Raw genomic sequence first — 56,181 nt, 5'->3', positions numbered from 1 at the left:
CACAAGTGTACATCACACACACACACACACACACAAACACTTATCAATTTCATATTTTTCTATTATTTTTATTTAGTTGGTTGTCTTTGTTTAGATTATGAAGCACACTGATTATATTAATATGGTGAATATATACAAAGCAGAGGATGCACACAGGCAGTATCGGGGCCAGCTCAAGGGCTGCAGGGGTCCACAGGTAAAGATGAAACCAAACTATTCTCATCCAGGCTGGACAGATTCACAGGAACTCACATGGATATCACAGAGGAATGAACATGCATGTTTTACACTGTGCAGGAAACCTTGGAGAAGAAAAAAAAAACATGAGGTGTTCATGAGTGTCCAGGTAATTCAGCATATTCTGCTGGAACTCAGTAGTATTCACTGGGTATTGTCCGTGTTCCTGTGTCATTGTGTAAGCCTGTGAGCAAACCAAAGGGAATACTTACCCAGCACTGTTGAGCCAATCTGAGCCCCAACTGCAGGCCAATTAAGTAACATAGGGAACAGTCATATCTGCTGACCAACACCCAAATATAACACGCAGAAAGCCAACAGTTATCATCAGCCCAGTCCGATTGGTGCTGGAGGCCAAGGCTCCCTGCAGTCACCTGAGAGTAAACATACTCTACAGAAGACATGGGCAACTGGTGGAACGGGGGCCAATTTTGTAAATGCACAAAATGAACCAAAGAACACACACAATGACAAAAAAATAGCGAAAATACACAAAATTACTCGAAAAACAAATAAGACAATTACAAAAATACAATCTGACAACAACAATACACACACACAAAATTACAAAAAAATATAACATAATATACTAAAAGACAGAAAAAAATCTACCAAATGATTAAAAAAATAATTAAATAAAACAAACTCAAAACAGAATCTTTGCTTGATTGAAAATCAAAATGTGTAAATGATGGTTCTAGCTTCACTAGTCATTCAAAGTTAGTGAATATACTGTAGAGTGTGGTTTTGCAATGTTTTCCTTTATTATTTGAAGTCAGGTCAGAATCACGATTATTTGTTGTTAAATATAAGTGGAAAAAATGTATTTTAAAACCCCCAATAGACTGAAGCAGCAGGTGCTGAAAAATGGATAAGAAATGTAATATTAGCAAGTAAAAACGGTAGACGGGATCCATGTGTAACCCAACATGTGCATAATAAAGCAGGTATAAATAACAAAAATGATCAATCAAGCTTTGGATCTTATTAACTTTCTCACTATATGGTTCACCTTTCATAAAATAATCAGCTCTACGTCACACAGGTGTGACCTCCACTAGTTACCAACTTTATTTGAGTTGTTGAAAACCATGCACATTTTTTCTTGAATAACAAAGAACATCTGAATAAGATACATGATGATGACACTGAAACATTTAGGATTACACAGTGATAAAATCATGAAGGGAACAAAAAGTATTTCAATCAAAGCTGTTGAAATCCTTTTGTATTGTGCTGGGTGAAGAGGTTTATTCATGCTACTGAGCAGATAGAAAACCATGCCTAGCCATCATCATATTTGTTTGTGACGGTTGGAGAGCACGCAGGTACACATTTACAAATAGAAAAACCTGCTGCTGCTGTGGGATCACAGAGAATCAAAGGATTGTTTAGAAGAACAGAATGAAAAAAAAAAAAAAAGACTGACGGATGTTGTAACTGAGAAGGTCGGATGAGACTACACGTCATTGAGTTTCTGCTGGAAAGTGAAGAGCAGATGCTGAATTGGAAGTGAACTGAATCTAATGAAAAGAGGCTTTTTGAAGAGGTGGAGCAAAAAAAAAGGGATGCTGCTATATTAAATCTCAAACTTTTGGTTCCAGCCTCTGATCTTTTACTTCCTTCTGTGTTTCTGCTTTTAACCCAACACTATAGGTTGGAGTCAGCTCTTTCAAATGGCTAACACTGAATCGGGTGTCACTCTTTGTTTTTCACTCACTCAACACTTTTCCCATTAATGAGCTTCCGAAGATAAGAATTATGGATGAGGATAGTGAAAGAGGCGAGGCCTTTCTCCATATTACTCTCAACATCAGTCAATCAAACATTACCACTGATGCACATCTCCACCACTGTCACGCATCTCTGCCTGTAATTTATTTTGTGCCATTAATAACACATGGCCACCCTCACACGTGTGCCATTAAACCTCTGCCACATGCAATATAATACACACTTATACACATTAAAAAGCAACTTCCTGCTGTGCCGACATGTATTCTGCATTCTGTAAAGCTGTTCTGATTCGTTGGATAGCAACGCCTTGGAAAACTTTCCTCACCATGCTTCGGCCTCTTTCAGTGAAATTTGACAAGGCATGTCTATGAGGGTGGGTTTTTCTCCTGATACCTGGTAAGTTAGTCATTGTCACTTTGATAATTACAAAATTGTCCAATTTATTGCCACAGCACTTAAGCAAAACAAACACACAATTCCTGTGAGATTTTATTGACTGATTTATCGACATGTCAGATAAACTTCAGAGCAGTTTTACGGCACACGCAAATCACTTTTTTGATTTGAAACAATTAACTCTACAAATGGTTCTGGTCTACCGCGTAATGATTTTTAACCTCCAGACACATGGGAATTTGGACTATCCATTTTCTACTTGGGTAATGTCATTTTGCGACATGCAGGAATTAGGAATAATTATCCACCATTGTTGAAATTACTCCTAATGTTTTAGCCTCGAAAATCACAATGTCAGCCTGCAGTGTGCCGTTTGACTACATTAAATCATCAGCACAAACAAAATCTCAGCTGCTATTACCGTAACTATATCCAAACCAGAATCATTTGAGATATAGCCCGGAGGACTGCTTGTCCTGTTCATTATTTTATGATCTGCCACAAAGATGCCACCGTGTCTCTGAAACATACTCCCAATGCTAGATCATCTCTTTTCCCTTTGATTGTTTCATGTCTTCACTGAGAGTGTCGCCTCCTGTTTCTGTTTCCTTCCCCTTCCCTCTTGCTTTTGCCTTTCCTTTTCTCTGTAATATTCCTCTTTCAGATCTTCCCGGTTCCTGCGAGTCCATCCTTTGGAGGTGACGTGAAAAACATCAACACAGTTTCCTGAGTATGCATCTCTGTGTGTGGCTCGGTACACAGCCTCTCGGGCTACTGACACGGCCTTGTTCACCGTCAGACCCCAGTGAACTTCTTGGTCCAGGATGGAGTATGCATAAGGAGATCCAGAGCCGACAGAGAAGAGTGTTCCCTTTAAGCGAGTCCCATCACTGCACACATAAACCAAACTGGGACCAGAGCAGCTGGGTTTCTCACTGACAAGGCGTTGCTCACTGGTGGGACTCACAAACTTTTCCTCTTCACATATTTCACTTGTTTTTTCGCAGCTGCTGAAATCCATCTCTTTCTTTTGATGGTCATGGCGTCCATCATTCCTCTCCTCTCCATCCCACCCACACAAGGTGGCAGCCACACACAGCTCGGTTCCCTTAAAAGGGTGAAGCATGTGTGAAAGCAATTTAGCTGCACCGCCAGTGGACAGCCGTCGGCCGTGGCGAAGTTGATAAAGTCGAAGCTCTCGAGCCAAGATCCGTTTCCAAAGTGCACAGTCAGCAGATGTGCCCGAGGTTGTGCCCACCAGGTGGCTGTGGATGGGCAGTACTTTCTGGGAGGCCGGGCAGGCCACGAGGCCAGAGCAACTGGAACGAGTGTCTGCCGCTGCCAGCACGCCACCTTGAAAGATGAAAGCCAAAGTGGTGGTGCCATGAGACATAGGGAAGGGAGGAGGCACAGACTGAGAGGAGGCAAAAGGAAGGCTGTAGGGCAGACACGAAGATGCAGAGCAAGGTTCTTCAGATGAAACAGCAGCACTCTGGATGGCGCTGATTTGGCCAAACTGTATCGGACTTTCATCTAGGTACTCTGACACTGGGATGTAAAAATGAAACAGACTTCTGCTCTTGCCTAAAGCCAAATCACTCGAATAGGTATGAAGCGTCTTCTTTGTTTGGAAAACTGCAGATCTGTCTGTGGTCACCTGGTCCTCCAAGATGTCATGGAAATTGCAAAAGTTCTCTAAAGCCATTTCATATGTCTTCAAAAATACTTTCCACAGACACAGGCCGTGAATCTGACGAGAGCTGTAGCGTCTGCCTCATCCAGCAGCAGTCCTCCTTTCATATAAACAACAAGTCATGCTCATTGACGTAAGAGCCTGTAAAATAACCCATCAGCAACATTACCAGTGCTTCACTCTCCTGACTTTGAAGCCCAAACAGTCAGCAGCCCATGGGTAATTAATTTTGGCTGTGATATCATGTTCTTTTTCAGATCAAATTTCTTCAAAGTTGAGTGTGAGCAAAGGCCAACGAGGACTGAGGGTGATAGTGAATCCTCAGCTTGAGCACATCAAATTAAGTCAGACTCAGCACTTTGATGCTCTAAGTTCCCTAAAACAATCATTAATGACATAAATAAAACAGCTGAGCCCTTTCCGACACTGATCATTTAAAGTTGATTCATGCAAATCACCAAAGCTGTGGCACCAGAATATCAGGTCGACCTACATTCCACAGGGTGTGCGCTGATGTAAATGACAGGTGACTGGAAAGGAGCCCATTCAGTGTCAGACACTGAGAGCCAACAGCATTCCTTGAGTTCACACGCTTCAGTTTTAAGCCAGATCAGATAAAAATGTTTGCGTTTCATTTCGTCATCTTTGGATGTGTGGTCACTGCTTCTGTTCTAAAGGTAAGACGGCCTCTATGTTGACTCATAGCCTGTTCACCGTAAAGCTTTGAGATTTCTGGAAAAATGTGAATAAATGTGATTTTCTGAGCAGTTTTCAAAACCTTTATAACCTTTAAAAAGATATTTGAAGAAAAACAATCAGAGAGCCAAGCGCCACCAAGCGCAAAATACACATTTTGCCAGCAAATAGCAGTTATCTGGATTAGTGATCTGATTATGGTACCATGATCATTCACACTTTAAAGCAGAACTAAGTCACTTTTTCACCTTAAAGGGGACATATCATGCTAAATCCACTTTTTTAGCCCTTAAATGCATTTTGTTGTATATTTAGAGTGCTTAGAAGTACAGAAAAAATCAAATTAGTCTCTTCAGCTGCTCCGTAGATATCTTTATATTCTGTTTTGGTCATATTTTTCAATCTGTTTCGATTTTTCTATTCTCTATTACGTTTTTTGAACTATTACATCACAGTATTTGCAGCGGAACTGCCAAAGTAGGACATCGACTCACTTCGAGCAATCCACCATTTTTATTTCTCGCTTTTATTTTGTAGTCCAAGCTCAAGGATGCCGAAGTTACAAGAGGATAAGTCAAAATGTTGGGTTGTTGGTTGTAGTAACCCACACGCTTCATTACACCGTCTCCCAGCATCAGAACCTTTTCAAAGTGCCTGGTTGAGTTTTATTTTTTATAGAAATGTACCCACATCTGTGGGTAAGGTCATTTTTGTGTGCACGAAGCACTTCAAGGATGACTGCTTCAGCAACCTCTGCCAGTATAAAGAAGGATTTGCCGAAAGACTTTGTCTGATTGAGGGTTCAATTCCTTTTATCTTTGGAGACGACGAACAGAGCACTTCGGTAAGCTGTAAATAACGCTAAAAAGTGTGATGATAAGACGTCCCTGTCATTGTTTTGTTAGCATTAGCAGTTGCACCGTCTTGTGTTGTGTTAGCGCTGTGTGCTCGTTTTAGATCCTTGATGATATGGCCTACGTGATTTGATTTAAGTCTAAAGTTTTCATTAGTCATTTCATTTTGCCGTTTTTGTCTTTGAAAAGACTGTATTAAAATGCATTTCGTGACGTTAGCTTGGCGCTAGCGTTAGCTCGGTGCTTGTGTTAGCTCACTTGTTAGGGTTCTGCAGGTTCATCATCTTCATTTTCATCTCGCTCCGCTGGGTCCGACTCTGGCTCAAACATGTAAGGCTGGATGGACAAGTCTTCTTTTGTTGACATTTTGTAAATAACCTCTGAATAAAAAGTTTATGTGCCGCTACATAGCCGTATCTCTTCTATCAAACTACAAAAACGGCCGAGCAGGGTGGAGCTGAACCGAGTGTCACCTGGAGAGGGGGCGGGGTATGGAGTGTCTCATTTGCATTTAAAGAGACCGCACCAAAACGAGTTGCTCTCTGAAGCACGTCAGAAAAGGGGTAGAAAAGGGGCCTGTGGAGCTATAATAATGAGGAATTCAGACCCAAGCATTGCAGTTCCGCTTTATATAGACCACAACTGTATGATTTATATGTAAAAAGGAAGGATTTAAAACCATGATATGTCCCCTTTAATAAATCCTCCTCGTAGTCTCTCTGAGGGTAATACAAGTGTTTATGGGGTGATTGGGGGGTCTTTCATCCCTCCTACTGTCTCCGATCCGGTGGCAGTCTTGCAGGGCTGTTCTCGGTCTCGCAACAACACATACTGCTTCACAACAGCCCAACAATACACTCTAAAGGTGCGTTCACACCGAACGCGACTGCAGTCATTTCAATCGCCCGTGATGAGTCGCTTGAACACAGTAGTGCTTTTTGGTCACTTCATCGCTTCAGTTCTGTCATGACCAGGGAACGTGTGTGTGTGTCTGCGCAGCTGGCTGATCACTTCTCTTATCATAAACAGCACTGTTTTTACTGTATAAATGATCAACAAACGGAGTTACAGGATGAGTTCACTCAGAATGTAGGCTTATTCAAGATTAACCGCTTCATTTTTGCCCCGGTATGTTTAGGAAACCTCCCGCTGCCCGTCTCACTGAAGCGGGAGGGACGAGCTGCTGCCTCGGGGGTGCAGAGTGTTTACGACAGTGACAAAACCAAAAGGGCCCTTTAGGGAGAGCACTAGGCAAAAGTTACTTTTATAATGTTACAGTATCTCCAAATGTATAGGCACACCTATTTTTTTCCCCAGAAAATCACTATTAAATAAGCAATCCAGATATGATGTTGATGAAACTTGGTGGGGTAATTAAGGAACCAATGTGACGTCAAATTTCATCAGTCAATAACGAACCAAGATATGATTTTTTTTAATTTTGCAATGATATTAATTTTTCAAACTGATTTAGAATCGGTTTCTTGATCTGAATTTTCCATGGCGTAAGATTTTGCCAAAATCCGTTTGGTACCCTTGACCAAATCCTGCTAAAAGTCAAACAGATTTATATAGCATTTTTTTTCAGTGAGACTCAAAGCGTGTTATTCATTCATGCCGGTCAATCACATCAGTCATACCAGTGGTGGTAAGCTACATTTTAGCGACAGCTATGGCTGCCAATTTGCACCTACGTCCCCTTTGTATACCATCAACATTCATGCACAATTCATACTAATTCATATCAATGTGGGCAATGTGCCTTGCCCAAGGACACAACAACAATGACTGGGATAGAGCAGAAGTAGAGTGGGTTATTGGATGACCCACTATACCTCTGATCCACGGCTGCCAGAAAACAAATAAATCAATGCTTGGCAAAGAAAATAATGAACTATTTACATAAAATGTTGACAGTGTATTTTAAATATCACGTGTGCTAATGGTAAAACCATGGATGTAACTCAGAGAGGAGCTTTTACACCAGACATTTTCAAAAGTTGTAAGTGTTGTACAAATTCAGCTTTACCAATGGGGGACTGTACCCCTAAAAGTCTCAAATTAAGGAAACGTCCTTTAGAAAACATAAAAAAACAGTTTGATGCAGTGATATCAAGCATTTCTCCCAAACGAAGCCACAGAGGGGGAATGTGCTGCTGCTCTCCCGTCACAGAGAGTGAGAGATGTCTGGCTAGCGTTCTCTGACACAGACATCACATAGAGTGAATGTCTTTTCCCATGTCTGTTTCATTCTGGTTCCACGTTTTCGTCTTTTTCAGTTGCTTCCTTTTATGCTGTACATGAAGTAAATGGGAACCGACCCATTTTTCTGTGCGATAGCTCACCTTTTGAGGTTGAAGCAAGGCTTCATGATTCATTGGTATCATCTGTTTGTCTAACTGTGAATCCATTGATATGGTTTTTCTTCTGTTTTCGCTTTCTGCTATCTAAATGAGTTTTTTCTCTATGCAGGGACACTGTATGTTACAAACCACATCAACCCACAGTGGTGACAATTTCCTTGGGTTTGACACAGTCCCTGACAGAGTGTTGGATGGCTCAGCGGTCCGTGTGCGATATCAGTGCTCCAGGCCATGTCAGCTCACACTGGAAGTGGTGGTGTCTGTATTAAAGAAGACAGATTTGGTGGTCTTCAGGAGGAAATGGATCAGCAGTGTGCTAAAAGGCCACAGGATCCACCAGGTGCTGCTCAGATTGCCTCCATCCATTTCATATCAACTCGATTTCTTCAACAGGAATATTTTGGACTCGCACAATATGACAGTTCGAGCCTGCATGGATTATTTTAAGAACAGCTCTGAACTCAGCACATTTGATAGCTCCAGGTGGAGGATATTTAAAGAGATCCAGACGTTAGATCTCTCTGAGCGGCCAAGTAAACCTCCTCCTGGGTGCCCGTCGTGGTCGGCTCAGTTGATGTGGAGGATAACCAGCCAACATATTCATCAGTGTCTACACGAGCCAGGTCAGATTCTACACATGACTTGAATCTATTGCCAAATATTTCTTTAAAACAATAAGAATTTCTGGGCAAATTATGCTTTTCTCTGCGTTGTATGTACACAGTTGTGCTCGATATGCTAAACTTCCCCATGGCGAGTTCTGGTGGGCATTTCGGCTTGGTGCACAGGTTCCAACCATTCCTGGACAGAACCCTGGAGAAAGCTCGCCTTCTCGCTGTTACACAGCCAAGGTTTGACCTCACATATTAGCTCATGCTGTCTCATCAGAGTTTCAAATTGTTTTTCTGAAGTTTCCTCTCAGCATGAAAATTCTCGACTTGTGGGTTTCCAAATGCATGAAATATTTATGAGAGATCTCAGATGAAGAAGACACAAGCTTGTCTAGGCTCTAGTAGATAGGGTGTAATAGGGTTTGGGCTGACAATAGCAAAATCAATGGCCTTAGGTCGTGAATGCTTTCCTTTATAAGACCAAACCCAACATTAAACAGACTCCACTTTCAGTTTTAGTTTTTCTGTCTTCAAAAATGATATTTAAACTTCACCAAGCGAAGCATATAAGCTTTTTATTCACGGTCAACAAAAGGCAATCAGGTCAGTCATGTGTAGTGGACAGTTGGGGCTTTTAAATTCATGCTTGAGCAGCTTGAGAGAAGATTCATCAAAACACAGCGTGTTGCGTTTTGTGTTTCAGCGTCACATTATCCTTGTGGATCTACCAGGTCGAATCCTGTCACAAGCAACTCTGTGGGATCATCCATCATGTCAACAGAAAAAATAACTTTGACTCGGTTATGCTACAGCTAACAGGCACAGGTGGGTCGACCAGCTTGTGAACACAGTGCTCCTGTTCAGTGGTCATTTATTGTTTAAATCTTCTTGAGTAACAATAACTTGTCAATGGTCACGGTTACATTATGTTTTTTCTTCATTCAGAATTAGTTATTGCAAATTAAATTATTCAGACTTAAAGTGTTCTGCTTCGCGTTTACATGGAAATAGTACTTCCAAATTGCGGTTTACGTGGAAAACAGGTTCATTCGGCTTCATTCAATTCCACTTTAGGGGGTATGGAAGGGTTCTGATTGGACTGAGAACTGTTTCACTTATTTTGATTGTAGTTTTGAAGGAGCAGTTCAACAATAACACACTTTTTATTCGCGGAGCAAGAGAAGGAAATAGTAACTAATCACCTGTAAATAAAGCTCAGTAAAACTCAGCAACATAATCACAAGGAATAAATATTTGCTCCCTGGTACAGATAGTAGCTCTACCAACTGGTACAATGATAAACTTGTTGATATTACAGCCTGTGAATGCAGTACGGGGACGCATTTACTTTGTCTCCGAGTTTTACTGTCACCCGTTCGGTGAAGCCTGTTTTGTTTGCCAATGTCTGTGTCCGTGTGAATATCTGCATGTTTATGCTTCCATCCATCCACTATTTTCATTATATCCATGTCTTCTAAGGCTCAGTAAATAAATAGTCTCAGCTCTAGTCTGGGCGGCCATCTTGGATTATGTCATCAAAGCGGAATTAATTGTTCACAAGATAGAAGAATTATTTAATTCAGAATTAAAATTGGAACAAACCAGCCACCTAATTCGAATTTAAGTTTAAATCGGAATTACATTTGCATTCGGAATTAACTGTTTATAAGGTCAGGTTAAAGAGGATTTAACTTTTATTCTGAATTAAAGAGGAATTAAAGCTCCTATGTAAACATGCTCTGCTATGACTAATAAAAAACAAAAAAAACAAAAAAAAAAACATGTAAACGAAATATATCAAAATGAGTTGAATTTAGGTGATCATGTGGTCTCACGCATTGATCCCATCAAATCTGTTTGTGTGTATATACAAACATTAATATCATCCTATATCAGATCGATACATGGTATTTTGACTGAAACTAAGACTTTGACTCAATCTAAAACAAATATTGCTGTCAAAATGAATCAAGTTATCATGATATAATTTTAAGTGATGATGTGTTTTGTGAACAGATTGTGTTATACATCACAAGAGTGTTTTGGATGTCTTGTGGTAAGATGTTTGACTGCCAGTTTTCTCTGTGTAGGTGACATCGTATTTCAAGTCCGCTCGACAACAGGAACTGATAAAGCTTTTCGGGCCAATACGAAGTTACCCCTGTGGAAATGGATCAGATTAGACTGTTACATAAAGGGCTCAAAGGTAGAGAGTCCCAATATGTGTGCCTCTGGGTGGTGGAGGGAATGGAATTAAAATGGAATGGAGAGAATGACTCTAAGATGTTGCCCTGAGCTCTGATGTTGTTTGGCTTCATGGCTTTTGTGTTTTTTCGGGTGAACTTCAGGGGATTGCTGTGTGTGTGGAAATATGGGATTACTTACAGCTTGGTGCATTTTGTCCCTTGAACTTTTACAATTTTATGTCCTGGTTTTCAGGTGATGCTGGATACAGTATGGGATGATGAGACCCGCAGATATGTTTATGAGTAAGAAAGCAATCTCTTCTATTTAACGATCATGTGGTTTTGCACCCATTTCCCCCTGTTTGAGAGCTAATAAACATATTGTAGATTTCAGGATGGGATCTATTATGATGACACAGATGGATACTTTGTAATCGGAGGGGGGAAATATTTACCTGGCATCCACGGGTATTTTGGACCTGTCAAATACTACCGCTTTGGAATCGAGAAGGTAATGGTGTTTTTATTTGAACACGTAAATCCTGCTTTAATACTGTTTAGCAGAAAATATTAAAGCTGTAGTTTCTTATTTAGCTTTTTGTCGGTATTATTTGACTGTAGCTTCTAAAACACAACCTTTTTATTAGAGTAGTATATTTACTAAAGTTTGCAGTTTGTATCTTAATTACAATATTACCAACTCAGAGAGGTCAGAGGTGTAAAGAGTACTGATATATCCTACTCAAGTAGAAGTATTGTTACTTGATTGAAAATGTACTCAAGTACAAGTACGTCATATCATATTTTTCGGACTATAAGGCGCATCGGATTATAAGGCGCACTATCAATGAATGGGTCTGACCGGGTCTATTTTCATACATAAGGCGCACCGGACTATAATGTTATTATTATTATTATTATTATTATTATTATTATTAAGACGCATTAAACAAAATAAAATAGTCAGATAAGTCAAACTTTATTCAACTCATTAACAATAATTCTCAACATTGTTCAGGTTTAACACATAAAATACAGAACAATACACTCTCTTTTTCAGTTCAGTATGTTGAAGCACAGTACTGGTACATATCACTCCATGAGGCGCCTGACTACGGTAGCCCTGAAGTGTCAAAAATCCATCAAGCAGTGCAGCTTCATAGTTTACCAAAGTTGTACTAAAACATTTTGATTAATTTCATACATAAGGCGCATCTGATTATAAGGCGCACTGTCGATTTTTGAGAAAATTAAAGGATTTTAAGTGCACCTTATAGTCCGAAAAATACGGTACATAAAACACTCAAGTACAAGTAAAAAGTACCTGAATTAAATAGTACTCAAAGTAAAAGTTACTAGTTACTTTCACCCCCACATTTATTTTTGGTAATACATTTTGCCACGGTTCCCTTGCATACAGTAAACATCTCATGTATAAACTTAAAAAAGGAAGAGATCAAATCTTGCACAATTGGAACTGTATTTATTTTCCACAAAGGCATCTGTATAGAATAGGTTTGTCACAATGTACAATTTGTTTTGAAATAAAATAACCCCAATGAGTTCAATTTAAAAGAAAATTAATGTTCTGGCTCCAAGTATAGCTAATTGTATGAACTTTAAAACTGAGGGAAAAAAAACAGAATTCAATGCTGTTTTGGTGCGGTGCATTACGTTTAATCTGATTGGTCGGCTATAATGTGATGCATTTGTTTGTTGTCTGGTTATTTAATTTTTTGTAGTTTCACAATGTTTGTTGATCATTTTTGAACAAATAATAATAATTTACTCAGTAACGGTTGGGTGTAGAAATGTAATGAATCACTTTACTTCATTTCAAATGTACTTAAGTACAAGTAAAATGACTGATTTAGAAATATACACAAAAAGTACAAGCACCCATTAAAGCAACTCAATTACAGTAACGCGAGTACTTTCAGCTGTGCTGTTTGTGTTATTTGCAGGACAATTGATGTTTTTGCTTTATCTAAAGAAAATTCACTATGTCTCCTACATTATGTGTGAACATTTTACAGGGACTAGCTAACTATGCTAACTATCTGCAGAAAACACAGACCTTTCCTCTCAGCATGATGGAATAAAGCCTCAGGATGAGTGTATTGAGTGCAAAGCTCACAAGCATTCTTTGGGTGGATTATCAGTGTCATTTAACCATGAAACTACTTTTGAAGAAAATAAGTAACACATGAACAATACTCGGTGCATCAGTAACAGCTGTAAGACAATTACAAAGATAATAACGATCCATCCCTCCATCTTCTCTCCCTAGTCAAGATACTGAGGAGGGAAAGATAACTGTTGCCCACTCAGGACTGTATAGATGTATTTTTTAAATATAGTGCCTAGCATGGAAAGTTACAGATTAACATTGGATGTCAAGTTACATCGAGTGTTCTGTCACAACCTGAGGGCTGGTAGGTGATTTTATTACTGTCTATGTTTAGTGTTCAGTGGTGGTAGGTGGATTATATCTATGCTGTAATTATTTACTCATCTTTCAGGCCTTGTTTAGTTCACGTCATGTGTTTTAGTGTTTTTCCAGTTAATCCATTATCCATTCCGTCTCTGTGGGTGTGGGCTACTGAGGGTTTCTGTCACTCGGCCTTGTCAGTGTGAGTGAGTTAATTGGCTCCTGCTCCCTCTTGTTCCTTACACAGGTGTGAACTGTCTTTTCATTAACGTTCCTGCACTATTTAAGTTGTGGCCGCTCAGTGTGTCTCGTCGAGTCATCAGTGATTCCCTGCCAGCTCCTGTTGGCTGCGGTCCCAGCGGTGACAGTTAGTCAGTCCACTGTTTTGTTGTAGTCACTGTGCTATTTTCTCACTATTTAGTTTGTGTTTTAACTTTTGTGGGACTTAAATTAAAAACGAGAGTTTGGTTTGACATCTTGGTCTTCCATCTCACCTCATTTTCTACCAAACTTCTGCAACAACAACTTCACAGACTGAGAGCAAAGGCAGGGCTACCCTCCAGAAAAGTCTTTATTCCAGTAAAAGGGTTATCTGAGCTCTCTGCAACTGAGAGTTCAAATGTGAAATCGCACAACACAGGCTGCTTTTTTTTTTTACTGTTTATGTTGTAATGAAGTTTATAACCTGAACCACACACAACTGGTACATTCCTGTTTGCACAGTTTGCTCTAACGGGTTGATTTGGAAGTAACATGTGTTTTCAATAGTTACTTTCAGCTTGTTCACAACATATAACAGACTCAACTCAAATTACGGAAGGACATTTATCTCAGGGAAAACACAATTTGCAAGTTTAACATTTGCACCAATAAGAATTTAATGTTCTTTTTTAATCTAAGTCGTCTGTGGTGAGACAAGAGACAACATGAATTCTAGATGTTGTTTTTCTTGTACAAGCATCTTTGTGATTCTGCAGGCTGGCAGTTTAAGGTCCAAAGATTGTCCTTAGATTATTTCTGGCTTCATGCAGGGTTGGGATCAATTATTATTGTAATAGCTTAATTAGTAATTAATTACATTTATGACTTAATTAGGGTCCGAAGGCCATACTGACCGTAGGAACCTATTGTTCTTGCTTTTCTTGGGTATTTTCAGTTTTGCTCCTTAGGATGCCAAAAGTCTCACCAAAATTTGCGTACACCTCAGGCCTGCTGAACAATTAGATATTTCGGTGCAATGAAAAAAATCGCTAAAAGAATGCACTCACCGCACATATTATTGACCCTAAAAATACGATGGAAACGCACGACCGCCAGGTTTGCCTGATTCATACAAAATTCACCACATGTATTCTTGACCCCAAGATGAACACAAAGTTAGAATGACCCACGCCCAAAACCAAACAGGAAGTCAATCATCTTGATTCAAAGGTCAAAAATGGCAAAACACATTTGGGCGCACTAGTGTGAGGGGCTTCATCTGATTCGCGTCAAACTCGGCCAGAACACTTAGGACCCACTGAAGATTAAGAATCATCGAAATAATTTGCGTATGTCTAACGGTTTGGTCGTGGCGCCGCCGCAAAGTTGCAATGCTAATTTCTGAAGCACGCCACAATTTTAAAAAACTATAACTGACAAACAAAGTTCAATCTCAAATATCACACAAATGACATTTGCCCAAGCCTATTCATGTCTGCCTTGAAACATTTCCCATCCTGCTTTGCGTTTTTCGACTGGCGCTATTTATGGTCATGTTCACTGTTAGGAACTATGGCACGCCATAATAGAAAAATACATATAACTCTAATATGCAAAGTTCAAACCACTTCATATTTGATACACATGATGGTTGTCCAACCTAAAGAAGACTCAATGTAATAATTACCCATCATGCCTTGCATTCTCAGAGGGCGCCGCTTTTAGTGGCGTCCGACCCTTACAGCTCTAGCGGAAAGACAATAAGTTGTGTTGACTTCAAAACAGTGTTGGATGAATCTTATAAGATAAGAGCAGGTTGCTGATGAAGAAAAAACATTCTGTGATCAGTGGGAGGGGCCTATAATGTCACCGCAAAATCCTTCGTCATCACATTCTAAATGCTGTATCTTGGCTATTTTTCAATGGATTCGCATCAAATTCACTGTGATTTTTAACTGGTTTTCCCTTCCATTCTGGGTTTTTCGACTTTAATAATTGAGGATGTAATTATATTTGACTTTCAGGGGGATGATAATAATTCTAATTAGAAAAAGTGACGGTCACAATAACCATAATTAAGTTGTATTTGAACATAGATAATTAAAGTTGTAATTGGAATTTTAAAATGTAGTTGACCGCAACCCTGGCTTTCGGCTTTACATCAAATTCCTCCTTACAGCTTGCCTTCAGCTTGATGTATACTCTGCCAAACTGACCACGGACAAACAGAAAGTCACCACTGAAATGTCAACTGAACTTGTTTTCAGGTGCTGCAAGGACTTTAAAGCACAACCGTGTATAGCAGTTTCTAATGGTTTTCAGTATTGTTTGTTTGTTTGTTTTTTTTTTTAAAGTTTCTATGACTTTAATATCTATCTGGATGATTGATGTTGCAATGAGCTGCAGTTATAACATTTTTCCTTTTTAATGAAATACCTTCATAGCACACCAGTGTCTTGAAATGAATGCCATAACTTTAACTTCCTGACTTGACTTCACATCTAATTTTGTCAGAGTGGATCATTTGTATGTATTGTAGACTAGAATAAAAAGAGCATATGGTACATTTTAACACCAGTGTTGCTGTTCACAGATTGAAAACCCTCTTGATGCTCAGTCCACATTACATGAATTGGATAGAACTCATTGTGAGTGTCGGGAAATAAACAAGTTTGCCAAATCTTTTCTGGAAGAGGTCTCAAAGGACTTCCTCCCGTCTCCAAACAACAAAGGTGAAATATTACTTTAGTTGAGTCCCATAAAGGCAGTGTTCAGACCCTTTAGAGATGCCAATACCATATTACACCCACTGAGTGTGGAAACATTTCTGTTTCACTGTAGGACTCTGTACTCCTGACTTCATAAGACTGATACACAAAGAGAAAAAGAAAACCTGCACACAAGCATGGAGTGGGAAAACACAGCAAAAATATGTTGATCTTTATCAGTTTCTCCAAAGAAAAGAAGATGAAATCCAACAAGGTGCTAAAAAATACTTTACATTTTAAAGTCCCAAACATAGTGTTTGTGTTGTCCTACCCTCACAGCTCTCTGTCTTTCCAGGATCCGTGGGTATAAAGGAGCTGAGGGCTGTCTTGTTTGAACAGGCAGTTGCTGCAGTTTTTTCTGCAGTTAAAGCACAAATAGAAATCCCATCCAGATCAAGGAATTTTTTGCAAGCATCATTTTGCTTCGGAAATCATCGAGCGTCTCTCTTTTTGGCAATCGTTCATCTTTCTGGCATGGGAAGCCAAGTCAACCAACAGCAAGTAAAATGAACTACATTGTAGTGAATAATCTTTCCTAAACAGATGCGTTTTTCAATTTTTTTGCTTGTGTTTTAGGGTCACGTCTATAGTTTAATAGGTGCTGCCAGCAACGACCGCTTTGCACTGATGCATGCTGGGTACAAGCACATAAATGGAATTGATGGGTTTCCTAAAGACTTTGATATGGCGTACAGCTACTACTCCAACATGGGAGCACAGAGTGTCGTAGACATTTCAAAGATGCATGAAGAAACGGTAGGCCACTTTGAAAAGCTCATCATGAAATCTTACAGAACTGAGAATCTCATTCCTGTACTCTTCATATATTTATATATATATATAGGTATGATTGGTTTTGCATTTTAATCATGATGATTACATGAACTGTATTTTTCCTCCAACAATTGCCAACAACAGAACAGAAGCAGTGATTCTTAGCAATGATAATTCTAATAGTTCAATTCACTAACAAATGAGAACAGGCATTACAAGCCACCTCAGGTACCATCTCCATGCATACATAGCTATGACATTTCCATCTATATCCACCAAAGTGAGTGAGCGGTAAGAGCTTTTAGGACTAACTGAGTGATTCCAGTTACCATCCCTCGCACTAGCACGTTACTTTCATTCAGGTTCTTGTAGTGTTGGGAAAGCTTTTGGCAGAACTTTAATGATTGTTACAATTCAGAACAACTCAGTCTGTAGAAATTCATGACAATGACATGAAATGGACTTTGATTAAGTTTGTGCATGGCAACACCATTTCCACATAATTGAGGTGCTGCAGGGTATGACATTCATTCAGCAGGAATTTTTTTGTGCTGCATGACACATCTTTTGTTTGTGCTACAGTTCACGAAATGTTGTGCCACTGAGAGTTATCACCCTTACCCGGGGTTTCCACTGGATACGTCTCCGCTGCGGCACGGCACCGATCCGGTATTTCACCGCTGTCCGCTAATTCACACCGGTTGCGTTTGGAGTGCGCCGCAGTGCGCTCCGGTTGAACGACTGTGACGTCACGAGACGGATCAGTTCTCACGATATTTACATAATTGCGCGAGAACGCAGTTAAATGTATGTGTTATAAATGCAACAATAAACAGATAAACAGGTCAGTGTTCCTAACGAAGGAGAACAAGAAGGTTGGACTCTGGATTTGTCACAGACACATTTTTTAACAACAGCCAACAGAGAAGAGATAAAACTGCACCAGTAAAACATGAACTAAATCAAAGTTGCTGCAGTTTACAGTGTAGTCACAGTATGAATCAATATAGTGGATGTGAATTTGTTTTTACACATTATGACGTTTTGGTGATGTATTTACTTGAAATATAATCTGAAGTGTTTTATTTTGAAAAGTAAACCGATATTTTATTGCGGAGTACGTGCTTAATTTCCTGTTTAGCTTCATTTGCTCTGTGCTGATTGATGCGTCGTGCTCCGGTGTCCGCCAGAAATAGAAGCCCTGCGTATATCTGGTGCAGGGCACCGGACTACCACATCTGGGAAGGAGCAGACACGCACCGCAGGGAACCCGGTGGAAATTATCACATAGACTAAAATGGAAACCTATCAGCTCCAGTGGAAATTGGGGGTCACCCTAACACAGCGGTCTGCAACTTTTACTCTCAAAGGTGCCTTTTTGCCTCATCTGCCCTAGTTTAAAGTCCTTCCGGAGCCAGAAAAAAATACCTTCTCAATGAAGACAATACAGTGTATTGTCTATACAGTTAAAATTATATAGTATAATGTTTGATTTAATTTGATTTGATTTATTCATTTTTTGATACTGTAAATGGCATCTTAAAAACAGTTTAAAATAAAATAAAATACAATAGCATCAAGAAATAACAACAAAACACTATCTTGCATCTTCAAATGTTTAGGCATCTCAATTTACATGAGCAAAATGTTATATAAAAAAGATTTGTATTTGAAGGGCTATAAACAGTAACTTGAATTTGATCGGTCAACACATCCTAATTGCTAATTTCTTGCCACATATCAAGCATGCATATTTAGCCCGTATATTGGCGGTTAAATTAATCTGTCCCCACACAATTAAAATCTCTATTTTCTTCCAGTATAGTGTTTTTATTGGTTTAGTTATCTTACCAGGGAATTAAAACTTAAGGTTAGCCACAGGTTGATTATCTGTAGATGTTGCAGGATGTGAAGTAGGGAGGTGCTGAGTCATTGCACAGCATGATTTATGTCATTATTTTATTTGGTGTCAATGTCATTAATCATTAATGGCCTCTGTAAGAAAATAACTCTTTATTTCAGTATATTTTTTAAAGCTATAGCAGGTGGTCTACTGAGTGCAGCCTTAGAATGACGCTCCCAAAAACCTCCTCATACATATTTGCATCCAAAAAAAAATCCACAGGACCACGTAATCAAAGTTTAAATGTTTACTTTAAGAAAAAACAGCAACAGCTTAATCCACAAATATGCAAAATGAGAGCGCTAAGATAGAGGTCAAAAGACTGTGTGACTCCACAAGCCCCTCCCACTCCCAGATCCAACCAACTAAAATTATTTCTTGCAACCGTAATTTAACATGATGAGCTCCTACAGCAGGGTTCCTACATCTTCATTCAAATTAAATTCAACAGTTTATAAGACTTTTTATTGCCAATTGAAATTAAATTTAGGACCAACTTAACTTTACTTAAATGACACTAAAATACACAAATAAAACAGACTAAAATACACAAATAAAACAGACTAAAATAATCAAAATCACTCTAAAAATACACAAAATGACAGTAAAATACACAAATAAAACAGACTGTCACTAAAATAATCAAAATCACTCTAAAACACACAAAATGACTACAAAAATAGCCAAAGATCTATAAAACAACAACAAAAATACAAAAAATAAAAACCATTAAGAAAAATCTTCGTTGGACAGGCAATTTTTGTTAAATTTACATTTCCCCATGTTGTTGAAAGTCCCTCTGCAACCATGTCACTGTTTTGTAATTGGTTCCGCTGTTGTGATTGTGCGATGTTACTTTAATTTATATATTTTTAAAAACTAATTACAATCATAAAATTATACTTATGTGTTAAAACTTAAGCCTTTGGAAACATTGATTTAAAACATTTTAATGACAATTAAGGCCCTATTTTTAGATTAATGACTTGAATGCCTTTAAGACTTTTTAAGGATCCGTGGGGACCCTGTATAGGGAGCAAATGCAAAAGAGTCAAAGAGCCACATGAGGCTCCAGAACCGCAGAATAACCCAAACCCTGAATAAAGTATTGTAATAAGATGCAATTGCAAAAAAGAGAAAGTTGTGGTGACATGCACGAAAAGTGATACTATCATTTTTGTGACAGTGTCACATTTTCCCCTGAGTTTATGTGTCTGAACATTATAATGCAGATATCATTTTTACATGGTTTTACCTTTCTGTTTTGGATTGGGCTTAACTAGGGGCGTTGTAATGTTGACAATTGCAACAGTTGGCAATGCACAGTTAGGACAGGCATTCAGTGAGCAGAGGAAAAAAGTGGTGCTTTTATCGTTTATTACAAGGTAGGAATTCACATACAGTAAATCACAAGGAAGGACGTACTGTTTGTTAAAGATGAATAACGCTAACCAGTACAAATGGAACGTCAGACCAGCTTAGATTGTTAAAGCTGTACTATGATTAATAGTTATTTTAATATATTTCTACATTTTTGTCAGTGACATTAGGCTGTTTTTACTTTTACTGGAAGACAACAGAAATTTCAATGACCTCATTTTAGGGATCAATGTTGGTTTTGAGGAAAAGAAAGAACAATCTATTTATTATTGAAGTCATCTCGTGGAAATCTTGTAACTTCTAGTTTATAAGAAACTAGAAACATGAAGCCTGATGATCAATTCCCTGTAATGTGTGTTTTTTTTATTAAAGAAAGTTCACATCTGAGGAAATGCATAATGGAGCTGATGAGATTACATCAACTCCAATATGCATTTCACATCTGATGAGATTACAAGAATGATTAACAGAGCTTCAGAAACGAAGTCTTCCACTGATATTTAATGAATTGCGTAACATTCATCTTATATTGTATTAACTATGGGATGCACCCTCCATCTGCAGCTCTCAGAATCATTTTCTCAATCTGCCAATCCTGATTGGCTGGTGAAATGTGTTTGTCCGCCTCTTCCTTTTATAGAAGGTGGGAGTGTCCCTGGCGGACACTCTCCATTCAAACACCTCTTCTCTCTCTCAGCATATCTCGCATTTTTATCTGCTCAACTGTTCACAGATGGATCTTTTAGCCTCCAGCTGATGGACGCTGGTAGGACTGACGCAATTTTGCTTTTGGGCCACACCAGGTCAAGAAGAAGCCAGAGCTTGCCTCCGCTCGGTCAAGTGCTATCCTCTGTTCATCTGCGCTCCAAGGTGTTGAACCGCCGAGACCCAGCTCTGGCTGACGGCTCTGTTCCAACGTTACGTTCCAGCTCTTGTTGGCCTTCTGTGCCCCGCTCCACGCACCGTGCCAAGGTCCGGAGCTTTCCAGACACAAGCACACCAGCTGTCGCCTCGAGCCAAACGCTGTCCTCGACGTCCTTCAACACCCCGGTACACGTTGGCCCTCATCCTTGCTAGCCACCAAGTGGTAGCTTCAGGCTGTTCTCCCTGCCTGTGTCAGAAATAGAGGCCAAGGCTCCTTTCACTGAAGGGACGGGATGCTCTGGGGCTCGCCTCAATGCGGGAATAAATCCTCCAGCAAAGACCACCTACAGGTCTGCTCGAGCTGTCTGGGACTGGGGCTGTCAACTCCCCCAGTTCATGTCAGCACTGCGCGGTATTTAACATGAAGAGCCTCCACAGGAGCCTGTCCCCTTCCATCCTCTGACATCCTTGTATCGGCTGAGGATGAGGAAGATGAGACTTTCATCACCCAGGCGACCTCTGCGGCCTTTTGGGAGGAGAATGAGGGTTCCACACCTGTCTCCCCTCTCCCAAGTCTGGATATGGCGGATGTGTGCAGACCCGGCTGGCCATCCTGTGGCCAGCCGTTTTGACAGATACCACCAGGTCCCGCTATGAGGGGAAGAAGTTCCCCACTTCCAAGGGTGAGCCGAGACAAATTTTTCCCGTCTTCCCTGAGCTGCTGGTGGAAGTAGCGCATTCCTGGCAGGACCGCCCTTTCAGCAGCAGGTCCCCGGTGGCAGGTGCCTCATCTCTCGATTATGAGGCGATAGAGAGCCTTGAACTGCTCCGAATGCCTCCGGTAGTACAGCCTGCCGTGTCCCAGGAGACTTATGTTGCTGGCCAGAGCGGACTGTCTCCAGTCGGACCTGTCCGGATACACTCTCGGTTAGAGCTCTGAATGTCCTGTCCCTCCTCACAGCTTACCAAGTATAGCTGTGTGAGGATTTCACTCAGTCCCAGGACCCAGAGATGTTGGAGGAGTAATCGACCATTGCCAACGTGTGTCTCTGTAGCCAGCGTTGCTCAGTGCAGGCCACTGGAAAATTGATGGGCAACATGGTTCTCCAGGACCGAGTGCGTTGGCTCGACCTTGCTAAACTATTTGATGCAGAGAGGAGCAAAATCCTAGATGTGCCCATAGTCCCGGAGGGGATCTTTTGCTCTGTGCTGTCTTCCATGCAGTGGCAATGTTAGACGAAAAAGAGAGATGATAAGGCTCTTCGCCTCTGTCTTCCCTGAAAGCCCCCGGTCACGTCTCTACCCGTACGACGGAGGGCGTTCCTACAGACTGCTCCTCAGGGCCCAGAGTTAAGCCAAGACTGTTTGCTCCTTGGCCCGCCCGGCTGGCCCGGCAAATCCCCAGTGTCTCCTGCAGCTGCGCTGGCACAGCCTACTTAGCAAACACAGGCAAGGAGGAAGAAGAAGACGTCCTGATTGCTTTCTTTCCCCCTGGTGAAGCAGCTAGATGTTCCTCATTCTCCAGCTCTACCTGTTCTGCTTTCATGCATGCACCCCAGGGCATGCATGAAAACACTTAAACATTGTCTCCCTCAGGGAGGAGAGATCAGCAGCACTCGCAGCCCTACCTTAGGTGTTACAGACAATATTGAGGGGATACAGGCTGCAGTTTGCATCCCTCCTCAATTTGCTGGCATAATGCACTCTCAGGCCCAGGCCCGTGTGTTACAATAGGAGATCCGCTCTCTGTTGCACAGAGGTGCGGTCTCGGTCGTCCCACTGCATGCCTCTCGGCGGAGCGGGTGAAGACGGTCAGGGCATGCCTCACGCTGTTTCGGCCAAATCTGTTAAATTCAGATTATGTCTTTGTTTACTTGGGTTGGTGGCTTCGGTCTTCCTTGTGATTAGCCTTTGACGCCTCCACATGGGCTGAGTCCTGTGCATCTATTGGCTACGCCAGAGTGTGGCGCGACTCTGTGCCACTGGCTGGCCTCGGTTTCCTGACACAAAGCTCAATATAGTTCAGTCAGTCCTCAAAGGATCCACAGCTCAGCTTTCAGAGATCAGTGTTTAAGGCAGATCTCACCCAATATTAATGCATCATATATCCATGTCAAATACCAAGGGTAAGATCTTCATTAATACCAGCCACAGGTTGGTGTTTGCACCAGTAAATCTTTGGTCTTCTGGTCTGCCCACATCTGAGATGACACCTGCTGTTGTCAAAATAGGTCGCCGTGGTCTCTTTTCTATTTATTTATGGTTTGTTTTGCTTGAGTTCCTCTTCTTAGTGCAAACTAAATTAAAACCATAACCATTTGTTTTCAGCACTATCTAAACAAACAAACAGGCATGTCAATCATATGTAGTCCACTCACACCCACATCAACACAGCATTTATGATTAATAGTTTAGATGTGATAAACTTACAATGATTTAAGTTTTATATTTTACTTCATATCTCTTTAACTTAATGTAGTTTGTGTTTAGGTTTTCTTTTTTTAAATACCGATAATGTAAGCAAGAGAGGTGCAATAAACAAGAAGGGGATATAACCAACCGAGACACAGAGAACCGAACAGAAAACCAAACAAGAACGAAAACAAAACCTGACCTGAAACAATAACCAAACCGCAGCAGTAAAAGAGCGCCACAGGGACTTGAACTAATGTTCTAACACTGGAACATCTTGCACAAACAATACATTTGGTACAACCATTGGTTGATTGATTTACATAAAGTTCTCTTGAGGGACTGAGTGAAAAATCAATATTGGAAATAGATTTTTGTTAATCAGGGCCCCTCTTCCAATATGTAAGCTACTTTATAATGTTTCAGAAGGAAACAGGAGTTTAAGTTATGTATTGATTATACATTGCGTGGTCCATTATTAGGCATCTCGCTTTAATTGCTGTTCTGTAAATGTGTGCAGCAATCAAAGAGAATCTCTTTAGCCTGACAAACCCTTTCTTTAGGTAGGTTTGTTAGTTTATTTGTTACATAAGCAGCAACCCCAATATAAGAACATAAGATAGATAGAATGCCAAGTACCAAGAAATAACATTTTTGGGTGTCTTTGAGTCTGGAATTAATGTTTATGCTTACTTGTTGAGAAAAATAGAATAATAGTTATTATTCTCACAGTACATTTTGGGTTTTAAAGTATTTTAAAAAATCTCTAACATCTGTCTTTGTGTTTGTCTTTTTCAAAGCAATACTCGCTTCAACTAATTTACCTAAACAATGAAGACGATTTGAAGAAACTGACACCTGAGACGAGCGATGCCTTCCAGTATTTGAACTATAAAGCAGAGCGAGGCGATGCTCAATCTCAGGTTTGTGATTCTAAATGGGTGTCGAGATGTTTTACCTTGAGAGGGCCTGGATTTTTCTTGTTTTAGAGTGTTTGATCTTTCTTCAAGCTCTACTTTTCAGTTAATAGATGAATTGTGTGCAGAGGAAACTAATAAAAGCTGAATTTACTTCAGAAACACTTGGCATCACTGCTTTACTGGGGACAAAATGGATTGTCGAAAGACATAGCGACAGCAATGAAGTGGTTTGAAAGAAGCGCAATGCAAATGAACGATCCTACGGCAATGTATGACTACTCCGTCCTCCTTATGAAGGTTGGGTTTAAATGCTGTTATTTTTCACTGGACACTGGTGTGTGTTTGTCGGTGCAGTGTCTTTGTTTTGACAGTTATCGATCCTCTGATTGATGTTGATTCCTTCAGGGCCATGGTGTGAAAAAGAACTACACTCAAGGATTTTGGCTGCTGAGAAAAGCTGCAGAAATGGTGAGAGGGCTGTGATCAATTGTTGTTTATAGTGTGTGTGTTTGCTGTGTTTAAGTCCACGGTGAGAGCTGGTGTTTGTTTCCTTTGCTTTAGGGCTCAATTAATGCCTTGAATGGTTTGGGATGGTACTACGAGATGGTGCTGAAGGACCACAAAAGTGCTGTCAAATACTATGAACAAGCTGCTTTAAATGGAAGTGGGGATGGAATATTTAACCTGGGAGTTTACCATCTCACTGGGAAAATTCCAGGAAGTCCAGAACAAAATGAGGTTTGATTTTCACACTTAATCACAGTATCTCTGTTTGCATGTCCAGGTGTGAAACTGAGCTGTTCTGTAATGTTTCACAGAGCGCTGCATTCCAGCACTTTCTAAACGCATCCAAAAGTGGTCATATGAGTGCATCAGTGGAGGTTGCGCGTTACCTTTCCACAGGAAACCTGGAAGGCGTATCTCAGGATGTGGAGAAAGCTGTTATGTAAGAGGCTCTCATTAGACTAGTGTTGAAAGCTTTATGTGCTGTTGCATACAGCTCAGTGGCATCCAATTTCAATGACAGTGGCGAATTCAAGGTCAGAGTCCAGAATTTGAATATCTAAAAATAATAAGCATTACCTCTGCATTATTGCCTGGCACTGAGAGCTCCTGGTCACTGTTGTTTCTGTTCTATTCTCCTCCAGCTACAGTTTTCTATTTGTCCACCAGCAATCAAAAACTATTCTTAGTTTCAAGATTTTTCTTTTTAAAGTGGAGTAAATTTTATTCAATGATCCATCCTTTATCCACTTTGCAGAATTCTAAAAAATGTCTGTGATCGAAACGGACACCTTGGATTTATGATCCGAGAGGCTCTTCAGGCCTACCTCCAGGACTCCCGGTAGGGACATTAATTCAAATTACTTTCCATTTGTCTTCCTTATCGTATTTTCCTTGGTTTCTACCATTTGTCTTTATTTTTTTTTCACTTGTTTTATTACATTGCCAACAGGTGGGAATCTTTTGTGAATTATGTGTTAGCGGCTGAATCTGGTTTGGGTTTGGCCCAGAGTAACACTGCACACCTTTGTGAGGTAAACGTCCACTCTGCCTGATAGATAACTTTTAATGGAGACTAACTTCCAACAATGGAACTTTAGAAAGTAATTTTTTCCACTTATTATACCTTATATGCAGTATATTTAAGTTTTAATACTATATCATCCAGATTTGACTAATGACGGTTATTATTAAAATATTATACATAGATATAATTTAGCTGTTTTTTTAATGCAGCTCACCCCATAAAGTCTGATCAATTAGGAATTTGAAATTAGAAACTGGAAATCTGCAAACTCATAATAAAAAAACTAAGAAACAAAATCATAAACATTCAAAAAATGAATTGATGAATTATTCCGATCCTCTAAATCCAGATAAAAGTGTTTGAGAGATTTATAAAAACTGCTCTAATAAAGATAAATCCCTTTGATTTGTGAAGTAAGATTTACGCATATGTCCATGCCAGAACACCAGTAGGCTGAAGTTCTCCAAACTCAGCAAACTCATATGGACTTGGACCAAGGCACCCAGATAATGCTAATTATAAGAAGCCCAGCTCAGCTGGCTAGATTCTTCCATTCATGAAGGTTAATTACTCTCACTTTGGTCATACTGCACCAGAGGACATTCAGCTTTGGAAATGTGGATAACTCCATGAATCACTTTGATGATGATAATGATGATGATAGGCCTTATTAGTTTATAGCTATAGATAAAGACCTTAATTAAATGGAGAGATACACACAGGCAATAAAACAGCAGCAAAGATATTGTGTTTATATTTCTTTATTCAACACAAACATGTATTTACTTAAGAACAAACTGTGAAACAACCAGAGTGAATCCACACCTGCTAGATTTCTATTTGAACAATGCCAAACACACATGAACAGTTTATCAGTGTGAAAATATTACATCCAGATTATTAGAATAAAGCTATGCTATCTGTTTGACAAGTGATTGGTCTGGATGGTTACTCCATAGACCTACAGTATAAAGGAGAATGGACATGAAGCAATTCCATTCAATTCAACTTTATTTGTATAGCGCAAATTACAACAAAGTCATCTCAATGCACTTTTCAAAATATTAAATTCATAATAAGAAAGAAAAAAAAAACCAAGCACAAGATCCACATGAAGAAGCATTTAGTGACAGTGGGAATAAACAACTTCCTTACAAGGAAGAAATCTCCAGCAGAACCAGGTTCAGAGGTGGCAGCCATCTGCGTCGACTGGTTGGAGTTAGTGGACAGAAGGACCAACAGAACAGGATAGAGAGATAGAACATCAGAGTGTCTCAGACTAGTTGAGCCGTGAACCACAGATCAGGAAATGTCATCATCAGCTTCATGACACCTGATACAGAGCAGAGAGAGAAGGACGAGGAGAAGGCACTGACTGCAGAAAAACATGATACATTATTATCAAGTCAGCCTGTCTTGGCCTTAGACCTCACTCTCAGTGGCCTAGTCAACGCTTATTATAAAGGTGATGAATCTCTTCCTGTTTATTGATAAACTAACAGCAACTCCACGGTCTGTAAATGCAACCGTTCACAGACGAGCCCATGTCCGCTTTAGCAATTAGGTTATGTTATGATTCAGTCCAGTTTATGCGGAATCAGAATTTGAAAAAATGACCACTCTGGACCATGGACCAACTATGCATAGCAGCAACCTTCTGCCAATGTAAATAATCAGAAACACTGCCTTATCATTACATTAAAGAACAATTGTGTGGTATTTATATGCAAGACTCGCAATGCTTTAGTAAATAAAAGACATGTCTCTAGTTGTTTTATTTACATTATTATAATATAATATGTATTTTATAAAGCAAAAAAATTATCATTGTTATTATACAGTTACAGTGTGAATCTCATTTTTATCAATATTGGATAATTGCTATGCTATAATCATGTAAATAAAACTTCTAGGTACTTTTTTTTTTTTACTTTCGTTTAGTCTTTCATTTTCTTAAATGTGTTCTTTAAAATTGTTCTTTATTGAGTGATATTATTGTCGTTCTGTTTATTTACATGAACAAAAACTGGCTGCTATGCGTAGTTAGTCCGGGGTTAGATTGGCCATTCCGCCCAGTGGCCGAATGTCGAATATTAATGGCTACAGCTGTTGCTTGCTAGCATTAGTGCTGGTGGCCTCTGCTAGCTAATTGTATTAGCTTCATTCACAATCAGAAACACATGTTTTAAAATGGTAATTGCAGTATAAATAGACACATGTCATTTGTTGCCACAGTGGAAAATACCAACATTAGCATGACCTGTCCTGTAGACAAACAAGCCTGATGTTCATCATCTGATTTAAAGCACAACTCTGCAGTCAGGCCAGTGACTCACAACTGCTTTATTATGTACATAATTTCAGTTACATAGTCCAATGAAAACTAAACCAAAGGCAAATTGTTTTAATTTGTTAACATAACCTTCATCATTGGTATGTTATTCTTCCCTCTGCACTCATTCTCGCTCACACAGGAACTGGGTCTGAGCGACGATTGTCAGCGTAGATATCATAACTTCTCTGTATTGAACCATGACCCTCATCCATCCGGTGAGTTCATCTCATTTCATTTTGCTTTAACCTCTGCTGCACTCTCCTCTTGTCAATCTGGTTGCTGAACAGTGAGTGTTTATCTTCTTTTATAGCCCTGCTGAAAATGGGAGACTACTTCTACTATTCCTCCAGCACACAAGCAGACTCATTATCCTTAGCTGAGCAGGCCATATCAATGTATGGCAGAGCAGCTCTAGCAGGCAGTCCTCAGGTGACAGATTTACTCTGGCTGTAATCTCATCACCGTATGATAAACCTAATTAAACTTCACGGGCTAAGGCCCACCGCAATGAAAGCTCACAAACAGCATTATCCACTGTTGTTATTTGGACACCTTCCCAGTGAATACCCCTTGTGATTTGTATTGCAGGGAATGTACAACTTGGTCGTTTTGGTACATGAAGGCCACATCTTCCCACGGAGCATTAACTCCTTCTTTAATGTGTCACATCGTGATGAGGTGCACACTGTTATGGAAAAGATATTAAAAAGGTATTTTTTATGAAATCATTATCAAAGGACTGACTATGGAGGAATAAATGTGAAGAAGGAGTAGAACAAACCTGGTTTATTAACAAAAGCAAGAATGGTTTGGCTTTTATTCCTGAGGAATATTAACACGTCTGTTTTGACTGCATATTTCTGCCATTGCTTGGTAGTTTTCGTTTAGGATTAAGCTCTACTATGACCCTTATTTGCATCGTATGTCAGGACTTAAATCTAACCAAGCTAACTACTAAACACAAGGAGAAGTTCTAAATCCCTTCATATGGAGCTACATGAGTTTAGTCTAATTGATTATCATACACAACTTTTAGAGTTTTTAATAAACCGTATTCAAAACATAATTAGATTGGTTGATTATTTACATTTTACAGTGTCCAACAAACAACAATCCATCCAAAATATGCCCATATATACAGTACCTTTACAGCATCTAAAATTAAAGTAGCCTTCATAAAATCTGAATAGAACTTCTCTTTTTTATTTAACTGGTTACAGATGGTTTTAACAAGCTACCGTGAGCTAGAATTAAAGAAACGACAACTAGCACAAAAACTCAAATCCTGAGAGACACTTTACTGGGACATGCAAGTATTTTAAAGATATTTATAGAAGGAACTAAATACTATTCATTTATTAATATTATTTAACTGCTCATTCCCTTTAATGTAGAATAGGCATAACGACAGCCTACACACAGAAGGCCTAAGTTAGGGTATTACACCCTGTAGGGTTAAAGTGGAGCATTTCTATGGAAATCTGAGTCCATTCATTGAGGAGATCGTTTCCAGTTTGTTCCATAAGTGCTTGATAGGTTGAGGTCAGGGCTCTGTGTGAACCAATTAGAGCTCATTAAAGCATGACTGACAGTTATGTTGGACTACAAAGATAAAGGGGTCTTCCCCAAACTGGTCCCACAAAGTTGGAATATACTGGAGATAAGAAGCCTGAAAGACATACTGCAAATACGTTGTGCGTGTGTGTGTGTGTGTGTGCATGTGTGCGTGTGTGGTTGCATCGAAATGGCCAAAAACTGAAATGAAATTTTAAGCAAATTATTTGGGCTGTCACTTTAACACGTTAATTGCGATTAATTAATTACAGGAAAAATGAATGCACTAAAAAAAAAATAATGCTGTTAATCGCTATTTTTTTAGCACTCCAAACAGCTTGGAACCTTTTTTCAAGAACGTCTGCTATACCTATAACACTAATGCACAGACTACAATAACAAATCGGAGAATGTCGAGCTGCTCAGCTTCGTTTGCATTAATTTTAGCTTTCAAAAACACCAGATGGAAAACTAAAGCCTAGTTGTGTGCAAATTGTGCAAGAAAGAGTTGTCTTATCACTGGAGATTTGCAGCCTTCACTCCCACCTGAATGTAGTGGCTAGCATGGACAGCGAGCACGGACACGCGGACAATGCTAACTGCTACATGCTGCAAGCACACCACGTCTGACAAATGAACAAACTCACGAGATGAATATTATTATCTGAAGGAGAGAAAAAGCAAAGTTTGGTGTCAGAAAAGTGTTCTTACTGTTTATGATGTGCTAACTTATAGCACTACATATGATGTTTTGATTTTCTATTTTTTGGAAATTGACTAAAGTACACATCAATATGACATGTAGCCATTGGGACTAATCTCACATACAGTGGGATGTAATTGCCTACGCCTGCATCTGTTCAAGTTAAAAACAAACAATAAATGACTTTATAAAGCCACTTTGTTATATATCGATGTTTGGATCTGCCACAATAATGTAATTTAGATTAAAATACCTCAAGTTGAGGGCGTTTCTCAGCAATTTTTTAGGTATGACTTAAAAAGAGATGAATTAGATTTATTGATTACAGAGCATGACTAATTAATGGCATATTTTTTTAATCTCTTGACAGCACCACAAATTATTATTGCATTTCTGGCTCTGAGTGTGTACTAACTAACTGGGCTGCTGAAAGATCGGTTCTCTAATTAAAACACAAATTTGAAGTTCCTAATGAAAATCAGCTTCTTTACTTTATTTATTATCCAAACATGTTTATAGAGAAGCACATAGAGCTCTGTGTGATTCTGTGTTTTTGGTTTGCATTGTGCATCATTTCTTGTGCGCGTTGCTTTATTTTCAATCCTAGCCAAGTAATGACCTTCATAACGCGAACCAAGTACATCAGAATTTGTCAAGCACAAATGCTGTTTGCAGACCTTCATCAAACCAAACTGTTTTGGTCTGGTTTTTTCAGTGAGAAAAGAGCACTTATGGACCTTAACCATTACGCATAGAACAAATAAGTAATTTCAGTTGAAAAAGGAATCATGGAATCCATGAAAAATAGACCCCTTAATGGCCCACGTCACGGAGGCAAAAACAGGAAACGCCGCTTGCTAAAGACTGTGGAGGCTAGTAATGTTACAGCTTTAGAATGTTGTCTTGTTGTGTGTTTGGGTGCCAGAATGGTAGCAATAATGTTCGTGGATGTAAATTCAAGTTTTATAGGATTCCAGCCAACACTCATGGTCAGAAAAACAAAGACGATTGGGGTTTTGCCTCCTGATTAAGCCCCGCCCAAGAAAATACGTCACAATGTTTACAAACAATCAAAGGGTCAATACTGTTGACCTGATGCTCATGAGGGTATGGTACCACAGTGTGTTCCAACACTGCTTTTATGCAGACAGAGGGAGGTTGGAAGTAACAAAGAAAAGTTGGATCACCTGTAGGAATTATTAGCACTAGCTTAAGGCTGATTCAACCTTCATTGCTGCAGAACATCTTTACATTGTTAACACACTTCGTGTTCCCTAAAAAAGGCCTATTTGTATAATTCTAAAATGTACATTATTTTTCAGTTTTGGGTAACCAAACCTTTTTTTTAAACTCCTGGCTTTTCAGTACTTACCTTTGTACCATTTTAAGCTATTCATCGGACTTGCACGACTTGAACTACAATAAACAATTGGAAAAATGAGGGTGTTCTAAAACTTTTGAAAGGTAGTGTATGTTTATACTGTATATGTATCTATTATTGTATGGAGAGAAACACAAGTACTAAAGAAATTTCCACACACTCAAATGTTTATTTACTGAAGCAACACCCCCAGAAATGTCCCAAGTTTCCACCTATGTGGACTTAACTAAAATATGAATCATCCAAAAATGTACATTGTTCCTTTGTTTAGTTGTATGACTCATTGTGTTTATGTCAGATCTGTTTGAACATTCTGTGATCCAGCCTTTGCATGCTAAAGCCAAGGGTGAAAGGGTTTCATGCTAGAATAATCATCAAGTTAGGAATGATAAAATGTTGTTATTGTATGTCACACTGTTATAACTAATTTCCTTTTTTAAGATGTGTGGCGATTGAGGATGAGGAGCTCGTCACGCCTTGTTCCTTCGCTCTGCTCGGACTCCAGATGGGAAAAGCCTTAAGGAGAATGAGTCAGAATGATGTGCAGCTTCTTTTGGTAGGCATAAGGCACTCATCTCAAGCTGTTTGTCACAAGAGAGAAACACCACTCACTGCAGTTTGCCTTTCCACTGCATGTTAGCCTTCTTCATTAATTTGATCTGTCTTTAATTATTGATATATGAGAAAATGCAAATTTCTCTGTGAGCATGAATAAGACATTAAAGCAATATTGTTCCGTGATTGTGAAAAAAACAATGATTTATTAAAATGGTTGTTGATATTTCTCCACAGGCGTATATGTCTCTCCTCTCTGTCATTATGGTTATTATCTTTGTGCCTCTGCAGAGCTGTCTCGGTGAGTAATTGTCGTCCACTGCACCCACTTGCACAGTTTAGCCACCAGATGGAACAATTTCCCATTTATTGGTCAACCTTGTCTTCTTCAGTGATTTTTCTCATGAAGAAATCCTTCATTGTGTCACCTGCTAACTATCTCATATGATTACAGGACAGCGCAACCATGAGACACTTAGAATAAGATCTGCGAGGCAACAGAGTGGGAACTTAAATCAAGAGCAAGTCAGCATCATGGGAACCTCAGAACCAGTTACCAGGAATCAGAGGCTCATGCAGTTGGATAGTCAGCAGTGGCTTCCATATGCCAGCGAGTTGGTGGTGACTCTGTCAGGCGTGTGTCTGTGTGTTTTCTGGACCACAGTCCTCTGTCACGTCCTATGACATTAAATCCCCTGCAGTGTCCCAAAGGCCACAGTACAACAATGAGACAGAGCCTGCTGCAGGACGATGACACACAACTGTGCATGTGACTCGATGGTGTTTCAGAGACACACTGCATGAGTCATTTTTGAACAAGTTCTGGTGAACATGTGAGCATGCATCCTTCTCAGTGCTTTTCTCAAATATACTGTATGATATTTGTAAAGCAACAATCATTTTTAAAGTGGTGGAATCTGAAGGTATGTAAAGATAATGTGTTGCTTCAATGGGGGATGTTGTGGCATTGGATTAATAGGTCAGTTATTGGGGCTTCCAAATGATCTTATCAGGGTCATGTTGATGATGATGATGATGATGGTGCAAAGCAAACAGTGCATACAAGAGCAGAAACCCAGCACTTACATTTTCTGTGAAATCTAAAGCTGAAGCGAAGGATTTTTAGTTGTTATTGATTTAGTCTCCTCCTGACACTAAGCTCCAGATACAAAGATAAGACGCTATCGCCTCTACTCATTACAGAGCAGTGTTTGGCAGGGAAGTCGAGTTACTATAGCAACGGGTGGCACTTCAAACACACCTTTGGAGTTCTTGTTGATGTGTTAGTCAAAAAGTAACACAACTTCCTGAGCTGTGGTTTCTGTGTTCAGATAAGAATACACCTGTTTTTTAGCCTTATAAAGCTGCTTGGAAATATAAGGTTTACTCAAGGTTACATAGTTTTAAAACAGTTATTTGTGGCTGTGGGAAACTTTTGATGTGTTGCACAGCTTTAACTTAGTGTTCTTGAAGCAGTGTACGTCAACAGCTACCGAGGGATCGTAATGATCTATCATCTGCTCTCATCTGTGTGTTTATACAAGTGACTCAAACAAAGTAGGCTTCCTTCACATGATTTAGCAAGAAATTGAAGTTGCAGCTTTCCTGATAATGTTTTGCACAAATGATCATGACTAGAGTGTTTGTTTCAAAGTATAATTATGACCTCACACATCAATGTTTTCAATAAATACATTTTGCAAAATTAAGCCTATGTCATCTTGTGGTACTTCCATCATTTTCACTTCAGCAAGCGTAAGTACTGATGTAGTGGTTAAAATGTTCCAACCTCCACCATAAACAGACAATGGCAGCCATCTGCCTGAAGTGGTTGGGATTATGGAGGATTTGATTTGATTTATTTATTTATTTATCTCAAACATAAAACAATATAAAGCAATCATTGCTCACTTAAAAGAGCCACAGCAATGTTTGAGAAGAGGCAGAAGGAAGCTTAACGCTTATCTAGTCCTGTCCCGACTTCCAAGCTATTTCACAAAGAACAAAATAACTGACATTTGAGCAAATGCATTCATATATACATATACAAACACAACAAAATACACACATTTAAAGAAAAACAAGCATTCATAGGCCTACCTGGACTTACATAACATCACCATCCACATGTCCTCCTACCCATGACATTCTAGTCCTCGTACTGACCTAATAAGTTATATACATTCAATACATATTCTGCATAAGTTTTATATATACAGTTTATATATTCACATCAAACATATATACGTACACACATATACATACATACACATGAATGTACATGACATATACACAATATTAATATTATACTATTTGTTATCTCAAACACAAATTTCATTAAGTAGCAATATACAAAAAAGGAAAAGAACTAGAGAACAGAATTGAGAGAAGTCATGTATTACAGGCGAGTAGGGATGTAACGATACCTAAATCTCAAGGTTTGGTACATACCTGTCAAGTTTTGAATTTGAAAATAAGGGAATTTTTCTGGCGCCCACTACCAGCCGTCCCACCCGCCCAACCAAGCTCCAATATCCCTTATATTTTAAGATAGGTGTACAAGAAGTCTAAAATACCCACTTGTCAACCATTTACTAAATACAATTATGTGATTGTAATCTGGTAGGTCAACCTTTATTAACATTGAAATGCTGTGAACATTCCTACTAGGGCTGGGCGATATGGACTAAAACTCATATCTCAATATATTTTCTCAAAATGGTGATATACAATATAAATCTAGATAATTCTATCAAATAAAGTCTGACCAGACTGGGTTCAATTCTGGGTTCAATTTGCTGATGCAAAATGCTACACAGGAACATTTATTAAGAAACAGCTGCACAATATGTGAACTCAGAAATTAATCTAACTGAGCTTTACATGTTGTTTTGAGAAGTAAAAGCAGTGACTCATAAAGCTAGTATTTTGATACATAATAAGCTATTATATATATATATATATATATATATATATATATATATATATATATATATATATATGAAATATTGTAGTTCTCTAAATTGCCAAAATAGAAAACTCGATACATCTTGAATTTCGATATATTGCCCAGCCGTAATTCATAATTTATAAAACAGCCTAAATAAAAACATAAAGGTGTATATTATTTAATACACTTACAGTTTATATACAAATCAACACATTGCATATCTATTATTAATTTCACATTGCTTGTCTTTAAGTTAGACATTAACATTTTATTTTCATTATATATTTTATTATAATTTCTCATACTCACTCATGTGGTTCTCTGGTATTCACTAATGACTTATTAGACACATTTATTACAGACTTTACATCCTTTAACACTTTTTAAAGCAGTGTATATTTGTGGAGCTTGTGATTGGCTGATTTTTCATGCTGACTTACGTGGTTCCTTCCGCTGTGGTAGACGTTAAAATCTCAGTTATTAATCTAACAGAACGTGTAACTGTGTCCCATCCTGCTGCTCTTTAGGAAGATAAACTCTGTCTCATTTTAATACGTATTTACACCAGTTCTTATTTTTTTTCGCCGGAACGTCTTCATTCATTAAAATCTCTCTTCTGAGTTGTTTCTGGGTTTGTTGCCGCTGTCAGCTCTAATCTCGCGAGAACTGCCACTCAGGCTATTTCTGGTGTCAGTTCTCGCGAGGCTAGTGACGCCGTTCAGTTCAGTAAAGGCATCTTTGAATTATTAATACATTAAAATATGGGATATTTACAGGAAAATAATAATATGGGAAGATGGCAGGAAAGAGGGGTAAAATACGGGAGTTTCCCGACCAAAACGGGATACTTGACAGGTATGTTGGTAGAATCACGGTAGTAACCTCATAGTACGATATTTATTGCGTTTAACAGGCAGGAACACAGTTTGCAATAACAAGAATTTAGTTTTTTGTTTTACTCTTTTATTTCAAACTAATTGCAAATGCAATAATTTTAGATTCATGACATTATAAACTGAATACTGCCTCCTAACAAATACAGCAAGGAAATCCAAGTAGTGCAAACTGCCTTGTTCTTTGTTTAAATTAATTTGAGGTTTTTCTAGAAAAGTCAACATTTGAGGTTAGGAATATTCTCTGAGCATTTAAAGTATCCATTAACCTTTTAAAGCTCTTTGTCAACAACAGAAAATGACTGTAACTGCGCAACATCTCGTTTTATTTCTTGAGCCCTTGAGCTGTTCTGAGGGAGTTTGGTTGGAAACACTTCCTTTAGAGATTTTTGACCAGACTGGATTGTTTATTAAGTGGCTTCTCACGTTGCTCTTATTTCTACAAGGGTAGCGCAAGGTACACTTCACTTGCAGTGTTTGCATAGTGTCCATCTTTTCTCCTTCATGGTTTGTTGATGCAGTGAAACCATTTCCACACCTCTGACTGACTTGTAGCCGCTGCATCAAGCACAAGCTCTACAAACTCCTCCATTACTCATTACACTGGCTGCCACCATCTGCCACCATCTGCCATGTTTCCTTTTCTCCTCTGACCTTCAACCTTTGCACGTCATTGGCTCAATGGCCTGTAACCAGTGTTGTGCTAGTTATTGAAAAAAAGTAACTAGTTACCGTTACTAGTTACTTCATTCACAAAGTAACTCAGTTACTATTTTGATTAATTACACCAAAAAGTAATGCGTTACTGGAAAAAGTAACTTTTGAGTTACTTAGAATGAAAGAATGTATTATTTTATTGGGTCATTTGTGTCTGTACAGCTTCATATCAGTGCTGTAATAATATAATAATCCACTGTTAATCAACTGTATTAACATTGTTTTGGATAAAAACCTCTGATAAATGAAATGTTATTATATACAACCCTACAGTTTCTCATCATTTACATTCACAGAACTAAACTCTGCTCAGTATTAATCTTTACAAACACAAATGGACTTGATTTATATAGCGCTTTATAACCACACTGAAGCAGTCTCAAAGCGCTTTACATATCAGCTCATTCACCCAATTACTCACATTCACACACCAGTGGGACAGGACTGCCATGCAAGGCGCTAGTCGACACATAGTCAGGTACTGGGATCGAACCCCCAACCACTCGATCAGAAGACGACCTACTACCACCTGAGCCACGGTCGCCGTGACTGAAACACTTAAGTATTCTTTCAATACCAGCTTATTTACCTGAGACCAGCAGAAACTTAAAATGTTACAAGTAATTGTGAAATAAATAACACCAAACAACCTCAATATTATTCAAAATCAGATCAAACATTAAAGTGGCTTCAGCATCACAAAACGGTTATGTTTTGCCTTAGAATGCATCATCGCCGCAAGTCGTGCAAGTGCAGAACGACAAGAATTAAATTAAAGCGGAATTAGGCAAGTGAAGTGTTTACAAGAAAGAGGCATTATCTAATTCGGAATTAAAAATGGAATAAACCAACCAAATAATTCGGAATTAACTTTAATTCAGGATTTAATTAGCGTTAGGAATTATGTGTTTCCATGGTCAGGTTAAAGAGGAATTAACTTTTATTCCACTTTAAAGAGGAATTAAAGCTCCCATGTAAACGTGGCCAATTACAAAGATACATTATTGCTTTAAGGGATGTGTGTGCAGTGCACGCAACTCCTTTTTTTTTTTTTTTTTTTTTTTTTTACCTTGTTTGCACATGCTGTTGAAGGTTAACACTACAAGAAGTGCAATCTTTTAACAGCAATGCATATTTTATTATTGCAATTAAATAAATGAATTTATTTCATTGCATAATTGTGACCATCACCAGCCCTCCCTAGGGAAGGGTAAATACTTTATTAAAGGGAGGATGTAAAAGAGAGAGGGCAGTGTTACACCAGGGTGAGGGGGGTGGGGGGGGGAGTTAACAGGGAGGAGGGATACAAGATAGGAAAACGAATGGGTGGGGAATAATCAATAAATTTCAAGTGATGTGATGTGAAATTGTGGTTGTGTATATTGTGCTTATTGTTGTGTTATCAAGCCAGTCTGGTGACCAGTGTGCGGCTTAGGAATAATGATGGTGGCTGTGAGCAGAGGAGGAAGTGAGTGGAAGTTACATAAAACAGGTATTTGGGAACAACGTGTCTATGGTTGAGCCCAGTATGAGTGTTATCCCACAGCCCGAGGCCAGTGCGTCCATGACAAATGTGATTCCAAGAGCCGCTACTGCAAAACCCATAAGCCGCCCCCGGGCCCGAAGAAGCAGTCGGGCCAGCAGAAAGAGCGAGAGATCTAGGGGCCCCCGGCGACCACCCCACGGCCAAGCAGCCCCCCGAACGCCCCCAAGGTCCCAAGCCGAGAGGCTGCCATTGCCCCCCCCATACACACCCGAAAAGCCCCCAAGGAGCCAAGGACCCAGCGCACCACGCCACCGACTCCAACCCCCAACCCCCAGGCCCCCCAGCCCCCCACCCCCCCACCACCAACCACACCCCCGCGCCCAGCCCCCCGAGGGGAGGGCCCAGAGAGCCCCCCGCCCGAGACCCCAGCGGAGGAGCCAAAGCCCACGCCCAGCAGACGACCAGAGCCACGCCGAACGGGCAGCCGGCGGGCCCCCGCCGGTGAGCCCAGAGCCAGCAAGGACCCGACCCCAGGCCAGGAGGACCCGGAATGGATGCAGCACCAGGAGCAGCCCGCCCAGGGCGAACGACCACACCCCAAGCCGCATAAGGTACCAGGGGGCCGCTGGGAGTCCCCCCGCCGGTCCCCAGGCACCCCAACCTAGCCCCCCCGGGCGCCCCAGATGCTGATGCCGCCCGCGCCACGAGCTTCAGTTCTTTAAAGCCAGGGCCCCCTCCAGAGGCCAAGCCAGACCGCCCCGCCGGGATGTGGCCCCCTAATTTAACCCCGACACTCTGCCTCACGGGGGACTGCCCAAGCAGGGGCCGCACCAGAAGGTATGCAAGGGCGCGGCACGCGCCACCCGCCCCAGAAGACCCCCGCCAGGACCGGCCCGGCCAGCCGGCCAAGCACCCCGGGCCCCAGGAGCACCCCCAGGGACCAGGACCCCCCAAGGGCAAGCCCCCGGGCCAAGCCCCCCGGGACGCGCCCCCCACCCCAGCCCAGGTCCCGGCCACAGCCCAGCAGGACCGCACAGCCCCAGACGGCACAAGGCCAGCAGCCCAGGGCCCGCCGCCCCCCGGACAGCGCAAGCCACAGGGCAGCGCCCCCCGCCGGCCCGCGAGCAACCGGCGACCCCCACCGCGGGGACGGAGGCACCCCAACGGCACACATCCAGCGCGGGACAGCAGCCCCCAGCCAAAGATGCCCCGGACCCACCCACCAGTCCGCAGATGGCAGGACATACCCACCAGGCGGCCGAAAGCAACCTCAACCATCGGAACAGCTAACGCCGCCCCCCCAGTAAACAGCATCATCCCGAGGCGCCAAACAACCCTGCCCCAACCCCGGTGAGGACACCAGCACCCCCCCAGCACACCCACCCCCCAAACCGGCGAGGCAGGCCGCCCCGGGCCCGCACACCGCGGGGCCCGCCCCCAAGGCCACCAGGAGACAAAGCAAGCACCAAGCCACACCCAAGGGGGAGAGGCACCCCCGCGCCCCACCCGGCCGACACAGCCCGGAAAGACCCCGCAAGGAGAGACCCCGGCAAAGCCCCCCCGAGACCCACCGCCACGCCCGACCGCACCATCTTGATGTGCTATTACTCTATGCAGTGGCCCAGCCACCAACAGAGGGGCCAGGCCCCCACCGGAGAGGCCCAAATATGTGTACCAACCCACCACCCTGTTATGGTGCCTCTCCATTCCCCAATGGAGAGGCACTTCCCGATCCCCTGTGTGAATGTGTGTGTTTGGTGAATGTATGGGGTGTAATTAAAAGAAGGGGGATGGAGGGGAGCGGTGCTCCCCCTCCAGCCTCTGTGGATTTATGTGTATGTGGTGTAATAGGCCGGAGGGTGTAAATGATGATACACCCTCCGGGGGGTGACATGTTGAGATGCGATTAAAATTGGAGGGATTAGTAGGGCAACTAGAGGTGGGAGGGCCGCCCCCATGCCACTACATAGTAACACAGGTGGCGGCCCCCTCCACCCCCAGGCCACCATCCAGCCCCCCAAGGGTTGGGTATTGGTGTGTGGTGCATTTTCTGAGTGAGCCAGACCAGCTGGGAGTGGGGTGAAGTGAACATGTAAGAGGCCTGTCCAGTGTGAGCCGGGCCCGTCCGCGTGGCGGGCCACGCGAGAGGGTAGATGGCGCAGACGGGCAAGTGGCACTGCGGGCCCCGGAACAGCACAGCCGGAGACCCCCCCCCACGGCACCCCCCCAGACCGCGCCGGCCCCGCGGAGCACGGCGACACCCCCCACCCCCGGGCACAGCCAGGCACCAACAACATCCCCCGGCGCCCCAGGGGGCGACCCCCGCCGCCCGCCGGCCCGGAGCAACGCCACCCCGCCACCAAGGGGAGCGGCCGAGCAGGGGGGAGGCCCATGCCCGCACCAGGGCCAGCACAGGCCCACCCGGCGCCACGATACAACACTCTCCACCGGGAGGCGGCCCCGGCCCCCCCGACGAGAGAGGACGCCATCCACCGCCAAGCAGGGCCATCCCGCCAGCCACGGACCGGCAAGCCAGAGTACCGAAGCACCCCCAGCCCGGAACCGCCCCCCCACACCAACGGCGCCAATAGAGCCCCCCCCCCCCCCACGGAGGCAATCCGTGGGGGGGGGGGGTTGTGCACAGGGTTGTGCACGCAACTCCTGTGCACAGCTCACCTGCACCTGCAGCATCTACATTTAGTGTTGAACTCAACAAACTATTCATCAAACACTCACAAGTCTCATAAATGACATATTTAACAGTGAGTTACATCATCTCTTTTATTAAATGCTGATAGGTGTTAAAAAACTTACCAAAAGCACACGATCAGTGTGTGATCACATGCTTCAGTCGTTTGCTATGATGAATTGACTAAATAAAATAACACCGTCTTCAAACCTTCATTACTTTTAAAATGTTCAAACCACAGTCGGTCTTATTTTTAATTTTTTTTAACATGTCCGTCATTTATTTTCACTGCTCAGTAACAGATGACGTCACATCCTGTTGGTCTCAGCATTGGTCTCAGCATTGGTTCCTATTGGCTTCTCATTCCGCGCAAAAGCTGCAGCGCGGAATGAGCTGTGATCGATCTTGTGGGTCTTATGAGGACGTGCACCTAAGCTGAACACAGTCAGCTGGCTCGGCTCAGCTGGAGAGCTTCAAGCTGAGAAGAATTTGATGAAATGGTAAAAGCCAGCATGGTCACGCACGGCTTAGCTGAACCAGGTCTCAAGACACTTGCTGATAGCAGTCCTCTTTTCCTTGTTTCCAAAGACATTCACCTCCATCTTGTCATGATTTAGTTGAAGGAAGTTTTCACTCATCCAGCATTTTACTTTTTTTAAGCAGTCACACAACATATCAATGAGACCATAGTCGTCTGCGTCATCCAGTGATAGACATAATACTATTTTTCCCAGTTATTTAATGCAATTGAAGTTGTGCAAGTCCAATGAATAACTTGAAATGGTACAAAGATAAGTACTGAACAGCCAGAAGTTAAAAAAAAAGGTAAATGTAAAATTTGTCCTAAAGGAAGCATATAAAGGCTAAACTGAAGGGGTCCAAGAACAAAGCCTTGAGGAACCCCACAGGACATTGGTAATCTGTCAGATTGAAAGTTTCCAATGTTTACAAAATAACTTCGCTCCTCTAAGTAGGACTTAAACCATTGCATTACTTTTCCATTTTTGTCCAACCCATGTTTGCAATCTTTGCAACAAAATTGTATGATCTCCAGTGTCAAATGCAGCACTTAGATCCAATAGAATGAGAACAGATACTTTTCCCAAATCAGTGTTCAACCTTATATATTTAGATCTCTGTGAATCACTATAATCATTCCTCATCCTTTATCCTTACATTCACTGTTCCGTTTTGGTTTTGTCCACTAGAGGACACTGCTTACACATTTGTTTGTATGTGCTGCACTTTGATGATGTGTTTGTATGTGCTGCACTTTGACGATGCGTTTGTATGTGCTGCACTTTGATGATGTGTTAGCATGTGCTGCACTTTGATGATGCAATAAGTCATGTAATGTTGTAAACCAGGAAGTCAGTGAAGTGCATGGCCGTTTCTCAATCTGTTTACTGTTCCAATTCAAAGTCCACTTCTCAGCAAGTCCGCTGTAAATCCCCAGATGAGAACTTGCTCCTCCCGTTTTACTAAGCATACATCAAAGGAGACTTGAGCGTACTCCGCCAGCTATACTTCCCAGCATGCATTTCGAACATGCGCATAATTCCTTTATTATTAATACCATTTTGTAAATCACTTTTTTTCCTTTTCTTCTTCACTCATTATTATTTTTCAAATACTATCTTTAATCATTGAATTAATCAATGTATTTATCTACTTCATCCTTCTACCATTAATAGCCAACTATTATTTTCCTTCTTCTTTTAGTTGTTTTATTATTACTATTTTGTAAATATGTTTTTTCCTTTTATTTTCTTTCTCTTATTATTTTGTTCAATTATTATCATTACTCATTGAATTAATAAATGTATTAATCTACTTTCTCCTTCTACCATTACTAGCCAACTATTATTTTTCTTCTTCTTTATTTTATTGTATTTTATTATTCCTATTATTTTGGTCAATTATTATCATTAATCATTGGATTTATACATCTATTTATCTAGTTCATCCTTTTACCATTAATAACCAACTACTATTATTTTTCTTTCTTTATAATTATTTTTAATTATTACTATAATATGTTTTTCCTTTTCCCTTTATTTATTATTATTATCTATGTGGTAAAGGGCAGCCACAACAGCCATACCTTTCTGATCCATTGTAAATGATCCTTTATATTTGTTTGGACAAATTGAATGTATTGCCTATTGCCTGGTTGCTTCTCAGGATTTTTGTCACATGTGTTTCCCTATAAATAGATTACCTATTTATAGGGACTGTTTATCTATTTAACAAAACACACACATGTTTATTGTATTTGAATTTGTTCTTTTTTTTTTAAATGTATCACCAAAGTTTTATTGGTATACAAAACAATTACTATTTACAACAATGACATCTACTCAATGATACATATTATTTTCTTTGATGTTTACAGTGGAGTGCACATACTCCACACTGTTGAGCACAACAATGTCAGGAAGTTTGTTTTGTCCTAAAACGAAGAGTATGCGAAGTCCGCGCTTGCACACTCCGCAAGTCCGTTCTCCAAGTTTGCTCCCACGAGTCCGTACCCAGGAGTTCACAAGTACGGAGTATGCATACTATGAACTGAGAAACGGCATTTGTTTTGAAGAACTGTTGCTTATCAGCCAGCAATCTCAGTGAATCTGCGTACATCTTTATGCATTGTGGGTATGTACTGATTAAATCTAACTATATCTTTATTTGACAGTCCTTATTTTGAAGAATGTTTATGTTTTTGGAATCTTATTTGCAATTTAATATGTGATGTTATAAGCTGTCTTTACTGTGTGTAGTTAGTACCGCAGCCATTTTTATTTAAAAAAATATATAAATATGAACAGTTAAAATTACATTGAACCATACAATTGACACAATGAACGCTGATCTGTTTGTGAAGTTTGTACACAATGAAGCGAGGAAAAAGAAAAAAAGAATTAATTATATAGAACTTCTTGTGTTTTGCTTCACAAATAAGAAATGAAAACAAATGTACCAATTAAACCTTTTTTTTATCATTATTTTTTATTATTTATTTTACCTCTGCAAAGAGCGAAGCGCAGAGTGGAAGGTTATGTTTTATCTGTCACTAATTCGTTAGCAAGATAGCTTGAACAGTTATATATGGATTTGAATGAGATTTTCAGGAAAATTGACAAATAGGACAAAGAACAGATGAATATTTTTTGTGATAAAGAAAATAAAGAATAGGGGAAAAAGAGAGAAAAACAAGGAAAAGAAAGAGTGAGGGAATAAAAAAGAGAAAAAGAACAGAATTAGGGAAGAAGAGAGAAAGGGGGGGTTACGGACTGGGTTGTATGTAGCATAGGAGAGAACGGGTGTGAGAGCACATTTAGGCAAGGCAAATGTATTTGCATAGCGCATTTCATACACAAGGCAACTCAATGTGCTTTACATGATCAAAAAGTGTAACAGAAAACAATTAACATCTTAAAAATCAATAAGAACATTAAAATCATCAGTAAAATAATTTAAAATCATCAACAAACACATTACATCAACAACAACATGACCAAAAATCTCCCTCTCAATCATACGCAGTAGAGAAAAAGAGTAACTTTAACTTTGATTTAAAAATGTTCATATTGGATGCTGACTTCAGCTCTGTCAAGACCATAGTAGAGGGGCATGAATACAGCAGCCTGAGCCATGAAATGAAAGATGGCACAAATCCAAATTTAACCATTGTCTCCAAAAGAAAATCCCATTCAACCCTATCAAATGCCTTCTCTGCATCCATAGAGAGAAGGCATTCTGAAACTGACAGGCATGGAGAATACATAATGTTTAACAAGCGACGGATATTCGAAAAGAGGTTTTTGTTCAACAAAGCCTGTTTGGTCTGAGGAAATAATGCTGGGCAAAACATTTTCAAGGCGAAGACAAAAAATTTTGGTTAAAATTTGATAATTGCAATTTAACAAAGAGATAGGCCTGTATTACCCACCCTTATTTTTCTTCAGCAGAAGTGTTACACGTGCCTGATTCAGAGTTGAGGGGAGGCGACCTGCAAAATAGGAATCTGCATACACTCTTGTTAGTATTGGTGATAACAGTTTAGAAAAAGTCTGATAGAATTTGTTAGGGAAACCATCTGGTCCCAGCGACTTATTGGTTTTTATTGATTTTATAGCAGTGCAGACCTCCTCTTGAGTGATGGGATCATCCAAAAATGAGTTTGTGTTTAGCCCTTGTAGTTCTCTTTTAGTTATTTTGAGTCTTTGTTTATTCTGTTTACTGGTATGATCTCCTGTGTTAACTCTTGTCTCTGTGTTCCAGTTATTCCTGGTTGTGTCTCCACCTCCCAGTGTGTTTGAGTTGTGACTGATTAGTTGCCTCATGTGTTGTACCCAGGTGTGACCCATTTCCACTCAAGCCTCCATCTCTATTTAGCTGAGTGTCTGGTGACTGTGTGATCGCTGGATCATTGTATTGTTGACCCTCCTTGTGTCTTGCAGCGTTTGTTTCCTGCTCCTTGGTTTTCTTTGTGCCCTGTTAGATTTTCTATTATGAGTTTTAGAATAAACGACGACTGGTTCCAAGAACGATACGCCTGCCTGCTCGTTCCATCTCTCCCTGCATTTGGGTCCACACCACCACCACCACTCCGTGACAGAATGGTCCAGCCAAAAGTAGTGAAGGCAATATGAAGCCCCATGAAGCATTAAGGGATCGCAGCCTATTACTCAGCACATGGTTCGAAGGTTTGCGGTAATTCATGCTCCACTACGCCATCATGTGGACAAAAAATGTAATACATGCCAAGGGCCTATAACAAATGGTGGGGTCTGAAAGACTACAGCCAATAATGTGGAGAGAGTTGTGATGTAAAATGTGCTTGTGTTACTTTGTTCATGTATGTGCTTATGCAACTATTGACAGAGTTTAATAAAAACAAAAATACATTTATTCATTTTTATTTAAAAATAATTTTTCGAGAATATTTGGACTTAGGCGATTTCTTTTTTTGCACAGGATTTCACCCGCCTTTGAAAAAACCACGTTCACAGGGCACAGATGATGCAGGTGTACATAGATATGTAATGGCTAGTTTGCACAGATTTGGAAATGTAGATTTATGTTTTTCCCAATATTGAAGGGGACTTTCAAGTCGAGCAATATTTGGTTCACCCAGGTATGTTTGGACCTCCACTGTAGCATTGGCAGTTATATTAGGGGTTCTTGTCTGCTGGCATGTCGTGTCAAAACGTTGCCACAGTTTGCTCCCTAGAACAGAAAAAACAGGCAGTAAGTGACTTATTAGCACAATTAGAGTACATATATTACCTTCTGCTACAGATGAAGAAGGTCCTGATGATGATGATGATGAAGCTGAAGCAGATGAGGACAATGCAAGTCGTAAGACTCAAGCACATTCTCCGATCAATCTTTTTTCTGCTTCTGCTGCCTTATTAGGGTTGAAGAATCCTATTTTTTTTAATCTTGGATCAAGTAACGTAGAGAGGGACATGATGCTCATTGATTGAAGGTGGCTGAGCTTGTCCCTCAGCTGTCTACGCAAATACTCAGCCATGTCTCTGCTCTCAGGTGTCTGGATATTGCCAATCTCCTCTTCTTCCAGAGCATTTTGAAGAATGGCCAAAAGTGGAATGACTTTTGACCCAGAGACTTTCTTCTCCTCAGACACCTCAACAGTGGCATAGTTAAAGGGGGCGAGTACTTTCAGATAGTCTGCAATTATATTATATTGTTCTGCTGAGAGTGGTACAATGTCTGTACGGAGCCCAGCCAAAGCTGCTCCAACGGGCTCTCTCAAATTAAACAGACGCTGAAGCATTAGGTATGTGCTGTTCCATCGTGTATCCACCTCATGAATAAGTTTAAGCACGGAGAGACCCATTTGCAATTGAATCTGTGCTAGTCTCTCCTATAAAACAGTCAACAAAATAAAACAATGCAGGAGCAGAAATAATAATTGACATATTACAAGTAAGGACCTTACCTTTGCAGTGGTGCTGCTCTTAAAATATCCAACCATCTTACGACAGTTTGTCCTGATGTCACACAATTCAGGACTTCGGTCGAGAGCTTTCTTTATAATTAAGTTTAGAGTGTGTGCCACACAAATTGTGACGCAAATGTAGCGCTCGAGCACAAGCACCCATATTGGCAGCACCATCAGTCACCAGACATGTCACCTTTTCAGCTAAACCCCACTCAGATATGAGAGAGGTCTTCACTCTCGCTATATTTGCTGCTGTATGTGCCTCAGGGAAATGCTGCACCCCAAGGACAACAGTCTGCAGAGAAGTGGTCTCATCAATAAAATGACAAGTCACAGCGAGATAGGCATCTGTGTTGATTGAGGTCCACATGTCTGCTGTTAAACAAACAGCAGATGCAGTAGACACGACCACTTTGGCCTTGTCTTTGGCTTCCCTATACCTCTTCTCCACCATGGCTTTCAAAGTCTAAAAAAAGTAAAGTATTGAAATAGCTGATCTGAGAAAAAGAACTTGTTAACATTGTTTCATTTGTTCACATAAATACCTGCCGCGTGGGAAGAACATAAGATGGAGCCAAAGCTTTTACAAGCTTTCGGAAGCCACTTCCCTCCACAATGGAAAAGGGCTGGGAATCCTCAATCACCATATCCACCAACACCTCAGTCAAGTCAACCGTCTCAGCTGAATGAAAATGCATATGTTATAGTTAGACATTTTAATGGACCATAATAAAATAAAATAAACCATATAAAGTGTACTTGTAGGACAATCATCATCAATTATTATCATGAAATAAAATGGCCTACCCGAGACAGGTTCACCCTGGTTGGAATCCACACTGCCATGCAAGGCTCGGTAGTGCCTTAGCATATCTGAGGTGTTACTATTATAACCCAGTTGTTTAGAGCACAACAGACACTTCACCTACAATTAAAAAAACAATTATTCAAACCTATTTAGAAAAGAGAAATGTGAGCAAGAGAAATTATGTGTTGTCATATTTGTGTAATCTATTATTACATAATTATTGCTATGCCTTACCTTATTAGGTGAGCTCTGCTCAAAGTGCTCCCAAACTGGAGAAAATCTTCTCTTTCTTGCTGGTTCCATCGCAAAAAAAAGAAGCTGGAATAGGATGCCAAAAGAAGCACAATAACCCAAAAACACAAAAAGTGAGTGGGAATAAATTGCATTGACTCATCTGTTTTATTTCGAATCGCGCTCCAAACCAGCGAATCATTTCCTGAATCAGTCACATGGTACGGCCGCTTCGCAAGGCTTCGAACGTCACCACATACGTCACCAACACGCGCCTCGACCCACGCTTAAAAAAAAACTCTCTTAGATTACTCGGTACACGCTTTGAAGACTCGGCATGCTCAGCACATCACTAGCCAAAAGTGGACCTAGCCAAGATTAACTTGGAGAAGATTTTTTTTTATTTCCAGAGCTTCTTCCATGAAGCCAGTGCTGACAGGATTTAGCAAGAGGAAGATCCTGTCAGGGACCCCTACCAGGGGACTAGGCGGACCTTTGGAGGACCTAAGATCATTGAAGGATTGCGGGAGGTAAAAGTCGGTCCAAAAAGAAGGCTTGGCCCCGCTAGTCGCCGAAGCTGTTTCTCGACCTCGTCTGCGCTGCCTCACGGGAGGCCGCCAGAGTCTGGCTCTTCGGGCCCGTTTGCTCCACCTTGTGGTAGGCCGCCGGACGCCCGCTCCTCAGACTCGTCTGCTACACTTTATGGGAGGCCACCTGGAACTGTGTCTAAAAATGAAGTGATTTCATATTAACCTTAACAAAATTGCCATCTGATAACAGTATTGAGCGTCCAGTGTTTCTTGGAGTTTCTCCACCAGGTAATTTCAAAGTCAACACTAAAGAAGCATGGTCAGATGTTAATGTAGTTTTATACTCACAGGCCTGCATGTATTGAGTAAAGTTATTGTCTAAAAAAAATTATACCCTACTGTATGTATGATGGACATGTGAATAAAAATAATAATCCTTATCTTGAAGATGCAAAAAAATGCCATATTCGGACAAAGTTTTGAACACAGGTAACGGATTTAGATTGTATGGTATCTGACCTAGTAGATCTGTCCAACACGGGATCCATACATAGTTTGAAATCTCCACCAATTATTAGCAGGTGTGAATTCAATAATACACCTAAAAGAGCATCATCAAAATTTGGTGCATAGATATTGACAAGTGCGACTCGTGCACTGTATAATAAACCATAACCATTACTATATCTGCTGTTAACATCAGCCACTGAACTGTAATTAACCAAGGATGTAAACTTACTGATTGCTATGGCAACACCTCTTGCTTTGGCCTGAAAAGCTGGTCCACCCCTCCACTCTTTAAACGTGAGTGATTTGAGTTTTTCATATGCGTCTCTTGGAGAAAGGCTATATCAGCTTTCAAAAGTTTAAGGTGTCATAACTTTCTTTCGCTGAACTGGGTGGTTTAAGCCCTTGACGTTCCAAATAACAATATCAAGATTCTCCATCAACCAGTATGAAATAAAGTGGCATAAGAATATGTGCAATGCTATTAAAAACAAAACATACTTAATATCACAGTGAGTAAAAAATACCAGAAAATATATTTTGGTGACCCACCATTGGTGACACTAGCTATTGGAACTAACAGCACACCTATCTGAACAAACTCACGTCTTCCAAATAAAAAGATCTAACTTCTAAATCAAACCCCCGCATAATGAAATAAATAATCAAAATTGACCCCCTCAAGTACTCAGGTAAAAAATTAACAATGTCAAACAGTAATACCACAACAGTCTCTATAAACAAGGGGCGGGCCTATAGAAAGCAGTAACTAGCAGCTAATCAACAGCAACATGTAGTCCCGGCCCATAACATGTTCCAAAGTACCAAACCTGTAAACAAGTCCACTGTTTATGCAAGGAAACACCACTCTAAGTTTGGTTTGCTCCTTCCACATATTTATTTTTCAATCCAAACCATGTACGTTTGCCATCAGCTTGTGTGATGCGAAGCCTCGCAGGATACAACAGAGCAGGTTTCAGTCTGTACAAAGATGACAGGACTGCCCTGTACTCTCTCCGCTGATTGACGACGTCTGGTGAATAGTCCTCATATACTCTGAAAACATGTCACCCATAAACGAGCGAATCCTTATTCCAAGCCTCACAAACAGCTTGCTCCTTATTCTGAAAGCGATGAAAACACAGCAGCACAGGCCTCGGCCTAGCACCGGGCGCAGGCCTCACCACCAGGCTGCGATGTGCACGATCCAGCTCCGGTGGAGAAGGGAACATGTTACGGCCAAAAACCTACTGCAGCAGTTGAGCAAAAAATTTACTCGGCTGGGGCCCTTCAATGCCCTCTGGCAGTCCCACCAGTCTCATGTTATTTCGCCCCTCCAAGTCTGTTACTTGAGCACGTAGCTTATCATTCTTCACACTTAGCATCACACAAGAGCCTTCCAAACTGTTCAAACGCTGATTCACGGACACAGCATTCTCCTCCAAAGATCGTAATTGGGCATCGTGCGTGTCCAAAGATTGTTGGAGTGTATCAAGTTTTCCGCTAAGTCTGTCAATAGAAGGATTTATCTCATCTAAAAGTGAAGTGTGGTGCTGTTTTCAGCTAATGTGGCTAATAGGTCTGCTTTCCCAAAGCTACATGTAGCATCGTCACCAGTCATCTTTTCCGTAACTATCGGATTCTTTGGAGGAACCATTCTGCGGCACAGTAGCGTCGTAGGTGTGTGGTAAAAGCCAAAAAGTGAATAAAGGATGGAAAAATACAGGAATTGAGGGTCACAAATAGTTTTAAAGCAGCTGCCACCTATACCACATCCTACTCCATGCGCAGTTCAACCGGAAACCTTTTCCTCTTGTTTTTGAGTGTTTATTTATTCAGTTCAGGCATAAGTCAAATATGAAATTATACAGCACATACAGTATTGTTTAATTTGATTTTGATACTTAATAGATGATGTGAATCTATGTAATGTACAGTAAAACCAGGTTAGCTCAGTTAGCATCTGACTGGCGTTTCTGTGGCATTTCACCTTTTAACATTAAGTGAATCAAAAAGCAACCCTTTGCTGTGTCCTTGTATCACACTACATTTCATGATTCATGCGCTTTCTTGAGAAGCATTGTTCATTGACCATTCACTTGATTGGCAGCTGTCACACTGATGCTTTCAGCTGAATTCACCTCTTTCTGAACCTTCCAGATATTTGATCACCATGGAACAGTAGACATTCTTGGTCAGATAAAAAACAATATTTGTTTTGTACTTGTGGATGTTTCAAAGTCCTGTGGCTTTGAGCCAACAAAGGCAGGTGCTGCTCAAGGTATGTGTGCAATGTCTGCAAAGTATCTCAATGTACCTCCCTACGTTCTAATTCCTTCACCATTATCAGAACTCACAAACAAACATCTTTATATGGAGGGACGCTACTCACGGAAAGGCTTGTACAAAAATAGCCAATGTGCAATCAGTTGAAAACATGTGTATCAATTAGCATGCTACACTTCGCTACCCCTTGTCAGAATGATGACAATGAACATGCTTCAGTAATAGAACGTGCCTTGTTAAAATGATAGTTTTCATTTTCTGATTGTTGTTCCATGAACCCTGAATTGAACCTCAGGGTTCATTAGGTTTTAACACATCACTGCTCTCTGGTGGTAAGGCCTATGTTCAGTGGAGCAATGGGATAGGTGTCTCACAGCGACATACGTAATTGTATATTCATTTACCTGTTTGTCTTTCTAAAGTATATTATGTGTTATCAAAGTGTCTGTGGTTTTTCTCCTATAGTTCAAAATCAAACTGTGTCGTATGTTGCCCCCAAAGTAAGTGTGAGTGTGACAGCCCTGGTATACAGTAAGTAACTGGAAGTAACCTGAACTTGTTTTTACACATTGTGTAAAAATAGGGATCAGGGTTGGGGTCAATTACATTTTTTTGTTACAATTACATCTTCAATAACCCATGTTCACATACAATTAAACTACGATTACAATTACCAGCATGTTTTTCCAATTACAATTCAATTACAATTATTTTTTCCCCTCAGAAAGTCAATTACAATTACATTCCCAATTACTAAAGTTCAATTACAATTAATCACAATTACTAAGCCTGACATAAATAACCTAAAAGTTAACAATTCTCTTGTGTTAGCTCTCTGTTAGCATCTCAATATAATGGGTCATAAATCAGGTGTAAAATACATTAAAAACAAATATCTATCATCTAATTTATTTGGGGATCTGAGCCTTTTTTATTGTCAGTATAACCCTTAATTTTTTCAAAATGGTAAAATGTGGGAAAGCTTGATATGAAACATATTTTATTAATTGACTACATATGTGTACATTTAACATTGCTCCCCAGTTTAGCATTAAATTATAATTAACAATTTTTATAGAATTTTTATGGTAACTACAATTACAAAGTCAATTATCAGAACTCAATTACAATTCAATTTTGATTACGACAGCAACAGATTTTTAAATATATAATTATGCCATAATTGTAATTAGTTATCAATTACGCGATTACAATTATAATCAACTCCAACCCTAACAGGGACTAGCCTATACTGATTATATACTATACCATGTCTAAGCTCTGTATGTTTCAAGTCTTCTTTTTGGCGACATTGGTACAGTTGTCTTTCCATCTGTTTTATATGTCTGTGCTTTAATCTTGTGTATACATAATTGTGTCTTTGCTTATAAAATTAATTTAGTTTTTTTTTCCACCTTAATCCTGTCCTATCAGAGTGCATGATGGGTGCCACCATAGCCAGTAGTCTCCAATATCCGCTCAGTGCAATAAGCATTGTAAATACTGGCGCATGTGATTGGTAGAGATGCAAATTAAGCTAATATCTGTAATATTTTGGATTTAGAGCAACATAAATATAATCAAAACACTGGATCTGGGCCTAAAGTAATTTTTTCTCACATGAAAAGTGTTTATTCTCTATTATTCACAGATATTTCTCTCAGAAGGTCATCACGAGTATCAACAAACACACAATCAGCTCCTAAGAATGAGAGAGGTGCACTGAATAGGCCTCATGGGTCTCCATACCTTAATATTTACAGATATGTGGACTTTGGTTTTAGGCTCCGGAGATTTCTGGTACTCCATCATTTCCACTGAAGGAAAGAAACAACCTTGTTCACTACAACCTATCTAGCAAAGCAGTGACCTTTATGATGTTGCAATATATTTGCAAAGTAGGACAACATTTTTATTTTTTTAAATGTAAAAACTGGCTTTCTTTTGTGGCTTCCAGCTTAATTACAGATTATCATCTTTAGTAGTTTCAATGTGAGCCTCCTGCTAATCTATGCTTTCAGTGTTTAGCGTTGACTGACCACAGGGAGACAATAACAGCTGTCAGCAACACAGATACACTATCAAATTTAGCATTTTAGTCAATCAGTGATAGGCCAACATCTAGTATGTTGTCAGGGTTTCTTGTGATCTGCAGCATTAGCAGTTTTTCATCTCCAGTATCAACTGTTTAAAGCAATATAAGAATGACTCAAGGTCAGAGTAACACTGCCCCAAAATGTCTAGTAGAAAGCACAGAATGTTCTCAGCACAAACAGTCTTGATGCACTGGCTGAGTGTGCACGAGCAATGAAGTATAGAGGCAGTGTGATAACTGTGCGTGCGTGTGTGTGTGTGTGTGTGTGTGCGTGCGTGCGTGTGTGTGTGGGGAGGGATCAAAATTGAGCCATTTCTCATTTATCTTAAGCAAGCCTGAGCAGGCTGGAGTAGTGGTTAGCACAAGGGTCACCAACACGGTGCCCGCGGGTCCCAGGTAGCCCGCATGGACCATGTGAAGGGCCCTCAGGAGCTCTAGTCACCAATGAGCTCCAGCTAAAATCTGATGTACTTTCCAGAATTCAAACTCGCAAAAAATAATAACTACAGATGACAAATGTAGATAATATTTCGTAGAGTTAAATACTGCTGCACGTGATAAAGTTTTAGTAATTACCATCTTTAAATGTTCATTTTCACTAAAACACTGTGATCAATGTTTTTAGGTGCTGCAGATTTGGTGTATGATATGTTATGTATAATATGATATAATAAAATATATTTTAAAAAAACCCAAGGTATATATATATATATATAATTGTTACATTTTACAAATGTTACATGTTCTATGATCAGTTAAAAGTTGTTTGTCAATAGCTCATAAACGTTTGACATTCTGTCTAGGGACTACAGATGAAAAATAGCCTTCTGGCTAAATCTGGTTAATTTTCTGTATGAATATTAATGTACACTGTCCCTGCTAGATAAACCAATAAAATAAAATAAATAAAAATAGAAATAGGAAGACGATAATATTCTATGACTGAAAATGAAACAGTTGCATAAATTAGGAGACATAAAGTGTTGCATGTTGAAGCTTAAACAAAATTCCTACCTTTTGAAGTTATTGCTAGCATTCCTTATTATCTTACCCTCAAATTGAAATGAGAAAGCAGGGGTGCCCAAATCCTTTTCATTGAAGGGCCAAAGATTAGTGGTGGGGGGCCGCAGGTCAAAATTAAACATTCAAGTTGCAGTGCATGAAATGAAATATGCCAATAACTTAACTGTGCAAAATAAACACTTAAAGTAGTTTGAAATTGAAAAACACTTTTCTTTGTTGCGTTTCATGGCATAACATTATGAAACAATATATATTCAACAAACATACCTCAAAACACAACATTTTCCACTGCCTTGAACAAGCTTTTAACACTAAAAAAAAATGGACTTGGACATCAGCTTTAGATTTTTTTTTACATTATTTTCTATATTTTAAAAGATATCAAAAAATAAAATAACAATTTCAAATATGGGCAGCGGGCCAAAACTAATGGCGAGCAAGCCAATTGTGGCTCACGGGCCCCTTATTGGACGGCCCTGCACTAAAGGATTATGGGTATTAAAACATGTGCAAACATCACTCCATGCGCGACTAAGGGGCACAAACCCCAGGGAATCAGGACTGCGTATCTTCTGTGCATAACAATGTGCCCACAATACATTTAGCATGTTTCCCTCTGATGAATATGTAAAGTAGGCGGATCTCATCAAGGGCGCAAAAAATGGGAGGAGGAAATGCAAATAAATTCATGCAGTGGGCAGAATGCAATTCATCAAACCAGGAACTGTTTGCGGTGACTGTTTTATGCACCAAAAATAGTACGACCCACAGGTAGGTGTAAACTCACACACAGATCATCGCTGCACTGAATGTTGACACAAAACACAGTGGAGATTGAAAAGAAAATGCTCCAGTTAATCTCTCTAGTACAAGAAAATAATAACACAATAAAACAATGTACCACTGAATACGTAAATGCAAACACCCGAGGCGGCGCATGTGGAGTCTATTGTGATTGCGGTGCAGAGGATACTGTGCGCGAAGCTCCATGGATGTCGCTCCGAATGCTCAAGCGAGCTCCTCAGGGTGTACCCTCCAACTAGCGCCCTCTGAGTGCTATAAATACGCACCAGCAGACCCTGCTGCCATGAATGGGAACAAGTGGGTTGGATAATGAATGAAAGAATGAATGAAACCCTGAAAGGTTTAATTCATTCATAAGCAAAGAACTGTAAGTAAGGGATGGGAGTCAAACACCATCAGGCAGGTACTGTATGAAGGCTGATGTTGTAGATTGCAGTGTGGGTGAGTAGCAATATTTTTCATATTAATCTGAACTAAACTAACTCATTAGTTTGACAAACTACGCTGCAGCATACACATTCCCTGTGTGTGTTCACCTGTTGGTCATCTACAGTGGACCTTCACCTGCATGTGATTATGTGCTTGCTTGTCATTTGCTGTACAAACGTCAGCGCACTAATGATAACCTGATTCCTTTTGTTGGTCAAAATTACACCCTGTTGCTGAAGTTATTGGTAGTTTGTGCACACACTCAAGCATTGATGACCCC

At 40.3% G+C, this 56,181-nt stretch overlaps 2 protein-coding genes and 1 long non-coding RNA gene across 3 annotated transcripts; 1 reads left to right on the top strand and 2 right to left on the bottom strand.

Moving 5' to 3' along the window:
• Positions 1–2,450: 2,450 nt before the first annotated feature.
• On the bottom strand, positions 2,451–4,163 carry psmb11b (proteasome 20S subunit beta 11b). The gene has a single exon (XM_028444863.1). It carries the CDS (start codon positions 4,073–4,075, stop codon positions 2,939–2,941), a length of 1,137 nt encoding a protein of 378 aa, XP_028300664.1. The 5' UTR covers positions 4,076–4,163; the 3' UTR covers positions 2,451–2,938.
• A 454-nt stretch (positions 4,164–4,617) lies between these two features.
• LOC114461911 (protein sel-1 homolog 3) lies at positions 4,618–34,049 on the top strand. Its single transcript, XM_028444405.1, has 24 exons — positions 4,618–4,740; positions 8,086–8,599; positions 8,701–8,827; positions 9,291–9,412; positions 10,678–10,793; positions 11,027–11,076; positions 11,161–11,284; positions 15,999–16,137; positions 16,247–16,387; positions 16,469–16,674; positions 16,750–16,929; positions 24,307–24,429; positions 24,583–24,723; positions 24,832–24,894; positions 24,988–25,164; positions 25,245–25,372; positions 25,688–25,771; positions 25,883–25,964; positions 28,432–28,507; positions 28,603–28,721; positions 28,881–29,002; positions 32,372–32,486; positions 32,723–32,786; positions 32,940–34,049. Exons 1-24 carry the CDS (start codon positions 4,684–4,686, stop codon positions 33,167–33,169), a joined length of 3,300 nt encoding a protein of 1,099 aa, XP_028300206.1. The 5' UTR covers positions 4,618–4,683; the 3' UTR covers positions 33,170–34,049.
• Positions 34,050–47,586: 13,537 nt separating this feature from the next.
• LOC114461429 (uncharacterized) lies at positions 47,587–48,052 on the bottom strand. Its single transcript, XR_003673837.1, has 3 exons — positions 47,996–48,052; positions 47,734–47,870; positions 47,587–47,654 (listed from the first exon to the last, which is right to left on the bottom strand). It is a non-coding gene; the product is annotated as an uncharacterized LOC114461429 (long non-coding RNA).
• Positions 48,053–56,181: the final 8,129 nt, after the last annotated feature.

Source organism: Gouania willdenowi, chromosome 4 (genome assembly GCF_900634775.1).
Source record: "Gouania willdenowi chromosome 4, fGouWil2.1, whole genome shotgun sequence".
NCBI lineage: Eukaryota > Metazoa > Chordata > Actinopteri > Blenniiformes > Gobiesocidae > Gouania > Gouania willdenowi.
This window is presented reverse-complemented; position numbering and strand designations above follow the sequence as displayed.

Excerpts from the sequence above, each read along its gene's own strand:
- psmb11b (XM_028444863.1), bottom strand. The coding sequence starts at position 4,075 with ATGGCTTTAGAGAACTTTTGCAATTTCCATGACATCTTGGAGGACCAG.
- LOC114461911 (XM_028444405.1), top strand. The coding sequence starts at position 4,684 with ATGTTTGCGTTTCATTTCGTCATCTTTGGATGTGTGGTCACTGCTTCT. Across the intron at positions 11,077-11,160 it reads ACCCGCAGATATGTTTATGA|ATTTCAGGATGGGATCTATT; the intron begins GTAAGAAAGCAA and ends AACATATTGTAG. Across the intron at positions 28,508-28,602 it reads CCATGACCCTCATCCATCCG|CCCTGCTGAAAATGGGAGAC; the intron begins GTGAGTTCATCT and ends CTTCTTTTATAG.